The sequence below is a fragment of the Erpetoichthys calabaricus genome, chromosome 3 (assembly GCF_900747795.2).
Source record: "Erpetoichthys calabaricus chromosome 3, fErpCal1.3, whole genome shotgun sequence".
Lineage (NCBI taxonomy): Eukaryota > Metazoa > Chordata > Cladistia > Polypteriformes > Polypteridae > Erpetoichthys > Erpetoichthys calabaricus.
Genome location: NC_041396.2, coordinates 18265134 through 18337222, shown reverse-complemented (window position 1 = coordinate 18337222; position 72089 = coordinate 18265134). Strand labels below are relative to the sequence as shown.

At 43.5% G+C, this 72089-nt stretch overlaps 1 protein-coding gene across 1 annotated transcript; it reads left to right on the top strand.

Moving 5' to 3' along the window:
• The first annotated feature begins 19545 nt into the window (after nucleotides 1-19545).
• On the top strand, nucleotides 19546-65647 carry LOC114647661 (E3 ubiquitin-protein ligase SIAH1-like). The gene is made up of 4 exons (XM_028796267.2): nucleotides 19546-19767; nucleotides 39430-39622; nucleotides 40931-40989; nucleotides 64630-65647. The coding sequence occupies exons 3-4, from the start codon at nucleotides 40962-40964 to the stop codon at nucleotides 65490-65492; spliced, it is 891 nt and encodes a 296-aa protein (XP_028652100.2). The 5' UTR covers nucleotides 19546-19767; nucleotides 39430-39622; nucleotides 40931-40961; the 3' UTR covers nucleotides 65493-65647.
• Nucleotides 65648-72089: the final 6442 nt, after the last annotated feature.

The window sequence follows — 72089 nt, the reverse complement described above, 5'->3', positions numbered from 1 at the left end:
AAAGATAAGGTTCGGGACGGCCTTTAGATTTAGCAGTTAGGTTGATTCACAAATTGTTTTTTCCTAAATTGTATTTCATTCTGTGATGTATCTTTGTTTTTGTTGTTGCTGTTTGCTCTCCCCGATGGGATATTATTTATGCCAAAAGTTCACGTGGTATTCTGGCCTTTGTGATATTACCGACAAAAAAACTGTCCAACTCTCCTGGTGATGCTTGCCACTGCTTAAAAGCTACAATTCTCATACTTATCTTTGTAATGTCTTGGTGTCTTCAGTTCCTTTTCTTTTAAGTTGTAAATTTTCTGATTAGTTTAAACCAAGAGTATCATAAATTGTTGGTCACAGGAAAGAAAGAATGCAGATATAATTCACTAAATTGATTTCAAAAGTCCATTGACATTAATTGCAGTCCATCTGAGTGACATCTGGATATTTAGCTTATTTTAAATATAGTTCAAAAATGTATAGTTTTTATCCTCCCATTACAGTCAGTGAAAAAATATCAATTTAAGGCCTACTCTAGGCAACCTGACCCCAGAACTGCAATGGATGACTTTGACCTTCATAGGCCAAAAACGACCCAGGATGTTAAAAGTCCCAAAATACACAAATGTGTTATTCAGGGACATGAACTATAAAACATTTGGCTATAAAGAATAAAGTCAAACAAAATCTATATAAATTAAGATATTTATGAGGGACGTTCAAAAAGTTTGTGCACTTTTATATTTTCGTTGGAAACAGTGAAGGCGGGAGGAGAAGTAATTGGGCATTAAAAAGTTGGTATGACGCTGGGAAAATTGCATCACAAACGAAGGTGACTGTGTAGAAAAGTGAGGTCATTTGTTTTTGAAATTCTTAATAAACTAGGGGGCTTCGCCCCCTGCTCGCTTCGCTCGCCAACCCCCGTGTTTGGTTTTCCGGATACACACTTTTAAGATTTTTTTTTTCTTTGAATTGTTGCTATTTCATTAATTTCACTTTTATTTCTGAACTTATGTAAAAACAATATTTGGAATCTTTCGAGTCCCAATGTGCTGAATCTTTTTAATGAGGTCAGTGAGACGTGTTTAATGACTTTGTACCATAATTCAGGATAGGTTTCTCTGTTTGGAATTTTAGCTGTGGACGAAAGGTCGAGACAACAGCAGGCAGACACCAATTCAAATAAGCAGAGTTCTTTTATTCTTTACCATTCTTGATGAGTAGAGGGTCCTTGCCTTTACAGAGCCTGTCAGCTTTTTTTCTCACTGACTCTCTGAAGTGCAAAAGCCCCTTCATAGGGGGGTGAGTTGCATTTTTATAACAGAGATCTTCAAAGAAGCAGTTTTAGAAAAAAATAAGCTCAGTTTCATCCAAAGGTCGCAGGACATTTTTACACAATTTGTTGATTACAACGGAAAGCAGAAATTCTAATCTTTTCTTCTATTTTTAATTAAGCTTATCAGAAAACTTGTCATACGTTTTTCATCTTAATTGGACGATAACCAGACACTGCTGAGACAAGCCGGGAAGTAGCCAAAAACTGCATTCCACGCTGGCAGCCCTACTCTATGTTAGCACGCTTATTTATCTGTTATAATAATACCTAGCCACACAGAGAACATGCAGATTTTCATACAGAAGCTAGCAATAGATTTTAAATTCCATTCCACATAGCACAGACAAAACGATCGACATCATCAGCAGTTAATAATTTTTTTTGCAAAGTAACCAATAAATTCATGTGAGGTAAACTCCGTTTTTGAAATTCTCTGACTTAAACTTCAAAGCCTTATAATATTTACATACTTCTGACATATCTCCTGTGTCCATATATTTAATCTCTATTCACCATTTCGTTATTTCTCTGAGTAATAATTTCTCTTTTTTGCGCTAATGCGATGTTTGCTTTCTTTTTTTGACACTGTCATTTCCCCTCCTTTAACCACCACCTTATCGTGGTGGAGGGGTTTGCGTGTCCCAATGATCCTAGGAGCTCTGTTGTCCGGGGCTGTCATTTTTTACTGCTTTCAAATTCTGTATCTTGCTCTGCATGTGTTTCGCACCTACGTTTTTTTTTAGGCTTTTAAATTCCAGTCTTCATTATCTCTAACCTGCTCTGCATGTGTTTGGCCCCCTTTGTTTTTTAACCTCTTTATGACGTTTTACTTTGTTTTCTTCTGTCTTTTATTTCTGACCTCGCTTTATCCTGCTTTTGTTTCAGTGACACCTGGTCTGTGGTGATTATTTTCCCTTTTTCAAGTAATAATTTCCGTTTGTTTGTGCTACTGCGATCTTTACTTTCTTTTTTTTTATACTTTCTAATTTTCCTACTTTCATATTCTTTAACTTTCTCCACATGTGTATCGCGCCAGCGTTTTTTTTTTTTTTTTTTTGAGCCTTTCGAATTTCACTGCTTTCATAATCTCTAATCTGCTCTGCATGTGTATAGCGCCATCGTCCGGATTGGACATGCTTTTTTTTCACTTCCACTTGTTCCGAGCTGATAATTACTTTCCTTTTTTTCTGAATTTGCAGCTAGATTATTCTTTTTCTTTTTTGTCTCTCCAACGCTTTTGAGTCTCTTTTCTCCATGCTGCTTTCATCTTCGCTTAGTTGTCTACTATTCATTTATAACGTATTGTTCTTTGTGATGGATGGCCGGCTACATATTCCGGCCCTCACCCCCAGGCCGCCAGGAGGAGCTCTTCCGACAGCATGGGTGTGCCCCGAATTCCAGCAGGGCCTCATGGACCTTGTAGTTTTTATACACAGCCCTGCTGGATACCTTGGGGACCACCGGGAGTCGCTGTAGGGAGGCTCATTGGCTCTTATGTGCCCTATAACCTGGAAGTACGTCCTGGTCACGTGAACAGGAGAAATGACGTACTTCCAGGTTGAAGAAAAGGACTTTTACCCTGACCCGGAAGTAATAAGCACTTGTGGACTGTTGGGCAGGAACACCTCTGGGTCAGGGGGTATAAAAGGACTCTGGGAAAGCCCAGACACTGAGCTGAGCTGGGAGGTAGGGTGGCTAAGTGTCTGGGAGAGGAGGATTGGTATTTGTGATTGGTTTATGGATTATATGAGTAGTGTGGAGTAGAGGGTGCTTGGTGCACTGTATTATTATTTAATAAATAATAATTGTACTTTTACCTGGTGTTTAGAGTGGTGCCTGAGGGTTCAAGAGGTCGATAAACGCCTCTACTGCTACACCTTATACGTTTTATATGCGCTGAGAGCCCTGGATCTGTGTGTGCTCAAAGCCAAAACACGACTGTGTTGCTGTCCTTGCTCTTGTTGTAAGTAGGCAGAGTCTTGCAAGAATCTCATGTTCTACGTCATCGCAAGACGGTCCTGGCTCAATCTCATGGCACAAAGTCTCATGTTTAAGGTCCCCGCTAGACGCTTTGTGGCCAATCTCTTTAGTCTTGTGGGTCTTGTAAGTGTCTTCCGTGGGCGGAGTGGTGGCTCTGAGGCTAAGGATCTGCGCTGGTATCCCGAAGGTTGCCGGTTCGAATCCCCGTCAGTGCCAAAAGAGATCCTACTCTGCTGGGCCCTTGAGCAAGACCCTTAACCTGTAATTGCTCCAGGGGGCGCTGTATAATGGCTGACCCTGTGCTCTGACCCCAAGGGGTATGCGAAAAAAACTAACAAACACTGTTGTAAGTCGCTCTGGATAAGAGCGTCTGCTAAATGAAGTAAATGTAATGTAAATCTTAACTTGAAGATCACATCTCGTCGCCCTACCATTTCTCTGCAGGATTTTTTTTTTATAATAGAGAGACAGATTGAAAAAAAAAGTGCAGAAACATTTTGAACGTTCCTCATACTAAGAAAAAACTGCAAACAAGCACAATAATGGTAAAAAATGCCTGTGAAGACTAAAAAGGGTTTGCCTAAGAAGCAGCCAAGAGCAACTAGGTTCCAAAATGCAATTCAAAAATCAAAATACAAAAAAACAAGCAAAAATCAGAAACTAGTAAAATACCAGGTACTTTCAAGTCAACCATGAAGGGACTTGCTTCCCAGCCTACCTTTATAGAGAGGGGGCAACCCTTAGCATTGGCGTAAGTGTGGATCTGCATATTGGAGTTCCACAAAATTCAAGGAACAGAGAGGAACACTACTAAGTACATGGATAATAAATAGAAAAATGAAAACAATAAATACTTCCAAATACTTAGCAAAGAACAAAACAGACCAATGAAATGAAAATATATATAAGCCAGGGATCATTGGTTGAAACATCACAAAATAATTCTGAGCCCAAACAGGAAACTCATTTAAACTAGAAATGAACACAGAACTCTTAACCAATGAATGAGGGGCAAGAAGAGGATCTTCAGCATTTTAGCAAAATGCATTTTACACACTGAGTTTACTACAGACTAACTGACATGTGGATTCTGTGCCATTAGTGAGATTTTCTTTTTCCATAGACATTTTGATATTGTTTACTGTTGTCCAGTGTTGGTCCCCATCAATGCTTGTTGTATCACAAATTTGGTTACCTCCATTCTCCATGAAAACATGATATAATATTTTTTCTTCACGATTGCTACAAACCCCCTCCTTGAACCGCCACCTTACCGTGGTGGAGGGGTTTGCGTGTCCCACTGATCCTAGGAGCTCTGTTGTCCAGGGCTTTATGCCCCTGGTAGGGCCACCCAAGGCAAACTGGTCCTAGGTGAGGGATGAGACAAAGTACAGTTCAACAGACCTCCTATGATGAATAAAAAATTTGGACGGCGTTTTCCCTTGCCCGGACGCGGGTCACCGGGGCCCCCCTCTGGAGCCAGGCCTGGAGGTGGGGCTCGATGGCGAGCGCCTGGTGGCCGGGCTTGCACCCATGGGGCTCGGCCGGGCACAGCCCGAAGAGGCAACGTGGGTCCCCCTTCCCATGGGTTCACCACCTATAGGAGGGGCCAAGGAGGTCGGGTGCAGTGTGAGTTGGGTGGTGGCCGAAGGCGGGGACCTTGGCGGTCCGATCCTCGGCTACAGAAGCTGGCTCTTGGGACGTGGAATGTCACCTCTCTGAAGGGGAAGGAGCCTGAGCTAGTGCGCGAACTTGAGAGGTTCCGGCTAGATATAGTCGGACTCACCTCGACGCACAGCTTGGACTCTGGAACCAATCTCCTTGAGAGGGGCTGGACTCTCTACCACTCTGGAGTTGCCCCCGGTCAGAGGCGCCGAACGTGTGTGGGCATACTTATTGCCCCCCGACTTGGAGCCTGTACATTGGGGTTTACCCCGGTTGACAAGAGGGTAGCCTCCCTCCGCCTTCAGGTGGGGGGACGGGTCCTAACTGTTGTTTGTGCGTATGCACCGAACAGCAGTTCGGAGTACTCACCCTTTTTGGAGTCCCTGGAGGGTGTGCTTGAGGGCATACCATCTGGGGACTCCCTCGTACTGCTGGGAGACTTCAATGCTCATGTGGGCAATGACAGTGAGACCTGGAAGGGCGTGATTGGGAGGAATGGCCCCCCCGATCTGAACCCGAGTGGTGTTTTGTCATTGGACTTCTGTGCTCATCATGGATTGTCCATAACAAACACCATGTTCAGGCATAGGGGTGTTCATATGTGCACTTGGCACCAGGACACCCTAGGCCTCAGTTCGATGATCGACTTTGTGGTCGTGTCGTCGGACTTGCGGCCACATGTCTTGGACACGCGGGTGAAGAGAGGGGCGGAGCTGTCAACTGATCACCACCTGGTGGTGAGTTGGCTTCGATGGTGGGGGAGGATGCCAGTCAGGCCTGGTAGGCCCAAACGTGTTGTGAGGGTCTGCTGGGAATGTCTGGCAGAGCCCCCTGTCAGAAGTAGCTTCAACTCCCACCTCCGGCAGAACTTTGACCATGTCCCGAGGGAGGTGGGGGACATCGAGTCCGAATGGGCCATGTTCCGTGCCCCTATTGTTGAGGCGGCTGACCGGAGCTGTGGTCGGTGCCTCTCGTGGCGGCAATCCCTGAACCCGTTGGTGGACACTGGCGGTGAGGGATGCTGTCAGGCTGAAGAAGGAGTCCTACCGGTCCCTTTTGTCCTGTGGGACTCTGGAGGCAGCTAATAGGTACCGGCAGGCCAAGCGGAATGCAGCTTCGGTGGTTGCTGAGGCAAAAACTCGGGCGTGGGAGGAGTTTGGGGAGGCCATGGAGAGCGACTTTCGGACGGCTTCGAGGAGATTCTGGTCCACCGTCCAGCGTCTCAGGAGGGGGAAGCAGTGCAGTGTCAACACTGTATATGGTGGGGATGGTGCGCTGCTGACCTCGACTCAGGACATTGTGGGTCGGTAGGGGGAGTACTTCGAAGACCTCCTCAATCCCAATAACATGCCTTCCAATGAGGAAGCAGAACCTTGGAACTCAGAGGTGGGCTCCCCCATCTCTGGGACTGAGGTCACCGAGGTGGTCAAAAAACTCCTTGGTGGCAGGGCCCCGGGGGTGGATGAGATACGCCCGGAGTTCCTCAAGGCTCTGGATGTTGTAGGGCTGTCTTGGTTGACACGTCTCTACAACATCGCATGGACATCAGGGACAGTGCCTCTGGATTGGCAGACCGGGGTGGTGGTCCCCCTCTTTAAGAAGGGGGACCGGATGGTGTGTTCCAACTACAAAGGGATCACACTCCTCAGCCTCCCTGGAAAAGGCTATTCGGGGATTCTGGAGAGGAGGGTCCGTCGGATAGTCGAACCTCGAATTCAGGAGGAACAGTGTGGTTTTCGTCCTGGTCGCGGAACAGTGGACCAGCTCTACACCCTTAGCAGAGTCCTGGAGGGTGCATGGGAGTTCGCCCAACCAGTCTACATGTGTTTTGTGGACTTGGAAAAGGCATTCGACCGTGTCCCTCGGGGAATCCTGTGGGGGGTGCTCCGGGAGTATGGAGTACCAGCCCCCCTGATAAGGGCTGTTCGGTCCCTGTACAACCGGTGTCAGAGCTTGGTCCGCATTGCTGGCAGTAAGTTGAACCCGTTTCCAGTGAGAGTTGGACTCCGCCAGGGCTGCCCTTTGTCACCGATTCTGTTCATAACTTTTATGGACAGAATTTCAAGGCGCAGCCTGGGTGTTGAGGGGGTCCGGTTTGGTGGACTCAGGATTGGGTCACTGCTTTTCGCAGATGATGTTGTCCTGTTTGCTTCATCAGGCCATGATCTTCAGCTCTCTCTGGATCGGTTCGCAGCTGAGTGTGAAGCGGCTGGGATGGGAATCAGCACCTCCAAATCCGAGACCATGGTCCTCAGCCGGAAAAGGGTGGAGTGCCCTCTCAGGGTTGGGAGCGAGATCCTGACTCAAGTGGAGGAGTTCAAGTATCTTGGGGTCTTGTTCACGAGTGAGGGAAGAATGGAGCGCGAGATCGACAGGCGGATCGGTGCGGCGTCCGCAGTAATGCGGGCTCTGCATCGGTCTGTCGTGGTGAAAAAGGAGCTGAGCCATAAGGCAAAGCTCTCAATTTACCAGTCGATCTATGTTCCTACCCTCACCTATGGTCATGAGCTATGGGTAGTGACCGAAAGAACGAGATCGCGAATACAAGCGGCTGAAATGAGTTTCCTCCGCAGGGTGTCTGGGCTCTCCCTTAAAGATAGGGTGAGAAGCTCAGTTCTCCCTGCAGTGCCCTCTTGAGGCACCCAGTGACCCCAGTAGGGCTGCTGTGCCAGACTACATTTCTCGGCATGCCCTGTTGGCCTCCCACTGGGCGCTGATATGCCATCTAGCATGCTGAGGGAGTAAAAAAACCCCAGCGACATCTTCTCTTTTCAGTGGGCCATCCGTTTTGGTCCTTTCTTCCATGTCTGATCCCTTTCTCCTCCCCAGCCGGGATGCCTATCTGCCTGTTTGGAACCTCCCGCCCAGTTAAGGAACCATCTCTTCTTCTGGCCAGGATACCCCTCCAGTCCATGTGGCTTCTACACTGTCTAGAATATAACATCATGACCCAAAAATTACTGGTGCTACTGGTGTTGTGAATTTCCCATTGGGATTAATAAAGTATCTATCTATCTATCTATCTATCTATCTATCTATCTATCTATCTATCTATCTATCTATCTATCTATCTATCTATCTATCTATCTATCTATCTATCTATCTATCTATCTATCTATCTATCTATCTATCTATCTATGTGGTACCAACAGGGGCATATTGTGTTGTGATTTTATTGTGATTTAAATTTCTTCTACGCTTCATAAATTTCTGATCAATTCCTTTAGTTATTTAACATCTAAACATCAAAAAATTCAAATGTAGCATAATTTTCTTGATTTAAAGTCATTTTCTGATACATTAATAAAGAAGTCAAAAGGAAAAGTTCTATTCAATCTAATACTGGATGATGTGGGTCAAGACATGATGGCTATAAATACCATTTTGTCGATGACATCAAAGGCTACATAGCTTCAGTGGATCACGAGAAGGATCACCACTGAAACAGGCACACTAAAATGGCAGAAGAAAATGGTGTCACGTAACAAGAAACATTGTTTTCAAATTTTGAACGGCAACCGAAATAAAACAATTAACCACAGAGCAGAATTCCTTGACGTAAAAACCACAGAAAGGACACCAACATTGACCCAGAAAATGAAATAAAAATTAAATAAGAATGTCACTTTATACTTATCCACAGATTCAGATAACCCAGAAATATCCTGCGCTGACCTTTATCTTATTGCACTCAAGGCACCTTGTACTTCTGATCATTTCATTCTAGTGATGCTGTAGAAGGATCAGTGGCAACTGGGCAACAGTGAACTCGGTGAACAGACAACCCGGCGAAAAGACAACTCGGCGAAAACACAAGTCGGTGAAAGACAATTCAGCGAAAAAACAACTTGGCAAAATACAACTCAGCGACATCCATTACCAGTTAGGTAATAGTTAGGTTCAAGGAGATTTTTTAATTATATTTAAATGACAACGTGATTTTAAATGTTAAAAATAAATTTATATAATTGACGAACAAACTTTATTCTGCAGATGGAACAAACTTTATCTTACATTATCTTCTGCAACCAAAATTGCTAATCCTTTATATAAATTGTATTGATTGTAATCATATTGTGATGTTCTTTAGAATACAAAAGGTGACCTGCGAGTACGGCTTAAGGGATATCTTTACTCTCAAAGTATTGGGACTCTCATAAAACAGATGATTCTGTGGATTTTCCGGCACCCTACAGTATGTTGTTATTTAAATATCATTAAAAAATCTCTTTGAACCTAACTGGTAAAGGATGTCGCCGAGTTGTCTTTTCGCCGAGTTGTCTGTCGCCCAGTTGCCCCTAAACGGCTGTAGAAACCACTAACCTACTACCTCTAAAATGGAGGAATCTGTTGATATCAAATATGCCACTGCAAGAAAGATGTGAGGCTATTTTAATATCCTTACTATGCTGTCCAATCAGAGTTAAAGATTTTAAGATTAGCATTGGGTGTGACGAGGAGAGTTTTAAATACTTGGGGTCAACAGTACAGAGTTAAGGGGATTGTGGAAGAGAGGTGAAGAATTCGAGTGCAGGCAGGGTGGAGTGAGTGGAGAAGAGTGTCAGGATTGATTTGTGACAGACGGGGATCAGCAAGAGTGAAAGGGAAGGTCTACAGGACAGTAGTGAGACCAGCTGTGTTATATGGGTTGGAGACAGTGGGACTGACCAGAAAGCAGGAGACAGAACTGGAGGTGGCAGAGTTAAAGAAGCTAAGATTTGCACTAGGCATGATGAGGATGGATAGGATTAGAAATGAGGACATTAGAGGGTCAGCTCAGGTTGGACGGTTGGGAGACAAAGTCAGAGAGGCGAGATTGCTTTGGTTTGGACACGTGCAGAGGAGAGATGCTGGGTATATTGGGAGAATGATGCTAAGGATAGAGCTGACAGGCAAGAGGAATGGAGGAAGGCCTAAGAGAAGGTTTATGGATGTGGTGAGAGAGGTGTAACAGTGTAACAGAACAAGATGACGAGGACAGAAAGATATGGAAGATGATGATCCACTGTGGCAACCTCTAACGGGAGCAGCCGAAAGAAGAAGAAGAGGACTATGATGTGTAATAAATTAACAAATGCAAGATATGAATTTAGTGCCCTCAACATCACATAATGGAAAAAAAAACTATTTTAGGGGAAGAATTTTGTAAAGCTAGTCATTCATATTCGACACTAAGGAAATCAGATATTAAACATTTGAAGGCTTGTGTCTTTGGAGAAGAATGGAGAGGATAAGTTCAAGAGAAGGCGTGAGTCATGAGAAGGTACTTAGTAGAGTAGGGAGTGTAAAGAGCATTGACAAGAACAGTAGACATAAGACAGAGAAGTTGTTTGGAATAAGACGAGCTGGTAAGAATTATAATTGATGGCTGATTTGCGAGGAAGACAGAGAATAATGCTATAGGATGTTACTAAAGAGAACTAAACATACCAGTATCTGAAAATAAAGGTACGTGGCAGGAAATATTGGAGCACACATTCCCTAACCAGAACCTACCTAGAGGCAAAGCAATAAATGACTTTCTAAAATGTAATCGCAATTCTTTACTGTAAACCAATGACTCCTGCATACAAAGAAACCAAGCCCACAAATCTCAGTGACATTGATTACCAACTGTTTATCACTTTTGGACACAGCATGCATTCCCCACGTTCATCCCACTGTCATACGCTCATTCATTCTTACAGAACAAGGAGGAGTCCCCCAAAGAGGAAGAACAAGACGTGAACCATGAAGCACTCAAGTTCCCCACCTTACACCAGCTGAAGAATCAGTCAGGTACTGCAGGAATGCTTATTTGAAACTGTTATGAAAAGTGCTTTACGAAACGCATTGATTATATTTAAAGATTTACGTGTTTTTCTTTTTGTTGTGATTTTGTTTTTCAGAATTTATCCCCGTTCTTAAAAATACAATTCTGGTGGTATTCCTGGTGAAGGAGACAGTAGAAAAAGGGAGGTGGGTTATTTACCTCTAAAGCCTTGTAAAGAAAAGCACAAACACATCATAAAAGGTTGGGGCACCAGTGGGTGATCCCTGTACTTATTGTTGACAAAAACAACAAAGCGCTTTAACAAATACAGTGGTGCCCCCTTCCTGATTTCTTATTCTTTTGCATGTTTGTCAACACAAAATGTTTCTGATCATCAACACATTTAACCATTAGTCAAATATAAACACAAGTAAACACAAAATGCAGTTTGTAAATGATGGTTTTTATTATTTAGGGAGAAAAAAAAAATCCAAACCTACATGGCCCTGTGTGAAAAAGTAATTGCCCCCCTGAACCTAATAACTGGTTGGCCACCCTTAGCAGCAATAACTGCAATCAAGCGATTGCGATAACTTGCAATGAGTCTTTTACAGCGCTCTGGAGGAATTTTGGCCCACTCATCTTTGCAAAATTGTTGTAATTCAGCTTTATTTGAGGGTTTTCTAGCATGAACCGCCTTTTTAAGGTCATGCCATAGCATCTCAATTGGATTCAGGTCAGGACTTTGACTAGGCCACTCCAAAGTCTTCATTTTGTTTTTCTTCAGCCATTCAGAGGAGGATTTGCTGGTGTGTTTTGGGTCATTGTCCTGTTGCAGCACCCAAGATCGCTTCAGCTTGAGTTGACGAACAGATGGCCGGACATTCTCCTTCAGGATTTTTTGGTAGACAGTAGAATTCATGGTTCCATCTATCACAGCAAGCCTTCCAGGTCCTTTAGCAGCAAAACAACCCCAGACCATCACACTACCACCACCATATTTTACTGTTGGTATGATGTTCTTTTTCTGAAATGCTGTGTTCCTTTTACGCCAGATGTAACGGGACATTTGCCTTCCAAAAAGTTCAACTTTTGACTCATCAGTCCACAAGGTATTTTCCCAAAAGTCTTGGCAATCATTGAGATGTTTCTTAGCAAAATTGAGACGAGCCCTAATGTTCTTTTTGCTTAACAGTGGTTTGCGTCTTGGAAATCTGCCATGCAGGCCGTTTTTGCCCAGTCTCTTTCTTATGGTGGAGTCGTGAACACTGACCTTAATTGAGGCAAGTGAGGCCTGCAGTTCTTTAGACGTTGTCCTGGGGTCTTTTGTGACCTCTCGGATGAGTCGTCTCTGCGCTCTTGGGGTAATTTTGGTCGGTTGGCCACTCCTGGGAAGGTTCACCACTGTTCCATGTTTTTGCCATTTGTGGATAATGGCGCTCACTGTGGTTCGCTGGAGTCCCAAAGCTTTAGAAATGGCTTTATAACCTTTACCAGACTGATAGATCTCAATTACTTCTGTTCTCATTTGTTCCTGAATTTCTTTGGATCTTGGCATGATGTCTAGCTTTTGAGGTGCTTTTGGTCTACTTCTCTGTGTCAGGCAGCTCCTATTTAAGTGATTTCTTGATTGAAACAGGTGTGGCAGTAATCAGGCCTGGGGGTGGCTACGGAAATTGAACTCAGGTGTGATACACCACAGTTAGGTTATTTTTTAACAAGGGGGCAATTACTTTTTCACACAGGGCCATGTAGGTTTGGATTTTTTTTCTCCCTAAATAATAAAAACCATCATTTAAAAACTGCATTTTGTGTTTACTTGTGTTATATTTGACTAATGGTTAAATGTGTTTGATGATCAGAAACATTTTGTGTGACAAACATGCAAAAGAATAAGAAATCAGGAAGGGGGCAAATAGTTTTTCACACCACTGTAGAAGTGAGAAAGTCTTTTATATGCAAATTCAAAAGTTTGACTGCTCAAAGAATTGACAGTGGAGCCGATCATGAGGCTCGTTTGGGTGACCAGAAACCAGAAGCAGAGGTGGATAGAGTGGCCAAAAATTGCACTCAAGTAAGAGTAGCGTTACTTCAAAATAATATTACTCAAGTAGAAGTAAAAAGTAGTCATCCAAAAAATGACTCAAGTAAGAGTTAAAAAAGTATTTAGTGAAAAGACTACTCAAGTACTGAGTAAATGATTTCTTTTTTAGAAATGTTGTAATAAGACAGTCAAAAAATATAAAATAATGTGCAAATTCTGCTATTTCCAAATAATAAAATAAAAAAATGAGTAAAAATAAATAACATCTTTACAAAATAAAGATACACCAAATCTGTTTTTCACAACAAAGCTTTTGAAGCCAATACCTACAGTAGGTAACATGCATGTTTGAACAGTGCAAACTACTTATAGTGACCAGATATCCTGTACACTGCCCTCCAAATAGCACAGCTGATAGAAAATAACATTAGTACAAGGCAGCTTGTGCACGTACAAGAAGTCTCACTTTACCGTGACTGTCTGTGCAAGTTTGGTTAAAACTTGCTTGTTCTTCACTCAGTGAAGTGATGGTTAAGCTTCAGGAGGAGTTGGCTTTCAAGGTTCTTTCAGTGAAGCTGTGACCGTTTAGCAGTGAACAGGAGCCCCGCATGACTAAAAAGTCTCTCACAGGGTGCAGACGCAGGAAGTGTGTGTGTGTGGTAATGTGGACTGCATGGTTACATCCGATTGGTGAAACAGAGTCATGTGATTATAATTTTTAACCAAACATGCACAGACACAGACAGTCATGGTAAAGTGAGACTTCTTGTACGTGTACAAGCTGCCTTGTTCTAATGTTATTTTCTATAAGCTGTGCTATTTGGAGGGCAATGTACAGGATATCTTGTTGTTCCTACGTCTGATTGGTGAAACGGAGTCATGTGAGTATTGTTGCTACGTCTGATTAGTGATACAGTCATGCAGTAGATCCACTGGCAGCTTCTCTCTGGCAAAAATATAGCGTATCTAATGTGTAAAATGGAAAAAAAGTAATGTGCCGAGTGTTGCCCAATGTAGTGGAGTAAGAGTAGCGTTTCTTCTTCACAAATGTACTCAAGTAAAAGTATGGTGCAATAACACTACTCTTAGAAGTACATTTTTTTTTTTTTTTAAAGTTACTCAAGTAAATATGATGGAGTAAATGTAACACGTTACTACCCACCTCTGACCAGAAGTGACATCAATCATCATTCCCGTTGTGAGCCATCAGATCTACTGACAGAATAAGAAGAGAGGCATTAGGTGGCAGTGCCAACTCTTGATTCAGGGTGGGGTTACCAGTTGACAAGTCCTGATGTTATCGCCCAAGTGCACGTGTGTGACACCATAATGTTCTACTGGTGGATGCGCATTTATTCACTCATTGAGTGACAACGTGATATTAAGTCACATACTTGCTGGTGTAAAACAAATCTGAAATTTTTGTGACTGGCAGCTCAAAGACCGTCATCTCTGCCACAGAGAGAGTAGTATAGTCACATGGAATTGAAAACAATTGTGCTATCGCCTTATATTTGTTTTGTGCCTTGAGATGATGTTCTACAGAAAGTAATTGAATAGAGCAAAGTGTACAGGTTTGAACTGGGAGCTGCACAGATGACTGAAACCAAGAGGTACATCTTCATGCAAATAATTGTGGTAATCTGTCATGTTATCTAATAATCAGTAATGAAGAGTTTGTGACTAAGTCTCCAATAAAGCCAAAATTGTTATCTATTTTATTGTCTCACTCCTGAATGTTACTTTGTCATACAGACTAAACACTTAACTGCAGTGTGCCCACTGGCCACTTACCTTGCTTGTGTCATATCATATGGTCCTCCATGTGACTATACAATGCTCTCTGTGGCAGAGATGATGGTGTTTGAGCTACTAGTCACAAAAATTTCAGATTTGTTTCACATCTTTATTAAATCTGCTTCTTGGCAGTCTTGTCGCATGGAATAACTTTTATTCTGCAAAAAAAACAGACTGACATGATTCTTGACAAAGCTACTTCATTTATGCATTTCTTGAATCTAGAACCATACATACCGGAATGCCAGTATGTTGCCATCCAAGTGAATAGAATAACAGATTTAAGCTGTGCTTAAATGGGACTCTTGACAAAGCTGCTCCATTTTTGCCATTCTTGAATCTAGAACTGTACTTTAGGATTGCCAGTACCTTGCCATCCAAGTGAATAAAATAACAGATTTAAGTGTTGTTATTTCAATTACAAAGATTTCCTTAGCATTTAAAATGACTAATTAAGGATAAGCACAGGGAGTTAGGACACTGAAGGAATGGTTGCTGACAATGGGGCTTTGCAGTCATATCTTCTTCTTCCTTCTTCTTCTTCTTCCGCTGCTCCCGTTAGGGGTTTCCACAATGGATCATCTTTTTCCATATCTTCCTGTCCTCTGTTAGGGTGATGGGGAGGGGGCTTTGCAGTTATATGTGAATAATAAATTGAAAATCAATCATTTCAAGCAGTTCCCATTAAAAACACTTTGTGAGTGTGTCCAAACATGTGTTATCCAAAGCTCTTCTAACTGCCTCATGTAGTATTAGTTTTGTTAAAATGAACCTCATGGCTCAAGAATGTCCCACTGTCTTCCTTGCTGGTTATTTGTATTGTTTTTATTATGTGGTACACTGTATTAATCCCTGCGGGGGCAAATGTATTCATTTGAAACCTTATAATTCGGGCGAAGTGGTGAGCTCCACACAAACTGCCTAATGTATAGTTAGTTCCATTAAAACAAATCTTTTTATTTTTGCATATTATGACCTGTAGCAGTAGAGGTTCCGATCCACCTCTTGAACCCTCAGGTACCACTCCAAACACCAGGTAAAAGTCCAAGACTTCTTTATTTTCTTATAACACAGTGCACCAAGCACCCTCCACTCCACACTACTCATATAAATCAATTCTCAAATACAAACACCAATCCTCCTCTCCCAAACACTTCGCCACCCTACCTCCCAGCTCAGCTCAAAGTTTGGGCTTTCCCAGAGTCCTTTATACTCCCTGACCCGGAGGTGTTCCTGCCCAACAGTCCACAAGTCCTTATTCCTTCCGGGTCAGGGTAAACAGTCCTTATCTTCACCCCGGAAGCACGTCGTTTCTTCCTGTCACGGGATTATGACACGCTTCCGGGTTATAGGGCATGTACGAGTCCATGAGCCTCCCTACAGCGACTCCCGACGGTCCCCAAGGTATCCAGCAGGGCTGTGCATAAAAACTACAAAGTCCATGAGGCCCTGCTGGAATTCGGGGCACATCCATGCTGTCGGGAGAGCTCCTCCTGGCGGCCTGGGAGTGAGGGCCGGGATATGAAGCCAGCCATCCATCACAGACCCTACAACTTGAGAGTGCCCCCTATCTTCCACACAAGTTGTTACCCATATGAAGGCTTATATGATTCTTTTTGTTACCCAAAGTTGTTCTAACTGGGATGAGGTGGTGAACTTCACACTAACTGCCTTATGCATTGTTAGTTTTACTAAAACAAACCCCTTGGTTGAAGGGCACCCCCTATCTTCCATAATGGCTTATGCATTATCCATATGAAGGCTTATACGGTTATATGTGTTGTACAAAAGCTGTTCCAGTTGGGATTAACTAGTGTCCTCCACACTAACTGTCTCATTTATTTATCTCTTTTTATACAGCTGGATATCAAAGTCTGTTGACTTCTAGGTGCAGTTTAGGGACATGCGATGGCTGACGTCAGATGATTTGGTTGTGCAATCTGGAGAAGCATCTGCAAAATGGCATGTGGTGTTCTATCAATGACAGCTTGAACAATGCCAGCACTTCATCTGCCAAAAGGAAATCCCACCACAACATTGATGTAATCGACGTAAACTCCAAATCAGGGGTTCATGTTTAAAAGTCAATGAAGTTTAAAATTTGACAACACTGGCAATATGCTGAAGTTCTCCCTGAAGAGTCCAAAGACTACTTCCATGCTCGGCGTTCCCTTATTTATATGGGAGTGTGATCAAGAGGCTCATGGTCTTGGACTGAGTTACTTATAAGTCTTTCCAGTTGGCTCAATGTTTTCCCTAATAAATTCTGCCATCTGCTGCCCAGTTGTTTCTTACTGGGGGGTTGTGGGTCACTAACATGGGGTGAATATATACAGAGAGAAACTAAAGACAGTGTTCACTAAAACACTCATGTCACAGCTGAGCTCCTTAAAGTTCTACTTGACTGCATATCCATGTGCTGCGGGATTGAAAGTGCAGCCATATTAGCCATCCCATCAGTATAGTGACCAGTGGGGATTCAGAGTGCAAGGGCATCTTCTTTTGACAGCGTGGAAATCCCTCAAATGTCCTCAGCAATACAAAGTCTATAACTACAGTTGTGGCAAAAAGTTTTGAGAATGACCGAAGTTTTTGGTTTTCACCAAGTTTGCTGCTTCAGTGTTTTTAGATCTTTGTATCAGATGTTTCTCTGGTGTACTGAAGTAGAATTACAAGCAGTTCAGAAGCATCACAGGCTTTTATTCACAATGGCATGAAGTTTATCCAAAGAGTCAATATTTGCAGTGTTGGCCCTTCTTTCTTTTTCAAGACATCTGCTATTCTCCCTGGCAGGCTGTCTGGCAATCAACTTCTGGGCCAAACCCTGCCTGATGTCAGACACATTCTTGCAGACTCAATACTTGGAGTTTGTCAAAATTGGTGGGTTTTTGTTTGCCCACCGCCTCTTGAGGATTGACCACAACTTCTCAATGGGGGGTTTCCTGGCCATGGACCCCAAATTTCAATGCCATTTAGTTCACACATTTGTCTTCTGGCCCAGTGCTCCATCATGCTGGATTGTTCATTGTTGGTCACCAAACTGTACTTAGATGGTTGGGAGAGGTTGCTCTCGGATGATGTTTTGGTCCCATTCTTTATTCCTGGCTGTGTTCTTAGGCCAAATTGTGAGTGAGCCCACTGCCTTGACTGAGAAGCAACCACACATGACATAACTGGTCTCAGGATGCTTTACAGTTGGCCTGACACAGAACTGATGGTAGCACCACTCACCTTTTCTTCTTTCTGGATGCCCCAAACAATCCAGAAAGGGGATTCATCAGTCAAAATGACTTTCCCCCAGCAGTCCAATCCCTGTCCCTTTTGCAGATTATCAGTCTGTCCCTGATGTTTCTCCTGCCTTCTTGATTCTCACTCTACACATATTTAGCATAAATATGTGAAGTAACTATAAAGAGTGATGTGATACGAAGTTCAGCTCTCAGTCTTCACTAATAACTCCAACCTTTCTAACAGTTGTGTAAGATTGCACCAGTGCTTGTGGTCAACCAATCAGCACAATTTATCACCTGAGCCCCACCCACAATAGTTTCTCATTGAATCAAAAGCACATACCCTGGAGTGCCTCGCAGTTAGGAGACCCGGGTTCACTTCCCAGGTCCTCCCTGCGTGGAGTTTGCATGTTCTCCCCGTGACTGCGTAGGTTTCCTCCCACAGTCCAAAGACATGCAGGTTAGGTGCATTGGCGATCCAAAATTGTCCCTAGTGTGTGCTTGGTGTGTGTGTGCCCTGCAGTGGGCTGGCGCCCTGCCCGGGGTTTGTTTCCTGCCTTGCGCCCTGTGTTGGCTGGGATCGGCTCCAGCAGACCTCCCGTGACCCTGTTAGTTAAGATATAGCGGGTTGCATAATGGATGGATGGGCACCCTGGAGTAGGATTTAAAAAAAACATGCCACAAACTACAAAGGGCCCGAGTTCCAGTGATGGGAATGCTACAAAAGCTCCAGAGTTTCTAAAAAGTCCCTGGTTCCTGAAAGAAGTTCATTTTGTGAGAAAGTGTGTTAAATCTTTAGATTCTTGGCAATCTGACACATGGAATAACTTTTATTCTGCAAAAAACAACAGACTGACATGATTCTTGACAAAGCTACTTCATTTATGCCATTCTCGAATCTAGAACCATACATACCGGAATGCCAGTATGTTGCCATCCAAGTGAATAGAATAACAGATTTAAGCTGTGCTTAAATGGGACCAAAACACCCTCCAAGAGCAACTTCTCCCAACCATCCAAGAACAGTTTGGTGACCAACAATGAACAATCCAGCATGATGGAGCTCCAGACCATAAGGCAAAAGTGAGAACTAAGTGGCATTGAAATTTGGGGTCCATGGCCAGGAAACTCCCCATTGAGAACTTGTGGTCAATCCTCAAGAGGTGGGTGAACAACCAAAAACCCACCAATTCTGACAAACTCCAAGCATTGATTCTGCAAGAATGGGTTGCCATCAGTCAGGATTTGGCCCAGAAGTTGATTGCCAGACAGCCTGCCAGGGTGAATTGCAGAGGTCTTGAAAAAGAAAGAAGAGCCAACACTGCAAATATGGACTCTGTGCATAAACTTCATGTCATTGTCAATAAAAGTCTTTGAAACTTCTGAACTGCTTGTCATTCTACTTCAGTCTACCATAGAAACATCTGACAAAAAGATCTAAAAACACTGAAGCAGCAAACTTGGTGAAAACCAACACTTGGGTCATTCTCAGAACGTGTGGCCACCACTGTAGTGAGCAGAAAGACTCAAAGAGAAAACAGATCTCTGCAAAGTGGTCTGAATGAATTACGACTGTAAATCCTACAATAACTGTACATGAATGGGAGGCACACCTTGGAAAGCCGGCCCCATCTACACTCCGTGTTTTGAGATGGTTGTCCTCCTCCTGCAGACCATGGAACGCCTCACAATGCAGTCTGTCTCATTACTCAGCTGCCAGTTGGTACCACGTTGCAGCAGAAGACAAAAGTTGTCGAGAATCATTTCCTGCTGCACCCACATGGCTGTCCAGAAGTCCTTATTTTAAATTATTTCTTCGTTGTCTCTCGGCCATAACAGGTAAAAATGGAGGTTGCTTACCACAGCATTTTTTCATCAAAAATAATGGACCCCCTTTGAGAATTGGAGCAGCTCCAGTGGCCCTAGAAAAATTCTCCACAATTTAAATGTATTTTCCAGTCCTGATGTGAAAGAGAAGGTAGGCTGTTGTACAGTAGCTTTTATTTTATTTTTTATTTAATCACATTGTTTAAGATCATATTCTTTTAGGTCATACAAAGAGCTTTTTGATTTTGTTTTTCTGTTTGCCAAGCAACTCCCAAAATGGCTGAATAATGTGGCCTTTTGAGCAAATAATCATTAAAATGTCATTAGTGTTTTGTGACGGTGTTCAGTTTGAAAGGCACCATCTAAAGAAGGGTTGACAGCACATGGACTGTCAGTTTAGTTGGAGCCTTCATATCAGGGTCTAAATGAAGGTGCTGTTCTCCAAATTTGCTTTGGTGCACTGTACTGGACATTGAACTGGGATGTCCTCCCCATTGCTGTCAGGTTGACAATACTCTGTCCTGCTGTGATGGTGATGAGTGCCCTGAGAAGTGAAGTGTCTTTGTTGTGCTCGTTTCATAGTGAAGCTCAGACCACCAGCACTTTTTGGTGTGCTCCACTGCTAGAGTGTCCAAGGTTTTGGGGCTGTTAGTGCTAATCAGGTTTCTAACTCTCACAAATGGAACACAGAAAATGGCCAGTTGGACTGTAATGAGACACGGGTGACACCCTGTAGTGAGCTGACCTCTGCCCAGTCATCGTGCCAGGAGCTTTCTTGCAGCCTTCACATTTGTAAGGTAGTTTATGTCGGTCTGGATAGTTGCATTCATTGTGTAAAGAAATAAGCAATGACACTTCAGCAATGACTTTTTAAGAAAGTGTTGCTGTTGAACAGTTGCTGTTCAAATACACATATTATATATATAAATTGTGGCAAGCGGCTGGGGGTGGCACCCAGCCGGAATGCCCAGAAGGACCGGAGGAGGGATTACGCCTCCTCCAGACCACGAGGGGGCAACCGTCCTGGTGGCTTTGGGGACCACAGGAACTGAGCTTGGAAGCTCAACCGTATAGGGGCCCGTGGTCACCGCCAGGGGACACCCCAATGCCTGGGGAGGCACACCGCCACACCCGGAAGTGCTGGGGGTAAGACGACCAGGGACACCCACAGTGCTTCTGGGTGCGCAGCTGGTACTTCCGCCACACTGGGTAGTGCCGGTGGAAGATTATCGGGAGGCACCTGGAGCACATCTGGGTGATTATAAAAGGGGCCGCCTCCCTCTGTTCAGTGGCTGGAGTTGGGAGAGGAGAAGGACAGAGCTCGGGAGGACAGGAGTGGAGGCGGCTCTGAAGAGAAGAGAAAGGCATTGTGAGGCCTGGACTTTGGGGGAGTTTTCTTTATTGTTGTAAATATGAATAAACGTGTGTTGTGTGTTGTACCTACAGTGTCCGCCTGTCTGTGTCTGGGCTGCTTTCCACTATATATATATATATATATATATAATATATATATATATATATATATATACATAGTATATATTGATATATATATATATATATATACAGTATATATGGATATATATATATATATATATATATATATATATATAATATATATATACAGTATAATCTCCATACATATATATATATTGTGACAGATAGAGGGCGCTCTCACTCCCTTTGAACCCTCAGACACCAGATAAAAGTCCAAAATGACTTTATTAATAATAATTAACGCACCACCACTCCACAATACTCCAATAAATGAACAATACAATTCTCAATAATCAATAATAATCACAATAATCCTCCACTTCCAGCAGCTCAGTCACCATTCCTCCCAACTCGGCTCGACATCTGGGATCTCCCACAGTCCTTTATATAGTCCATGACCCGGAAGTGTTTTGCTCTCTCTGTCCATGTGACTAGGAACACTTCCGGGTCAGATAAAAACTCCTTTTCTTCAACCCGGAAGCACATCATTTCCTCTGTCCACGTGCTTAGGATGCACTTCCAGGTTGTAGAGAAAATAGTCCTTGTTCCTCCCTGCAGCGTCCTCTAGTGGCCCCCATGGTATCCAGTGGGGCTGTGGATAAAAACTCCATTGTCCAGGATTCCCTGCTGGTCTTCGGGGCACCTCCATGCTGCAGGGAGGTCTCCATCTGGCAGCCTGGGGGTATTGGCCAGGATAAATGGCCGGCCATATATCACAATATATATATATATATATCTATAATAATAAAAGGCAAAGTCCTCACTGACTGACTGACTCACTCACTCACTCACTGACTGACTGACTCATCACTAATTCTCCAACTTCCCGTGTAGGTGGAAGGCTGAAATTTGGCAGGCCCATTCCTTACAGCTTACTTACAAAAGTTAGGCAGGTTTCATTTCGAAATTCAAAGCGTAATGGTCATAACTGGAACATATTTTTTGTCCATACACTGTAATGGAGGAGGCGGAGTCACGTATCGCGTCATCACGCCTCCTACGTAATCACGTGAACTAAAAACAAGGAAGAGATTTACAGCACGAGACACACGCGGGAACGAAGGTAAATGATGTTAATTTTTGACTGTCTTTTAATACTGTGTAAGCATACATATTAACACATGTGCAATTAAACGTGTGCATTTACGGGGTGATTTCTCAGGCTTAAAAGCTCACCTTTTATCAAACGCGGGAACGAAGGTAACTGACGTTGTTCACTGTCTTTTAATACTGTGTAAGCATACATATTAACACATGTGCAATTAAACGTGTGCATTTACGGGGTGATTTCTCAGGCTTAAAAGCTCGCCTTTTACTAAAAAGGTAAATGCAAAACTATTTTCAATCAGTTTATTGAAACGCTCCCGTTAAGGATTGCAATAACATATTCGCGAGATAAAAGAACGAAGTAGGGGGAAATGGAGGAAGAGCCGGAAACAGCGAAGAGCAAAAAATTAATTAAACAATTGAGAACGGAGCGAGTGAAGCATACAAGCATGTTCATAAGGGAAACAAAGCACGGTGTAAAACGTAAGTTTAAATTAAGTTTATAGAAACGCTCCCGCTGCGGATTGCAATAACATATTCGCGAGATAAAAGTTTAATGAGAAGACACGAGGTATAAACGAACCACACGCCGTGGCGCAACGTTAGGGGCAACAGTTTCAACCATTATATGATCTGCTTCTCGCAACTGAAAGACGGCACATGGTGGATGTTAGCCGACTTGCTGACCGCAACGTTAGGGGCTTCAACTATGGCGCTCACGCCACATCTCAGTGCCAACACTTTGCAGACTCTACTTACAAGACACGCCCTCCTCACTGGACAGTTAAAAAGACCAATCAAACTAACGATGACATCAAGTATTACCCAATCAAAAGTAGGAAAGGAGGCATCTTCATAAAATGCGTGTGGGATGATTTGCATGACACGCTGCTTTAAAAAAAAAAATGATAAAAAAAATACGGGATAAATCCCGTCCAGTATTGATTCAAAACGGGACTCGCAATTTCATTCTCAAACGCGGCACGATTCCGTATTTTAAAGGACGGGTGGCAACCCTACAGTGCCAGGTAACCACCCATACAATCAGATTGTGATTCAGACTAGGAATGCAATGAATGTAATTTCCCCGATCTACATACAAGGCGAAAGTCTTGCAACATTCAAAGATGAGTACTTATTAAGTACAACATGAACATAAAACAGCTTATGAAGCCTTGAACCGAAAAAAGCAAGATCTCAGAGATCGTAAAAAAAAAAAGGAGGTAATGTCGTTTTACTCGCTGTACATTTTACTCAAACATTACGAGTTATTCCACGAGGAGACCAGCAGATGAACTCAACGCGTGTTTAAAATCCATGCTTCTCCCACGCTCGGTTATATGTCGCGTGTTCTCGGGTAGGTACACCAAAAAATTTATACATTTAAGCATGTAATGGGCAAACAAAAAATGAGGTATACCCGAAGGCACTGCAGTAGTACTCAATGTAACTTTACTTCTTAAATGTTAATGTTTTACTGTTTAATAATTTATACGCTTCTTATATATTGTTCAAATTCTTTTATCAAAAATACCAGTGACAGCGCAATGCACGATAACATGGAGTGAATACACCATACGCATCTGCCCACGGCCGCCCTGGTGTGCGCAGATAGGAGTTGATTCTAAAATAAAATAAACATAAAAAGAGTAATACAATCATCACCCATAAAGCGGATAGCAGACGTGACGTATTATATGTGTACACATTTCAAGTCAATAGGTGAAACGGTTTGCAAGCTACATGTGATTTAAAATCCTGGACAGACCAACGAAAAGCCACGGTAGCAAATTATAGAAGAAGATTTTACTGTTTAATAATTTATATTATATGAAATGTGCTTCTTATATATTACTTCATATTCTCATATGATAATGATGTTAATGTTGTTTATATTGATTTCTATGTTATTGTAAGTGCATCTATGTGTGTGTATGTATGTATGTATGTGTATATATATATATATATTATATATATATAATATATATATATATATATATATATATATATATAAAAAATATATGTGTATATGTATATATAATATATCTGTATATGTGTGTATATGTGTGTGTATATGTGTATATGTATATATATATATGACAGCAACACTCATAACAATGACAACACAATTACATTGACAATCATGTTACGTTATTTTTAAAATGTTTCCTTTACTTTTTCATAACCTCTTTAACACACTACTTCTCCGCTGCGAAGCGCGGGTATTTTGCTAGTATACTAATAAAGGCAAAGCCCTCACTCACTCACTCACTCACTCACTCACTCACTCACTCACTCACTCATCACTAATTGTCCAACTTCCCGTGTAGGTGGAAAGGCTGAAATTTGGCAGGCTCATTCCTTACAGCTTACTTACAAAAGTTAGGCAGGTTTTCATTTCGAAATTCTACGCGTAACGGTCATAACTGGAACCTACTTTCGTATACTGTATACGGCCATAGCGGGCAGCTCGGTCGCCATGTGAGGCGGTTGCGTCTTGCATCATCACACCTCCCACGTGATTGAGTGTCTGCCCATATAAAGTAAGTATTCGCGGGTGAAGGACTGTGCTTAGCATATTCATAAGTGCGGCTGCTCTGGAAATCACCATGCCTCCCACGTAATTGACTGCCTGCCCATATAAGGCCGTTCTTCGCTTCAGTGTGTTCACATTCCTTTTCTTGCTTCGCCAAGGAAGCAGCCTTTTCACAGCTTAAACACTGTTTTATAAACTAACGACATATGTTTAGCCACAGCGTCCCTATGAACTTGTGGATTTGCTTTTGTGTATTTAGCCACAGTGTCCCTATGAACTTGTGGATTTGCTTTTGAGTATTTAGCCACAGCGTGTTTATTAACTTGTGGATTTTTCTGCGAGTATTTGGCGGCAGCTGCACGAAGTTGCTTCCGTCTAGCTGCATCAGAAAATCTACCATGACGTCTGATACGCCTCCTTTTTACTGTGTCCTCACAGCTTGGATTGCTGCTGTCATAATTGGCTCGAGCTGGATTTGTGTTGAACTGACATTCGGTATGTGTCAATCGATATAAGCATACAACTGGCTTCATCAATAACTTCGCATCCATCTTTTGAGAGTTGAAATATTCATAAACATCAAAGTGTCCACTACTCAAATCGTTAACTGTGAATCTAAGATGTTTAAGAGGCATTGACGGTTCTCCAAAGGTGTAAAATATTTGGCCATTTTGGTACACTTGAAAGCGACAACCAAACAATTCAGCAGCAGCCATCAACTCACATGCAGAACCATAGGTGAAGGGCTTAAGCATTTCACTCTTCTAGTGCTCCTGTGTAGTATAATTATCTCCTGTACCATCATCAGTCCACACCTTGAACCTGTCCCAGTCATTCAATACATAAGACACAATGTTCCTCCGGATATCAAGAGTGAGCCTGATAAGTCCGTGCAATATGTAACACAGAGAATGGTAAAGGCAGGCGCCATCTCGGGGCATGGACACCACTTGGTAAGTGATAGTTCTTTGATTGATGGTGATCACCTCTATATATATATATATATATATATATATATATATATATATATATACAGTGGTGTGAAAAACTATTTGCCTCCTTCCTGATTTCTTATTCTTTTGCATGTTTGTCACACAAAATGTTTCTGATCATCAAACACATTTAACATTAGTCAAATATAACACAAGTAAAACACAAAATGCAGTTTTTAAATGATGGTGTTTATTTATTTAGGGAGAAAAAAAAATCCAAACCTACATGGCCCTGTGTGAAAAAAGTAATTGCCCCCTTGTTAAAAAATAACCTAACTGTGGTGTATCACACCTGAGTTCAATTTCCGTAGCCACCCCCAGGCCTGATTTACTGCCACACCTGTTTCAATCCAGAAATCACTTAAATAGGAGCTGCCTGACACAGAGAAGTAGACCAAAAGCACCTCAAAAGCTAGACATCATGCCAAGATCCAAAGAAATTCAGGTACAAATGAGAACAGAAGTAATTGAGATCTATCAGTCTGGTAAAGTTATAAAGCCATTTCTAAAGCTTTGGACTCCAGCGAACCACAGTGAGAGCCATTATCCACAAATGGCAAAAACATGGAACAGTGGTGAACCTTCCCAGGAGTGGCCGGCCGACCAAAATTACCCCAAGAGCGCAGAGACGACTCATCCGAGAGGTCACAAAAGACCCCAGACAACGTCTAAAGAACTGCAGGCCTCACTTGCCTCAATTAGGTCAGTGTTCACGACTCCACCATAAGAAAGAGACTGGGCAAAAATGGCCTGCATGGCAGATTTCCAAGACGCAAACCACTGTTAAGCAAAAAGAACATTAGGGCTCGTCTCAATTTTGCTAAGAAACTTCTCAATGATTGCCAAGACTTTTGGGAAAAATACCTTGTGGACTGATGAGACAAAAGTTGAACTTTTTGGAAGGCAAATGTCCCGTTACATCTGGCGTAAAAGGAACACAGCATTTCAGAAAAAGAACATCATACCAACAGTAAAATATGGTGGTGGTAGTGTGATGGTCTGGGGTTGTTTTGCTGCTTCAGGACCTGGAAGGCTTGCTGTGATAGATGGAACCATGAATTCTACTGTCTACCAAAAATCCTGAAGGAGAATGTCCGGCCATCTGTTCGTCAACTCAAGCTGAAGCGATCTTGGGTGCTGCAACAGGACAATGACCCAAAACACACCAGCAAATCCACCTCTGAATGGCTGAAGAAAAACAAAATGAAGACTTTGGGAGTGGCCTAGTCAAAGTCCTGACCTGAATCCAATTGAGATGCTATGGCATGACCTTAAAAAGGCGATTCATGCTAGAAAACCCTCAAAATAAAGCTGAATTACAACAATTTGCAAAGATGAGTGGCCAAAATTCCTCCAGAGCGCTGTCAAAGACTCATTGCAAGTTATCGCAAACGCTTGATTGCAGTTATTGCTGCTAAGGGTGGCCCAACCAGTTATTAGGTTCAGGGGGCAATTACTTTTTTCACACAGGGCCATGTAGGTTTGGATTTTTTTTCTCCCTAAATAATAAAAACCACCATTTACAAACTGCATTTTGTGTTTACTTGTGTTATATTTGACTAATGGTTAAATGTGTTTGATGATCAGAAACATTTTGTGTGACAAACATGCAAAAGAATAAGAAATCAGGAAGGAGGCAAATAGTTTTTCACACCACTGTATATTTGGTAACTGGAACCTTCTGGCAGTGCGTCTTGACATCACATCTACTGCCTTGTTAGATTCTGCCAGTGAATCTTGACTCTAAATCTATAACACCAGACGCTTACTCCATATTTATAAGAGATTCCCTTAAGGTTCCTTCTAGACCATAAGGCTTATACTAGTGAGACTCTCTGACAGTGCATTGTTGTCTCATATTTATAACCGTGTGAGAATCAAGCAGTGAGCATTGAGACAAAATTGACCACAAGGAGACCATTAGAGGGGCATCTTGACCTGTGGTTTGTAATGGAGTACCTTTAGGGTTTTCTTATTAGAACTCAAGAGAAATATTGCTGAGAACTTTTAAAAGTCCATCTTCACCCCAGACATTTAAATATTGCAACCTTATATAAGAGCCTTTTATGCTCTTTCCACACACTTAGGGTGGGGATTCTTGGGTGTTGTGTCATCACACTAATATGATGTGTAGCCAATGATCCATCCATTCTCCAACCCGCTGAATCTGAACACAGGGTCACGGGGGGTAGCCAATGATATTCCTAATTAAACCTTAGAATTATGGGATTTCAAACAGTATGCAAATGACCCTTAAAAATGTCCTGGTCAATACACAGAGTGGATCTGCCATGTGAATAGGATAAACTGGCCAAATCCAGGGGTGCAAAGCTTGTAGACACTTACCCATGAAGACTTGTGATGGAATTGCTGCAAATGGGATTTCTACGACTGAATTAAGGGTCTGAGTACTTATATGAATGAGAGAGTTCAGTTTTTGATTATTAAAAAATGCGTAAACCTTTCTGAAAAGTGAAGGGGTCTGAATATTTTCTGAATCCACTGTAGGTAGGTAGGTAGGTAGGTAGGTAGGTAGGTAGGTAGGTAGGTAGATAGATAGATAGATAGATAGATAGATAGATAGATAGATAGATAGATAGATAGATAGATAGATAGATGGCGGCACGGTGGCGCAGTGGGTAGCGCTGCTGCCTCGCAGTTGGGAGATCTGGGGACCTGGGTTCGCTTCCCAGGTCCTCCCTGCGTGGAGTTTGCATGTTCTCCCCGTGTCTGCGTGGGTTTCCTCCGGGCGCTCCGGTTTCCTCCCACAGTCCAAAGACATGCAGGTTAGGTGGATTGGCGATATTAAATTGGCGTGGGTGTGTTTGTGTGTGTCCTGCGGTGGGTTGGCACCCTGCCCGGGATTGGTTCCTGCCTTGTTGACTGGGATTGGCTCCAGCAGACCCCTGTGTTCAGATTCAGCGGGTTGGAAAATGGATGGATAGATAGAATGAAACTCTAATTTGTCCCAAAAAGGAAATGTTTTTTTTTTACAGAAGCTCAATAAACAAGTACATAAATAAATCCATACATACATACTGTTGCTGGTAGTTGGGGTATCACCCTTGTAATCCCATTTAATTATACAAAGGCAAAAAGAGGTTCTTCAATGCCCAACTAAAAAGACACTGACTTGAGGTCAGTCTTGTAGGCTTTCCCTCTCTCTGCTTTCACTTTATGGTATGCGACTCTGGCTCCAGGTCTATTTAAATGACACCACCTTTCTGTGCCATCTGTTTATATTGCAGATCAGCCATAAGGGCCAGGAGTTGGTCTGGAAGTCACGGTCGGGTGGGAGCGCCCCCTCTCTTGGTGTCTTCTCTGGGCTGTGAAGAAAGGACAGGATAGCATTAGCGACCGCGCCCTCGCTCATCCCAGAGTGGTATTACATACCCCAGTCAAACTTGTTTGAGGACTCCTGGGTACACATACGTGACAATACATAAATAAGACAGTAAGCAAATAGACACAAGAATAATTAAAAGAAAACTTCTGACCTAGCTAAAGATAAAAAGAGCAGCTGTAATCATTGTGAGGCTCTCTAACGGTGTTTTGCCGTAGGCGTGAAGGAGCTCCTTTTCTGAATAACATCTCATTGCCTGCAAGTCAGAATCAGAATCACTTTTATTCTCCAGTACTTAATGTATAAGAATTTAACTTGGTGGATTTTGAGCTGCTTATAATGGAAGACAGCATCACATACAAATTACATAAGTAGCATACGTTAAAAAGAAAAACAAAGTTGCAAAATAGCATGATTATAAAAGAGATGTGCAAATGATGTGCAAGTGAAAGTGTGAGTGTGTGGTGTGTATGCACGTGGTACACACTCATACTTGTATATACAGTACATGACAGAATGCATGAATATACAAAGATGGCAGGCTAAGTTACTGGTTTGAGGGGGCTATGGCTCTGGAAAGAAACTATTGAGGCGTCTGTTAGTTTTAGTTCAGATTTGTTTAAACTCTCTCCTGCAGTACCACGTCCAGGCAGTGGCGTAGCTCGAGTTCATGCGGGGCTTTAATTTGCCACCCTCCAACATATCTGAATATGTTAACCTATTTAAATAGAAAATTAAAATGACGTAAAGAGAAAATTTAAGATCAGTTTTGCACAGATTTATTCATATATAGAGAAACAGCAATCATTTTTCACATATAATTGTGTATAAGCATCAACTAGACAAGAATATCGTATAGACACGCTGATAAGCCGTGTTCTGATTATTAGTTTAATATAATTATGCTGTGAAAAGCAGAACCAGTGTAGTGTATAAGTGATAGGTGGGGATGTTTTCTGCGCAGAGCAAGAACGCATTCGGATTGATAAGGAAACAAAATTATAAATTGTAAATTAGTTGTTTATCTTCTTAGAAATTATTATTGGTGTAATGTGTATGTTTATTTTTGTCATTGCCTCATAAGTTTCAACTGCTGTGTCAGCAGGACAGTCTGAAAATTATTTTTGAAGCATTTGTGGATAAAAATCAGAGAATTTTACTTTTAGCATTCAAGTCAAGTCATGTCGGGGGGGCATGCACTGGTACAGCGTGTTGCCTCTCCCACCACACGATGAAACAACTCGGGATCCCGGTTGGCAACCCCCCAGGCAGACACGCAGTCCAGTCCCACCCTCCGGAAATGACCCTCTATCTGCCGCAGCCAGGTGTCACGTGGGCGACCCCTTGGCCTGATCCAACAATGAGGATCCTATAAGCCGGATCACCCTCAGGGAAATGAAGTGTGATTGTGATAGTGCCATAACTTGATGCTAACTCACAATACAGGTCATGTGCCTCATTCGGGACTCCATGAGCAACACAAAGTCAAACCAACGGTACCCAAGGATTTTCTGGAGAGACAAACATGAAGGAGTCCAGTCTTCATTCATCTCAGGTCACTGGATAGCGTCCATGTCTCGCAACCATATAGCAAGACAGGGAACACCAGGACTCTAAAGACTTGGACCTTCGTCCTTTTGCAGAGATATCGGTAGCACCACACACCCCCTTCCAGCGACCTTATGACCCCCCCCATGCTCTCTCAATCCGTCTACTGACTTCATAGGAAGAGTCACCAGAGACATGAATGTCACTGCCAAGGTAAGTAAACCACTCTCTGCAGAAAGACACACTGCTGATGGTCGTGCCCAAGAGGTCATTAAAGGCCTGGCTGTTTGGTTTTTATCAGGACCCTCGCAATGAGATGCACTGTGGTGTTTGAATGGCACTGTAAAGGGTTAAAAAGTGGCCAAACCAATTGTGCCCTTTAAGCATCACAGTAAATCCCATTCATTAGATATAGGAGTGTGCCAACTTTGCCAGGTTCCCACATTGGGCCGGGCAAAACTCAACTGAAACTTAACAAAGGGCATCTGTCTTTTCTGAAAAATGTCACAACGCAGGGTGGCCAAACACTTTTTAACCCTTTACAGTGCCATTCAAACACCACAGTGCATCTCATTCATTATAAATATATATATAGGAGAGTGCCAACTTCGCCAGTCATTTTGGCCCAGGTACCCACATTGGGCCGGGCAAAACTCAACTAAAACTTAACAAAGGGCATCTGTCTTTTCTGAAAAATATGAAAACGCAGGGTGGCCCAACACTTTTTAACCCTTTACAGTGCCATTCAAGCACCACAGTGTATCTCATTCATTAGATATATAGGAGAGTGCCAACTTCGCCAGTCATTTTGGCCCAGGTACCCACATTGGGCCGGGCAAAACTTAACAAAGGTGTCTGTCTTTTTTTTTTTTTTTTTTTACAAAAGTGTGACAATTGGGGTGACACAATGCTTTTTTAACCCTTTACAGTGTCCTTTAAACATCCCACAAAATCTAATTCATTAGATTTGGGAGTGTGCCAGCTTTGCCTATCCTTTTGACCTAGGTACCCATGTTGGGCCATGGAAAAGCTCAACTGCAGCTTGACAACATTTGCACAAAGTATCAGAATTTGCTGTCCGGAGCTGAACATGGAGCTGTGAATAAGTAGCCGTCTTCAGCCTCGTCAGTTGAACTTCATCTGAACTAATCGCTCTTTTGTATATGAAAGCCACTTGTGTGGTGCTTTCCCACAATTCAGCCAATCACCAACGAGTAAGCAGGAGAGCCTGAGTACAATTTTACAAATGTGTCCTCCACACAACAACACTCAGAGCACTTCATATGTCGACTAACGTTAGCAGCCTTTAACAACGTGTAAAGGTTTCATATGTCAGTTAGGTACTGTAACATCAGATAATGTCTTTTTAACACTCGGTATCAAACCTATTACACATACTGCTGCTCCATTGTTACTCTAGTAAACCTCTTGCTTTAGTGTCGTAACTCTTGATGTGACGTCATCTAGCTTACAAGAACTTGGAACAAATTCAGATTTCTAAAACACGACTGCAAGTGCAGCACGGCCTACTTCTTCATGCTTTCGTTTCTATTTTTTCTGTGCTCCTGACTGGTATTGAGTTGAAGCCATCTCTCTGCTCGTTAATGGACAATGATCACAATAGGTGTCTGTCAACGACGTCGTTTTAATGATGCATGAAACAGTAATAACCTCGATAGAGCCAAGCTGTGGATCTCCAGAGCTCCAGTCAGTTGAGGAGGTTGTCGCTTTACACTAATACGTCAGTGACGTTACACGATGTGCCCGGTTACACAATGGTTAAGATTAGGGTTATGGGAGGAGTTATTTGACTCAAGTCAAGTAAACCAAACAACAAAAATGTGCAATCCGATTGATTGTCCAGTGGAGCTCTTGTATCGCGAAGGTCTGCAAACCCCCAACACCCCCTAACATTGGTCCTCAGATCACGGGCCCCACACGCCGTGCATGATCTACATCGGAGAAAAGAAGTATCGAACGCATCAATGTTATTCTCACTAAATAGATTTCTAATGGGGCTAATGACATGAAATTTTCACCAGATGTCGGTAACAACCAAAGTAATCCAAACATACAAAGAAATCAAAACAAATAAGTCCATAAATTAAGTTATGTGTAATAAAGTGGAATGACACAGGGAATAAGTATTGAACACACAAAGAAAAGGAAGTGCAAAAAGGCCTGGCAAGACAAGAAAGCAGCTGACATCTGTCAGAATTTAGAAGGTAATCCTGATAGCCCCTGTGGTAGACGACCAGGGACCTTGCCCCACCGGGACGCCTGAAACAAGGAAGGACCTGGAGAGGGGCAATATACTCCCCTGCACGCAAGATGGCAGCCTCCCTGGATTCCATCAGGGTGGAAGCACATCTCTGTGAGGATCTGTGGCTGCCACCAGGGGGCGCCTGAATGGTTTCTGAGCTATGGACTGCAGCACTTCCGCCATACCAGGAAGTGCGATAGATAGATAGATAGATAGATAGATAGATAGATAGATAGATAGATAGATAGATAGATAGATAGATAGATAGATAGATAGATAGATAGATAGATAGATAGACTTTATTAATCCCAAGGGATGCAGCACATCCGGGTGTGCCATAAAAGGGGCCGCCTCACTCCATTCGGGGAACCGGAGTCAGGTGGAAGAGGACGGAGCTTGCAATGGAGCAGAAGAAAAGGAAGTCTAAAGGACTGTGAGCTGGATTGAGCTGAGTGTTGTGTTGTGTTGTGTGCCCAGGAATAAAATGTGCATGCTTTTCGACATCTGGAGTCCGTGTCTGTCTGTGACGAGGCTGATCTTCCACACCCCCTAGCAGTGCAAATGAAAATCAGCGGGTTTAGTCGTAATTGATGGCCTATCATTACCAAGGGGTCACACAAGAAGCATCTCATGATGGGTAAAAGCAAAGACCTCATTGTTGCCAAACATACCGATGGCATTGGTGCAGATGTACAGTAAAACCTTGGATGGCGAGGAACTTAGTCTGCGAGTGTTTTGCAAGGCGAGCAAAAATTTCTAATAAAGTTTAACTTGATAAACGAGCGAGGTCTTGCAATACGAGTAGTACATCTACGCTGTCTGCCGAGCATCACGTGATCACAACTGAGCCGATGGTGGTTCTTCTCTCTCTCCCTCTCTCTCTCTCGCTGAGGCATTGTGGGTTATCGTCTCCCATGCTCGGTCCCAGTCAGCGTGCCTCACTCGTATAGTCAACATTCGTACGAGCGGATACTGTTTACTACAGGATTGTGACCACGTGTGTGAGCGTACAGCATTGTTTTATTTTGTGTCCAAGTGTAGTGACTGTTCTTTACTAACTGTTCTGCATCAAAAGAAGTTTGTAGAAAAGCACCACCTGAATAAGGCTGTAGCAGTGCGAGCGATGAATCTGTTTAACGATAATGCAATGTCACGTTTCTGCGAAATCCTCAAAATGAGGCAAAAGCAACTCTCATTGGATAAGTTCCTTGTTAAAGTCACAAAAAAAGAAAAAGATTCCAGTGAGCCAACAGATTCCGTTAGTTAGAGTGAAAGTCGTCCTACACAATAACCCTCCTCCTCCTCTCTCTCATCTCCCTCACACCAGCCATAAGTCTTTACAAAAGGTTAATTTGTTTTATGTATTTTTACTTTATATTTTGTATTAATCATTTTTTATACGAATATTTTCGGGTTGTAGAATGAATCATCTGAGTTTCCATTATTTCTTATGGGGAAATTCACTTTGATACACGAGTGCTTTGGATTACAAGCACGTTTCCGGAATGAATTAATAATAATTCTTTGCATTTATATAGCGCTTTTCTCACTACTCAAAGTGCTCAGCAATTGCAGGTTAAGGACCTTGCTGAAGGGCCCAACAGAGCAGAGTCCCTATTGGCATTTACGGGATTCGAACCGGCAACCTTCCGATTGCCAGTGCAGATCCCTAGCCTCAGAGCCACCACTCCGCCCAAATTACGCTCGCACCACTGTATTTCTAAACTTCTGAATGTTCCAGTGAGCTCTGTTGGGGCCATAGTCTGCAAGTTGAAAGAACATCATTTCAATATGGTGTCCCGCAGGGCTCAGTACTGGGACCTTTACTGTTTTCACTTTACAGGCTTCCACTGGGATCTCTCATTAGGAAACAGAATGTTAATTTTCACTCGTATGCAGATGACACCCAGTTATACCTTTCATTTAAATCAGATGAAGTTTCTCCGATGTTGTCTTTAATTAGTTGTGTTAACGAATTAAAGGAGTGGATGAATGAGAACTACTTGTCTTTAAATACAGATAAAAGAGAGATGTTAATTGTTGGAGTGAATGACGCTGATCACAACAATATTTTGTCATCATTTAACTCAGTTGGAATCTCCATTAATTTTACTGAATCAGCCCACAATCTAGGAGTTCTCTTTGACTCTAGCATGTCATTTAAAGTGCATATTACAAAGTTGTCCAAATCATGTTTCTTCCATCTTAAAAATGTTAGGAAATTAAGGCGCTTTCTAAATAAACAGGATTCTGAGAAAATAATTCACGCATTTATCTCTAGTAGGATTGACTACTGCAATGCGGTGTTCACTGGATGTTCAAATTGTTCTTTATACAGCCTCCAGTTAATCCAAAATGCTGCTGCAAGAATAATTACAAGAACAAGAAAATACGAACACATAACCCCAGTTCTAGAGTCGTTACACAGGCTCCCGGTTAAGTTTAGGGCGGATTTCAAAATTCTCAATTTAATATATAAAGCCTTAAATGGCCAAGGGTCCGGCTTACTTGTCTGAACTTATCATGACGTACAAACCTGAGCGCACATTAAGATCTCAAGATGCCGGTCTGCTTATGATTCCAAGGATTAATAAAATAACAGTGGGAGTTCGAGCTTTTAGTTACAGGACCCCCTAAACTGTGGACTAGTCTGCCTGCTACTATAAGGGATGCCCCTTCAGTCTCAGCTTTTAAATCCCGGCTGAAGACTCACTACTTCAGTTTAGGACACCCTGACTAGAGCTGCTGTTTAACTATACAGACTGCATCTCTGTTGTTAGTCATTGCACAAAAACATAAGTAATATGATGGTTAGAATTGGATACTAACCCTCACCTATTCTGTTTCTCTTCTCGGTACTCAAATGTGGCACTTGGTGCCACGGCCCACCTGTCAAGTTGTTTTGCCTGCCTAAGGTAAAGTCATCTCTGATGGAAGATCACAGGAATCGTGGGAAAGAAGGGGGTCCATTCATCGGATTGGTTGGCCCAGCACTGTTTCAGCCGTGGAATGGCCAAATGGGGGAGGCAGCTTGATGGATGAGGTCTCCAGGACTCTAAATATATCCAAATCTTCTTATGTGATATCATTTACTGTTAAATTCTGCTCCGTACTTCTAAAATTTTTATTTTTATACTGTATTGAGGATTTGTACAGTTCTGTGTATTGTATTGTATTGTACTGACCCCCTTCTTTTTGACACCCACTGCACGCCCAACCTACCTGGAAAGGGGTCTCTCTTTGAACTGCCTTTCCCAAGGTTTCTCCCATTTTTCCCTACTAGGTTTTTTTGGGGAGTTTATCCATTGTCTTTGTGGAGAGTCAAAGCTGGGGGGCTGTCAAGAGGCAGGGCCTGTTAAAGCCCATTGCGGCACTTCTTGTGTGATTTTGGGCTATACAAAAATAAACTGTATTATATTGTATTGTATCATTTCACCATAAACCGGCCACAACCAGCTGTGCCTTGCAAGATTTCTCTCTTATTATATAAAGAAATCTTAGGTCGAGACGTGACCTTCTCGGAAAGACACTTTGACGTCCCGCAGGAACAACCAATTTAAAACACGATCACGGACATCTAACCTCTCACTGGTTGGAATGCTTTTGGCAGACACACTCTCAGCTCTTAAAAATTGTATATGTTCTAAATGACACGTCAACGACTAAGCAAAGAGGAAAGAGCAGCGCGTCGAAAAGAGACACAAATGCGTTGGAGAGAAAAGAAGGCAAAAAAAATGCAAAAAAGAACAAAAATAATCTATGTACAAATTCTGAAAATAAGGAAAGTAATAATCAGCCCGGACCAAGTGGAACTGAAAAGCTCGTAGGTCCCATCCTGTAAGACAGCGTTTCTCAACCTTTAAGTATTTGCGACCCGAGTTTTCATAACAGTTTTAATCGCCCCCCCTCTAACTTTTTTTGAAAGGAGCCCACCAATACCAATTTGTTCTTTTTTAATTAATGATATATTGTAGATGCATATTTTATTATACCTACTTAACTTTTATCGAAATTTATCTAACTCTATATTTATTTTTCTAGTATCAGAATGTAGTTTAAGTTAATTTGTTTTGGTTTCAATAGATGTATTTTTCATATTTTCAATTCTTGTTTTCTTCTTTTCACATGTTCGCGCCCCACTTTTTGTTACTTCGCGCCCCCCTAGGGGGGCCCGCCCCACAGATTGAGAACCACTGGCGTAAGAAATAAGAGACTTCATGAAAACATTCAAAAACATTGGCGTGATACACATGCAGAGCAGGTTAGAGATTACCTTCTTCTTCTTCTTTTGGCTGTTTTCGTTCGGGGTTGCCACAGCAGATCATCTTCTTCCATATCTTTCTGTCCTCTGCATCTGGTTAGAGATTATGAAAGTAGTAAAATTCGAAAGTATCAAAAAAAAGAAAGCAAAGATCGCATTAGCACAAACAAACTGAAATTATTACTCGGTGAAATAACGGAACAGCAAAAAGAGATTGAATATATGGACATACTGTAGGTGATATGTTTGAAGTATGTAGAGATAAAGTTTAAGTCGGAGACTTGTAGATCGTCTAATTCGTGTTGCCATCAGGGAGAAGTAGTGTCTCTTCCCAATGAAGAGGCGTATGCACGAGAGTTAAAAGATTCGTTGTTTGGTGAAAGTGAAATCCACAAACACTACCGGCAAAATATGTATAATAATCTATTTGTGTTCGCATTATTCAATACTCAATACGTAGATTTACACAATAATTGACCATACGCTATGAGAATCTGTGGTTCCGCAACAATTAAAGCTACGACAAGTTTAATTTCGAAAGAAGCCACAATTCAGCCAGGTGTATATTTATGATCATGGAGGAGCGATCGAACATAGAATCGAAAGAGTAGGTAACAATTCCCATGAAAATAACAATCTCTTTAAATTGTATATCTGGGTAACCAAACCCAGGGGTGGGCGAGCGATGCGAGCAGGGGGCAGAGCCCCCTAGTCTGACAAAAGAATAATCAGAAGAGTTGTCCAAGAGCCAAGGACCGCTGGCTGAGATCTTCAGAAAGACCTGGAATTAGCAGGTCCAGTTGTTTCAAAGAAAACAAGAAAGAATGCACTCAACCACCATGGCCTCTATGCACGCTCACCACGCAAGAAAAAGCGCGTTGAAGCTCGTGTAAAACATTTGGACAAGCCAATGAAATACTGGGAGAATAGAATCTGGTCAGATGAGACCAAAACTGAACTCTTTGGATGTCACTGCTCACACCATGATGGGAGGAGAAATGGCACTGCACGTCACTCCCAAAACATCCCAAAATACTGGCAGACATCATAGAATTGAAGAAAGGATGAACCAGTGGGTAGCGCTGCTGCCTCGCAGTTAGGAGACCTGGGTTCACTTCCCGGGTCCTCCCTGCGTGGAGTTTGCATGTTCTCCCCGTGTCTGCATGGGTTTCCTCCCATAGTCCAAAGACATGCAGGTTAGGTACATTGGAGATCCTAAATTGTCCCTAGTGTGTGCTTGGTGTGTATGTGCCCTGCAGTGGGCTGGCGCCCTGCCCGGGGGTTTGTTTCCTGCCTTGTGCCCTGTGTTGGCTGGGATTGGCTCCAGCAGACCTCTGTGACCCTGTAGTTAGGATATAGTGGTTTGGATGATGGATGGATGGATGGATGGATGGATGGATGGATGGATGGATGGATGGAGAAATGTACCAGGATATTCTTGATAAGAATCTGCTGCCATCTTCCAGGATGCTGAAGAAGATGAAACGAGGGGGGACATTTCAGCAAGACACACAGCCAAGGAAACTCTCAATTGGTTTCAGAGAAAGAAAATGAAGCTGCTAGAATGGCCGAGTCAATCACCCAACTTGAATCCAATGCAAAATCTATGGAAAGAACTGAAGATCAGAGTTCATAGAAGAGGCCCCTTCAAGATTTGAAGACACTATATGTTGAAGAACGGGCCAAAATCACACCTGCATGCGACTTGTTTCTCCGTGCAGGACGCTGTCATTACCAACAAAGGCTTTTCTACTAAGTATTCAATACATTTCAGTACACGTGTTCAATTCTTATTCCCTGTGTCATTCCACTTTATCACACATAACTTCATTTATGGACTTATTTGTTTTGATGTCTTTGTATTTGTGGATTGCTTGGGTTGTTACCGACATATCGTGTAAATTTCATGTCAGTAGCCCCATTAGAAATCTATTTACTGAGAAAAACTTTGACGTGTCCAGTCCTGTATGTATAGGTAGGGGCGGCTACACTCCTAAAGGTAGTGTTGTGCCCAACTCAATGCAAAGGTCACCAGGATAGGCCGTAGCACCCTGTGAGTCTGAAATGTTAAAAAAATGGAGCAAAGAATATTAGCTAAGGGGGTACTTTACCAAGAACATAAAAGACCACCATACATTGCTGTGTCTTGGCTCAGGCCCAGCCTTTTGTACTCCCCTCTGGATAAAACTGAAGGAATAGTTATCCATGCCAACATCATCCAGATGCTGTAGCTTCTGCTTGTTTTTAATTTTCTTATGCTTATATACAAGGCTATCCACTTTATTATTTCTTTCTCTAATCATTGTGTTATTTTTTATTCCAATTTAAGGCACATTTCTCAAAAGCTCATGGCCGTAGCTGAGGGGGATTTGAAAGGGTGGATGTAAAGCACCAACCAGCCATCTGCCAGATCGCTGTGTCCCCACCGAGGCTGCTCCTACACTCAGGTTCAGGGGTCCTACTGACATTCTTACCTTTCTCCATGGCTCAGCTCAGACTCTTCAAATTCTTACTTTCAGAAGGTACGTATTCAAAATAATTACTGGAAGTGGTAACCTTTAGTAGATGAGCCATCATGATCAGCATCACTGTTTTCATAATGTGTTTTTTTGGGGTCTTTCTTTCTGTACGGTCAAGAGAAGTGATGAGTGAAACAAGTAAGTTTCAATTTGCAAACAAATACATGAAACTGAAAATGAAACTCAAACTAGCAAAACTCTAAAAAGATTTTTTTTTTTTTTGAGGTTTGGAGGTTCAGTTAAGGAAGGGGATATACGGGGTTCAGCCTCAGAATATCAATTAGGGGGCAATATCCTTTGCTTGCCATCCCAAACGATTTGGTAACATAATTTTACAGATTTTCATGTTTTGCAATTTTATGTACAAATTCACACTTGCAGAAATTGTGACCAATATGGGGCATTGTAGCACCCCATACCCCAAACACAGCCACAAATGGCACAAGTCCCAAAATAAATAAAGTGATTTATTCTATAACAACACCTTACTTAAAAGGTTTCTTATATGTTGTTCAACTATAAATACTGTTCTTCTCTCTCTTTTATTTCCCCCACTCCTCCCAGATGAGTGTTTTCCAGCTCCCCTACACTCCCGACTCCGACTCCCCTTATTAAAATCCCGAGAGCACATTTGGTGCCAGGGCATCATCACCCACCAGAAGTGCTTCTGGGTCATGCAGAAGTTCCAAAAAGTAGGGAGTGTAACACCCTACAGCATCCTCTGGCCCCGCTGGACTACAGTTCCCATCATTCCCTGCAGGTGTCTGAATGCATACTGAAGTCCAAGGATGTTGCCAGCTAGCAGATCAGGGAAATATAGAGCCTCCCCTGATCTCTATCTATCTATCTATCTATCTATCTATCTATCTATCTATCTATCTATCTATCTATCTATCTATCTATCTATCTATCTATCTATCTATCTATCTATCTATCTATCTATCTATCTATCTATCTATCTATCTATCTATCTATCTATCGACATTCACATACATCTATCTATCTATCTATCTATTATATAGTGACATTCACAAACATCTATCTATCTATCTATCTATCTATCTATCTATCTATCTATCTATCTATCTATCTATCTATCTATCTATCTATCTATCTATCTATCTATCTATCTATCTATCATATAGTGCCTTTTATATCTATCTATCTTTTAATGTTTAAATACTAAACTATTGAAAATCATCAGTCATCTATTCACAGACTTAGACAACTTATTATAAATACATTTTCATACTAAATGTCGACTGACAGCGACATGCCTCCTCCATCTTCTTCTTCTTCTTCTCCCAACAGGATGAAATAGCTTCAGAAAAAAGAGACTGGCATGGATGTGTCAATAAGAACTGCTAGAGGTATGTGAAGGTGTGACCAAACACACAGATTTTAAAGAGAAAAATATTTCAAATCATCCATCCATCCATCCATTCTCTTCCGCTTATCCGAGGTCGGGTCGCGGGGGCAGCAGCTTGAGCAGAGATGCCCAGACTTCCCTCTCCCCAGCCACTTCTTCTAGCTGTTCCGGGAGAATCCCAAGGCGTTCCCAGGCCAGTCGAGAGACATAGTCCCTCCAGCGTGTCCTGGGTCTTCCCCGGGGCCTCCTCCCGGTTGGACGTGGAACACTTCACCAGGGAGGCGTCCAGGAGGCATCCTGATCAGATGCCCGAGCCACCTCATCTGACTCCTCTCGATGCGGAGGAGCAGCGGCTCTACTCTGAGCCCCTCCCGGATGACTGAGCTTCTCACCCTATCTTTAAGGGAAAGCCCAGACACCCTGCGGAGGAAACTCATTTCATCCGCTTGTATTTGCGATCTCGTTCTTTCGGTCACTACCCATAGCTCATGACCATAGGTGAGGGTAGGAACATAGATCAACTGGTAAATTGAGAGCTTTGCCTTACAGCTCAGCTCCTTTTTCACCACGACAGACCGATAGAGAGACCGCATCACTTTCATTGTGTCATCATTTCAAATCATTCAAAAAAGAAAAGGTTTGTGCAGTGTGGCCGGATGCCTGTTACAGTAAAACAGTTTTACGAAACACAGCTAGTAAGTGGTGTCAGTCACAGACAGCTGTCATGGTATTTGTCAGATTACTTTTTTAAAGTGTTGTTGTGTTAAGACATTAAGACCCTGGATGATTTTGTTGTGTTGAGGGTCTGAGGTGTGCGCAGAAAGGCTGGCTGTGATTTTCTTGCTTTATGTTTTATTTTCTTGGCGTACCGCCACTCTGCTCAAACGAAACAACCGATTAATGGGGTGATGGTGCTAAGGTTCGCAGGGGTCTTCTCAAGGAATGGCCTCCCAAGATCATACGTAGATCCCTAAAGAGGCCCATCGGACAAAGGCCCAGGATTGTACTGGTGAGGTTGGAGCTGAACTCAGTGGGGTGGTGAGGAGATTAGTGTGCTGTTTCAAAGCAGGCAGACAGGAGATTTAATGGGGGTAGCACTGCTGCCTCACAGTAAGGAGATCACAGGTTCCTGTTGTGGGTTCTCCCTGTGTGGAAGTGCTTTATAAATGAAAGGAATTATTATTATCATTAAGTGACCAGAAGATAAGTGCAGTCATTGTGTGAAACCAGAAATCTTTCTTAAATCTTTCATCAAGATGAAGCCACTGTCCCCTAAATCCATCCCATCTTTTCAGGTTTTATCCCGAGCAAGGCTATGGAGCAGCTGGAGCCTATCCCAGCATGCATAGTGTGCAAGGCAGGAATAATCCAAGGACAGGACACCAACCGATCGCAGGGTGTGCACACACACACACACATACACACAGACATACACACAGACACACACACTCGGACCAATTTAGCAATTCCTGTCATTGAAGTGTGGGGGCATAACTTAAAGATAAGGAGCTGTAGACACAACATTAGTTACCTCTTTCAGTTCCTGTCAAAGTCTTTCAGAAGGTCATCGAGTTTTTGAACGATTTCAATAATTTCCCTACACTTCGTCTACGAGAAAGTCAGGGAGGTCTAAAATGTCGAGATTCATCAAAATCGCGACATCGATTCTTTGGATGATTACAATTCTCTCTCTATACTTTGTAACTTTGCATACGAGAAAGTTAAAACCGAGCTCCATTTTGTTTCATCCTGGCGTAGCTCTATCACAAAATGTCTGTTTTCTCATTTCTTATTAACATTATTCAGATGATCATTAGTGGTGGTTTTTTCAAAGTACAAAGCTTTTCCGTGACATTAAATGCAGTGTCCTCAGATTTATTGTCATGTATACACAGTACAATAAAATTCAGATTTCCTGTTTGCACACTTAACTCACCAAGCAACTACTGTCCTTGTCTGGCACCTGAATCTCACTTTGTACATTACTAGCCGTGCCCCGCGGCTCCGCCCGCGTTGTAGTGAAACAGGACAGCGAGGAGGGCCCCCACTCCTGACATCACGCTTCTCACCGTCCCCTCGGCCCGCAGCCTCTTTCTCAGATTAGCACGAATATATCGCTCCTGTGCAAGTGAACTATGATTCTAAGTGCAATGAGAGAAGTCGCAAAATCAACCAGAATGTTCAAGCAAATTATAGAAAAAATCCGATCTAAATCCGTTAAGTAGTTCTCTCGTTTGATAGCTAAGCGGAGGTAAGGTATTGCCAGAAGCTGGCGTGTGAGTCAGGAGGAAATCCCACCCTCCTCCCCTCGGCCCGCTGTGTGTCTCTCGGATTTGCGCAAATAAATCAATACTGCAAGCAAACTATGATACTTAGCATAATGAGAGAAGTCACAAAATCAACCGGAATGTTCAAGCAAATTCTAGAAATAAAACCCGATTTAAATCAATTAAGCAGTTCTCTCGTTCGATAGCTAACCGGAGATAAGAAACGTCCCGAGGCTGGCGCGTGAGTGAGGAGGGCCCTGCTCCCCTCCCGTAAGCCCGCAGCTTCTCTCTCAGATTCGCGCAAATAAATCAGTACTGCAAGCGAACTTTGATACTTAGCATAATGAGAGAAGTCACAAAATCAACCGGAACGTTCAAGCAAATTCTAGAAGAAAAAAACGACCTAAATTCGTGAAGTAGTTCTCTCGCTCACTAGCTAAGCAGAAGTAAGGTACACGCCCCGAGGCTGGCACATGAGTGAGGAGGGTGCTGCCCCCCTCCCCTCGGCCCACAGCTTCTCTGTCAGGATTTGCCCAAGTAAATCGGTACCGCAAGTGAACTTTGATACTTAGCATAATGAGAGAAGTCACAAAATCAACCGGAATGTTCAAGCAAATTCTAGAAATAAAATTCGATCTAAATCAATTAAGTAGTTCTCTCGTTTGCTAGCTAAGCGGAGGTAAGAAACGTCCCGAGGCTGGCACGTGAGTGAGGAGGGCCCTGCTCACCTCCCGTCAGCCTGCAGCTTCTCTCTCAGATTTGCGCAAATAAATCAGTACTGCAAGCGAACTTTGATACTTAGCATAATGAGAAAAGTCACAAAATCAACCAGAACGTTCAAGCAAATTCTAGAAGAAAAAACGATCTAAATCCATTAAGTAGTTCTCTCGCTTGCTAGCTAAGCGGAAGTAAGGTACATGCGCCGAGGCTGGCACATGAGTGAGGAGGGCACCACTCCCCTCCCCTCAGCCCACAGCTTCTCTCTCAGAATTTGCCCAAATAAATCAGTACCTCAAGCAAACTATGATACTTAGCGTAATGAAAGAAGTCGCAAAATCAACCGGAATGATCAAGCAAATTCTAGAAAAAAACCCGACCTAAATCCATTGAGTAGTTTTCTCATGAGACGTGGACAGACATACAGACAGACGTTGTATTTTATATATAGAGAGATGTAAAACATAACATTGCAAAATATAACAGATGTGCAGTGCCTGAAGTGGGCTGGTAAGCCCCGGTCATTTGTAACGGTACTTGCCCTCTTAACCTTTTGAGCAGCAGCATGCAGTTGTAGTCAATCCCCACCAAGGAGATTAAACACGGCCCCCGTTATTCAATGGCCACCACGGGGAGCACCGACAGTTTTTTTGTTTCAACTTCAAGCACCTTTGGTAAACAAAACAGACACGTTTCTTATTGCAAACCTGACGCTAAAATGTCTCATCCAAAGTGATTGACACAAGAAGTCTTCCTATTAAACGTTATGTGTGCCGTCGCCCCCAACCGCCTCAGTGCCATTCTTCAGCCTGAGAGGAACTGTGGTGTGCTCCTCTACACTTCGGCACAGTTGCAGATGAAATTAAAATAAAGCGGGAAATAATTTTTAATATGAACTAAACACCATTCTTGATGGATCAATGATGTGAATCTCAATGGTTGCAGAATTTCATTGTTTGCTTGTTCTTTTTATGAAAGGAAACAAATTCATTTTCACTGGATGATCACTAATTACACTACTGGTCAAAAGTTTTAGAACACCTCAGTTTTTCTCATTTTTCTTCAGATTTAATCAGATGAATTGCAATGAACGACCCAAAATGGTGAAAAGGTAAGCAGTGAACTGCCAGAGTTTTAAATTTAAAGATTACGTTAGCAAACTGAAGGAAAAGGGAAATTTTAGAATATTACACATGGGCCTTCTTCAGGGCACACAACTAATAGGTTACAACCTACAGATGTTGTATGGCAATTAAAGCAAATGAAGTCTTGCAGAGTTGAAGCAAACAATTTGTGCAGGTGTCCCGGCTTCAGCTGATTACTTACAAACCCCTCTGTCTGTCTTGAAGTAGAGTTGGAACAGACTACTGTGTTACTATGCCCTCTGAATTACTACTTGGCCAATATTCCAATGATAATGGCGACAGAAATGGCAATTGACAAATGAAATGAGACAGAGCATTGTTACCCTTTAGAAGTGTAAGCCTGTCATTTAGAGAAATTGCAAAAATAAAATATCAAAGTGTCAGTAAGTACAGTGGTGTCCCAAAGAAGCTCTGATAGGATGAGATCTGGGCAGAGCCAAAGTCACAAGCCAATCAGAAGACACGTTTCTTAGGGTCACCAGGTCACATGATCACAGGCACCTCACAGCACAACAGCTTCAAGCACAGGGTCCGCAAAAGCAAAGTGTCAGTTTGTACTGTGAAGAGGAGACTTAGTGCTGCAGGTCTGACAGGGCGAGTGGCAGGAAGAAAGCCATTCCTTAAAGGACAAAAATCAGGCCTTGAAATACCAGCTATGGACTGAAAACATTTTTTAAATGTAATAGAGAGAAAAGTCTGTGCAAATTTAAATATTTTGAATTATTTTAATCGTTACTCATTCATGTGTTAATAACATGATGTTCGTATTTTTCGTATTGCTTTTAAGGATAAAAACTTAAGAAATCTGAAATGCAAGAGGAGACCATTCAGTCCATCAAGCTCATTTGTTTAGCTAATAGCTAAGCTGTCCCAACATCTCACCCAAATGTTATTAAGGTTTCTGCTTCAACTACACGACTTGGTAGTTTATTCCCGATCCAAATAATTCTTTGAGTAAAGAAGTGCTTCTTTGTTTCAGTTGCAAATGCTCTTCTCATTAATTTCCATTGGTGTCCTCATCTATGTCACTCACTACCATTTTCATTAGTTGAAAGAATTCTGCTTGATGTACACCACCACTCAAAAGTTAAAAATGCCTAATTTTTTCCAGTTTGTCTTTCTAATTTAATGAAATGAAATGAATGGCCAAAAATGGTGAAAGGGAATGTAGTAAACTGCCAGAGATTTAAATTTAAACCTTAGGTTAGCAAAAACTGAAAAAAGAAAGAAATTTACGAATATTACAAATGGGCCTTCTTCAGGGAACAAATAACAGGCTACAATCCGCAGCAATTAAACTAAATGAAGCCTTGCAGGTTGAAGCAAACAATTTGCACGGGTGTCCCAAATTCTGTTGATTACTTAAAAAACCCTCTGTCTGTCTTAAAGTTGGGTTGAGTTGGGACAGACTACCGTGTTACTGTGTTACTACACCAACCCAGCCATTGGGGATGCACAAACCAGTGTGTTTCTTTGTGCCGGTCCCAAGCCCGGATAAATGGGGAGGGTTACGTCAGGAAGGGCATCCGGTGTAAAATTTTGCCAAATCAATATGCGGACAACAATACAAATTTCCATACCGGATCGGTCGAGCCCCAGGTTAACAATGACCACCACCAGTACTGTTAGCCAACAGGGTGCTGGCAGAAATTGGGCTAGTGTTTGCCGAAGAAGAAGAAGGAGAGGAAGAGGGGGGGTTCATGTCCGGAGGCAGGAGGAGAGGAGGAAAGTAAAGAGAGTGGAACTGAGGGTAGGAACTTTGAATGTTGGCAGTATGACAGGTAAGGGGAGAGAGTTAGCAGATATGATAGAGAGAAGGAAGGTTGATATATTGTGCGTGCAAGAGACTAAATGGAAGGGGAGTAAGGCCAGGTGGATCGGAGGTGGATTCAAATTGTTCTGTCATGGTGTGGATGGGAGGAGAAATGGAGTAGGAGTTACTCTGAAGGAACAGCATGTCAAGAGTGTTCTGGAGGTGAAAAGAGTGTCAGACAGAGTAATGATTATGAAGCTGGAATTGGAGGTGTGATGATGAATGTTGTTAGTGCATATGCACCGCAAATTGGGTGTGCAATGGGTGAGAAAGAAGATTTTTGGAGTGAGTTGGATGAAGTGATGAACAGTGTACCAAAGGGACAGAAAGTGATGCCTGGAGCAGATTTCAATGGACATGTTGGTGAAGGGAACAGAGGAGATGAGGAGGTGATGGGTAGGTATGGTGTCAAGGAGAGGAATGAAGAAGGTCAGATGATAGTGGATTTTGCCAAAAGGATGGACATGGCTGTGGTGAATACGTATTTTAAGAAGAGGGAGGAACATAGGGTGACATACAAGAGTGGAGGAAGATGCACACAGGTAGATTACATCCTATGCAGAAGAGTCAATCTGAAGGAGATTGAAGACTGCAAAGTGGTGGCAGGGGAAAGTGTAGTTAAGCAGCATAGGATGGTGGTCTGTAGGATGACGCTGGAGATCAAGAAGAGGATGAGAGTGAGGGCAGAGCCAAGGATCAAATGGTGGAAGTTGTAAAAGGAAGACTGTGAGGTTGAGTTTAGGGAGGCGGTGAGACAGGCACTGGGTGGCAGTGAAGAGTTACCAGACAGCTGGGAAACTACAGCAGATGTAGTAAGGGTGACAGCAAGAAGGGTGCTTGGCGTGACATCTGGAAAGAGGAAGGAGGAAAAGGAAACCTGGTGGTGGAATGAGGAAATACAGAAGAGTTTACAGAGGAAGAGGATGACAAAGAAGAAGTGGGATAGTCAGAGAGATGCAGAAAGTAGACAAGAGTACAAGGAGATAAGGCGCAAGGTGAAGAGAGAGATGACAAAGGCATATGATGATTTGTATGAGAGGTTCAACACTAAAGATGGAGAAAAGGACCAGTGGGCTACAGAGGGACTGAGCTGGGAAAGATGTGCAGCAGGTTAGGGTGATAAAGGATAAAGATGGAAACGTACTCACAAGTGAGGAGAGTGTGTTGAGCAGATGGAAAGAGTACTTTGAGAGGCTGATGAATGAAGAGAATGAGAGAAGAGCTTGGATGATGTGGAGGTAGTGAATCAGGAAGAGCAATGGATTAGCAAGGAGGAAGTAAGGACAGCTATGGAGAGGATGAAATATGGAAAGGCCGTTGGTCCAGATGACATACCTGTGGAAGCATGGAGGTGTTTAGGAGAGATGGCAGTGGAGTTTTTAACCAGATTGTTTAATGGAATCTTGGAAAGTGAGAGGATGCCTGAGGAGTGGAGAAGAAGTGTACTGGTGCCGATATTTAAGAATAAGGGGGATGTGCAGGACTGCAGTAACTACAGGGGGATAAAATTGATGAGCCACAGCATGAAGTTATGGGAAAGAGTAGTGGAAGCTCAGTTAAGAGAGGAGGTGATGATTAGTGAGCAGCAGGATGGTTTCATGCCTAGAAAGAGCACCACAGATGTGATGTTTGCTCCGAGGATGTTAATGGAGAAGTTTAGAGAAGGCCAGAAGGAGTTGCATTGTGTCTTTGTGGACCTGGAGAAAGCATATGACAGGGTGCCTTGAGAAGAGCTGTGGTATTGTATGAGGAAGTCGGGAGTGGCAGAGAAGTACGTAAGAGTTGTACAGGATATGTACGAGGGAAGTGTGACCGTGGTGAGGTCTGCGGTGGGAGCAACGGAGGTGGGATTACATCAGGGATCAGCTCTGAGCCCTTTCTTATTTGTAATGGTGATGAACAGGTTGACAGACGAGATTAGACAGGAGTCCCCGTTGACTATGATGTTTGCTGATGACATTGTGATCTGTAGTGAGAGTAGGGAGCAGGTTAAGGAGACCCTGGAGAGGTGGAGATCTGCTCTAGAGAGGAGAGGAATGAAGGTCAGTAGGACCACCAAGACAGAATACATGTGTGTAAATGAGAGGGAGGTCAGTGGAATGGTGAGGATGCAGGGAGTAGAGTTGGTGAAGGTAGACGAGTTTAAATACTTGGGATCAACAATACAGAGTAAATGGGATTCTGGAAGAGAAGTGAAAAAGAGAGTGCAGGCAGGGTGGAATGGGTGGAGAAGAGTGTCAGGAGTGATTTGTGACAGACAGGTATAGCAAGAGTGAAAGGGAAGGTCTACAGGACGGTAGTGAGACCAGCTATGTTATATGGGTTGGAGACGGTGGCACTGACCAGAGAGCAGGAGACAGAGCTGGAGGTGGCAGAGTTAAAGATGCCAAGATTTGCATTGGGTGTGACAAGGATGGACAGGATTAGAAATGAGGACATTAGAGGGTCAGCTCATGTTGGACGGTTGGGAAACAAAGTCAGACAGGGGAGATTGCGTTGGTTTGGACATGTGCAGAGAAGAGATGCTGGGTATATTGGGAGAAGGATCCTAAGGATAGAGCTGCCAGGGAAGAGGACAGCCTAAGAGGAGGTTTATGGATGTGGTGAGAGAGGACATGCAGGTGATGGGTGTAACAGAACAAGATGCAGACGACAGAAAGATATGGAAGAAGATGATCCGCTGTGGCAACCCTAACGGGAGCAGCCGAAAGAAGAAGAAGAACACTGTGTTACCACACCCTCTGAAGTGCTACTTGGACAATATTCCAGTGATAACGGCGAACAAAAAACAGCAATTAACAAATGAAATGAGACAGAGCTTTACTGCCTTTAGAAGTGTAGGCCTTTCATTTAGAGAAATAGCAAAAAAAAATTCAAAGTGTCAGTAAGTACAGTGGTGTCCCAAAGAAGCTCTGATAGGAAGAGATCTGGCAGGCCCAAAGTCCCTAGCCAATCAGAAGACAACTTTCTGAGGGTCACCAGGTCATGTGATCACGGGTGCCTCACAGCACAGCATATTCAAGCACAGCTGAACAGTGCGGGTCGACAAAAAGCAATGTGTCAGTTTATACTGTGAAGAGAAGACTGTGCTGCAGGTCTGACAGGGCGAGGGGCAGGAAGAAAGCCATTCCTTAAAGGACAAAATAATTACAGTCCCCAAAACATTCCTGCAGGCCGTGTCAGAACTATGCTAACAGAAAACAACAAGAAGGTACACCACCAGACATGAAACAGCCAGCACAGTCTCCAGACTTAAACCCCATTGAGTTAGTTTGGGAGGAACTGGAAATGGAAAGAAGGGTGACAGGCAAAGCAAACCTGCAAGAGTAACACATTTGTGGGAACTTTCTGTCTGATATTTGTGTTGGGCTGTTATAGCAAAAGGTGGCTACTTTGTTGTATCAAAAATGTGAAGAACATTTTGAATACTTAATGATTCCTTGGCTTAGTTTCTTTCTTTTATTTGCCATTGTTTATTTGGTCTACGCCTTGATTTCAAAAAACATTAAGACACTAAACTGCATGCATTTCTGTAAAAACTGAAAAAACTAAGATGGTGCAAATCTTTGGACCGGTAGTGTATAGGGTGTCCATCACTGGTCCTGGTGTGCCGCGGTGGCTGCAGGTTTTCATTCTAACCGTCTTCTTCATTGGTGACCAGTTTTAGCTGCTGATTCACGTGCTTTGCCTTCATTTAAATTGACATGACTCAGACCCCTTAGTTCTGGGGTGTCCATCACCAGTCCTGGAGGGCCGCAGTGGCTGCAGGTTTTCATTCTAACCGTCTTCTTCATTGGTGACCAGTTTTTGCTGCTGATTCACGTGCTTTGCCTTCATTTTAACTGACATGACTCAGACCCCTTAGTTCTGGGGTGTCCATCACCGGTCCTGGTGGGCTGCAGTGGCTGCAGGTTTTCATTCTAACCGTCTTCTTCATTAGTGACCAGTTTTAGCTGCTGATTCACTTGCTTTGCCTTCATTTTAATTGACATGACTCAGACCCCTTAGTTCTGGGGTGTCCATCACCGGTCCTGGTGGGCTGCAGTGGCTACAGGTTTTCATTCTAACCATCTTCTTCATCAGTGACCAGTTTTTGCTGCTGATTCACTTGCTTTGCCTTCATTTTAATTGACATGACTCAGACCCCTTAGTTCTGGGGTGTCCATCACCGGTCCTGGTGGGCTGCAGTGGCTACAGGTTTTCATTCTAACCATCTTCTTCATCAGTGACCAGTTTTTGCTGCTGATTCACTTGCTTTGCCTTCATTTAAATTGACATGACTCAGACCCCTTAGTTCTGGGGTGTCCATCACCGGTCCTAGTGGGCCGCAGTGGCTGCAGGTTTTCATTCTAACCATCTTCTTCATTAGTGAGCCGTTTTTGCTGCTGATTCACGTGAGCCGTTTTTGCTGCTGATTCACGTGCTTTGCCTTCGTTTTAATTGACATGACAGAGACCCCATAGTCCTGGAGTGTCAAACTCAGGTCTTGGAGGGCCACAGTGGCTGCAGGTTTTCATTCTAACCATCTTCTTAATTAGTGACCATTTTTGGCTGGTAATTGACTTCTTTTTCCTTCATTTTAATTAACTTGACTCAGGCCCCTTAGTTGTTTCTTTTATCTAAATTAGCAGCCAAACAATAATGAGACACAAAACAAGCCACCACATGACCAGCTCACCTGTGCTCATCACACAATATCTAAAACTAAAGAAAAGTGAAGGTCTCGGTAAAGCTGGTCTGCTCAGGTCACCAAAACATCTTGACGATGGTCTTAGAAAAAAAACAGAAATATCAACAGTTTTGGAAATGTCTGCTGTGGCAGAATGAGAGCCGCAATGAGCCATGGAATTAAATAACGGGTTTAATTAACAGCAAGAATCCGCTTCTCATTAAAAAAGTGGTCAGCGCAGAGCCGTCTTAACAGCATTGTAGACCACCAGGCAAAACAGTGCACTGGGGTCCCTACCTACAAAACCACTCAGCAAGTCACAGCATACATAAGATTAGTATGGGGCCCCCGGGTGACTGCCCAGCATGCCCATGTGTTAAGACAGCCCTGGGTTGGTCAACTGTTGGCTCGTTCCACGTGTCATTTCTGTTTGCCCGTCATTTACTGGAGAAAAGAATCAATTCAGAGGACTGAATCCTTAAAAACAGGGCTATTAAAATGAAGGGAAAAGAAGTTAATTAGCAGTGAAAACTGGCCACTGATCAGGAAAAGGGTGAGAATGAAAACCTGCAGCCCACCAGGCCCGGAAGTTCGACACCCCTGGTATAGGCTAAATGTCACCCAGGCACCAGTGGACCCCCTGATCTCCTGAGTCTGTGCGTTCAGATATTTTCCATCCATCCATCCATCCATCGATTATCCAACCCGCTATATTCTAACTACAGGGTCACGGGGGTCTGCTGGAGCCAATCCCAGCCAACACAGGGTGCAAGGCAGGAAACAAACCCCGGGCAGGGCGCCAGCCCACCGCAGAATATTTTCAATTGCTTTTCTTTAATTTTTAATCTTTAGTTGTACTTCTGCCTCAGTAATTTTGCTAATATCATGTGAAGTACACTGTTAGCCAATAAATAAGCATTTACTGAGCTGGACTCCTGACCAATGAGAAATAGTGGGGAGGTGGGTCTACAATTCATGTGCTTGGTTCCACTTTCGTTAAAAAGAGCGTTTTCCCAGAATTTGTTTCTTTAAGCATATTTTTGTGTGATTTGGATATCGTAAATGTGCACCCGAATGACCTGACGTGTGGATTACGCAACTTGAGATTTTTTTTTGCGATTGTTCCCTGTTGTTCAGCATTGCGTCACTGTAGCCGCATATTTTATCAACAAATTTATGTGATCTCCATTCTGCCTGACAACATGAGAATGGGCAGATTTATGGCAGATGAAATTTAATGTCAATAAATGTAAAGTATTACACATAGGAAGTCAAAATATTAGGTTTGTGTACATAATGGGTGGTTGGTAAACCTTATGAGAAGGATTTAGGAGTCATAGTGGACTCTAGGCTATCGACTTCCCGACAGTGTTCAGAAGCCATTAAGAAGTCTAACAGAATGTCAGGTTATATAGCGCCCTGATGTGTGGAGTACAAGTCACAGGAGGTTCTGCTCAGTCTTTATAACACACTGGTGAGGCCTCATCTGGAGTATTGGGTGTAGTTTTGGTCTCCAGGGTACGAAAAGGACATAACAGCACTAGAGAAGGTCCAGAGAAGAGCGACTGGGCTGATTAGAGGACTACAGGGGGTGAGTTATGAGAAATGTTAAAAGAGCTGAGCCTTTACAGTTTAAGAGGAGACCTGACTGAAGTGTTTAAAATTAGGAAAGCAATCAATCCAGTGGATCGAGACAGTGACTTTACAATGAGTTCATCAAGAGCATGGGGACACAGTTGGAAACTTGTGAAGGGTAAATTTCGCACAAACATTAGGAAGTTTTTCTTTACACAAAGAACGATAAACACTTGGAATAAGCAACCAAGTAGTGTGATAGACAGTAAGACTTTAGGGACTTTCAAAACTCAACTTGATGTTTTTTTGGAAGAAATAAGTGGACAGGACTGGCGAGCTTTGTTGGGATGAATGGCCTGTTCTCTTTTAGATCTAGATGTTCTAATGTTGTAATGCAGGGGTTCTCAAGGTCGGTCCTGGGGGCCCACTGTGGCTTCAGGTTTTTGCTTCAACCAGATTCATAATTAGAGACAACTAATAACTCTGATCTCAATTAACTAGCTGGTATTTTTTCTCTTATCTTATACTACATTAAGAAAGCACAGCAGCATGATTTTTATATGTATAAGACATTTAGAAATATTTCTGCTTTTGCTATAAATTTAAATGCTTAATTCTCTTTTGTTGTTTTCATTATATTTTGCCCTTTCTCTGTGCAGTTTGCTCCTTTCATTGTATCTTGATAATGATAATTAAAAACGAGCAGAGCAGACACCCAGGCAGACAACACTGAATCGTGAAAGGCTGCAACTAGAGGTGCTGGTCATAAAATTAGAATATCATGACAAAGTTGATTTATTTCAGTAATTCCATTCCAAAAGTGAAACTTGTATATTAGATTCATTCATTACACACAGACTGATGTATTTCAAAGGTTTATTTCTTTTAATGTTGATGATTATAACTGATAACTAATGAAAGTCCCAAATTCAGTATCTCGGAAAATTCGAATATTGTGAAAAGGTTCAATATTGAAGACACCTGGTGCCACACTCTAATCAGCTAATTAACTCAAAAGCCTTTAAATGGTCTCTCAGTCGAGTTCTGTAGGCTACACAATCATGGGGGAAGACTGCTGACTTGACAGTTGTCCAAAAGACGACCATTGACACCTTGCACAAGGAGGGCAAGACACAAAAGGTCATTGCTAAAGAGGCTGGCTGTTCACAGAGCTCTGTGTCCAAGCACATTAATAGAAAAGCGAAGGGAAGGACAAGATGTGGTAGAAAACAGTGGACAAGCAAGAGGGATAACCGCACCCTGGAGAGGATTGTGAAACAAAACCCATTGAAAAATGTGGGGGAGATTCACAAAGAGTGGACTGCAGCTGGAGTCAGTGCTTCAAGAACCACCACACACAGACGTATGCAAGACATGGGTTTCAGCTGTCGCATTCCTTGTGTCAAGCCACTCTTGAACAAGAGACAGCGTCAGAAGCATCTCGCCTTTGGACTGCTGCTGAGTGATCCAAAGTTATGTTCTCTGATGAAAGTAAATTTTGCATTTCCTTTGGAAATCAAGGTCCAGTGTAAAGTTTCCACAGTCAGTGATGGTTTGGGGTGCCATGTCATCTGCTGGTGTTGGTCCATTGTGTTTTCTGAGGTCCAAGGTCAACGCAGCTGTCTACCAGGAAGTTTTAGAGCACTTCATGCTTCCTGCTGCTGACGAACTTTATGGAGATGCAGATTTCATTTTCCAACAGGACCTGGCACCTGCACACAGTGCCAAAGCTACCAGTACCTGGTTTAAGGACCATGGCATCCCTGTTCTTGATTGGCCAGAAAACTCGCCTGACCTTAACCCCATAGAAAATCTATGGGGTATTGTGAAGAGGAAGATGCAATATGCCAGACCCAACAATTAAGAAGAGCTGAAGGCCACTATCAGAGCAACATGGGCTCTCATAACACCTGAGCAGTGCCACAGACTGATCGACTCCATGCCACGCCGCATTGCTGCAGTAATCCAGGCCAAAGGAGCCCCAACTAAATATTGAGTGCTGTACATGCTCATACTTTTCATGTTCATACCTTTCAGTTGGCCAACATTTCTAAAAATCCTTTTTTTTGCATTGGTCTTAATTGATATTCTAATTTTCCGAGATACTGAATTTGGGACTTTCATTAGTTGTCAGTTATAATCATCAACATTAAAAGAAATAAACATTTGAAATACATCAGTCTGTGTGTAATGAATGAATCTAATATACAAGTTTCACTTTTTGAATGGAATTACTGAAATAAATCAACTTTGTCATGATATTCTATTTTTATGACCAGCACCTGTACTTTAGCGTTAGACCCACTAATTAGAAAACAATGGATTAATTAAACAATTAGAACACCCGGAAAAAAACCAATGAACATCAAGATGAAAATATTGTTAAAAAGAAAAAAAATACATCATTCCCATATAACTGCTTAGTACAATTTAATTTTTTTTTTCATTTTAGCAAACTTAGTTTTGTGTTGGCTGGGATTGGCTCCAGCAGACCCCCCGTGACCCTGTGTTTGGATTCAGCGGGTTGGGGGCGGCAGGGTGGCACAGTGGGTAGCGCTGCTGCCTCAAAGTTAGGAGACCTGGGTTCGCTTCCCGGGTCCTCCCTGCGTGGAGTTTGCATGTTCTCCCCGTGTCTGCGTGGGTTTCCTCCGGGCGCTCCGGTTTCCTCCCACATTCCAAAGACATGCTGGTTAGGTGGATTGGTGATTCTAAATTGGCCCTAGTGTGTGCTTGGTGTGTTTGTGTGTGTCTGTGTGTCTCATGTGGTGGGTTGGCACCCTGCCCAGAATTGGTTCCTGCCTTGTGCCCTGTGTTGGCTGGGATTGGCTCCAGCAGACCCCCGTGACCCTGTGTTTGGATTCAGCGGGTTGGAAAATGGATGGATGGAAACTTAGTTTTCTAATTTCTATATTGTTCCCAAAACACAGAATCTGGGAAATAACCATTCACTTAATTAGCCCAGGATTTCAATTAAAAACAGAAGCTGGTTGGAACAAAAACCCGCAGCCACAGTGGGCCCCCAGGACCGACCTTGAGAACCCCTGTTCTAATGCTAGAACAAAATCAAATTCTTAAACCTTGAAAATGTTAAATTAGCTCCCATAATGTCGTGCAAAAATTTCAGTCCATACAACAAAGTCCATGTATTCCCTTCTGTGGGTGAGCGCCTTTTATTGACAGCAAAAAAACTGCAACATAAATTTAGTTCTGAAATGTGAAATTTGTGTCTACATGTCACCGAGTTTTTTTTTTGAGATTGGAGAAGATTATGGAGTCTGAGGAGAATGTGCCACCACCACCACCGCAGTGTCAGGAATTGAAGCCACATTCCTGAAGTCGAGAGATTGGCGTTGCTGTGCCAGCCTGGGAATTCAGTTTTAGCATCTTGAGAGTGTCGTTATTGCCACAATTGAAGCCACGATGACTTAATTAATGAGAAGATTATCCAATTTGTTTTGGACTGTCAAACAAATTTTATCAGACATTAATCCATCCATCCATTTTCCAACCCGCTGAATCTGAACACAGGGTCACGGGGGTCTGCTGGAGCCAATCCCAGCCAACACAGGGCACAAGGCAGGAACCAATCCTGGGCAGGGTGCCAACCCACCGCAGGACACACACACACCAAGCACACACTAGGGCCAATTTAGAATCGCCAATCGACCTAACCTGCATGTCTTTGGACTGTGGGAGGAAACCGGAGTACCTTATCAGACATTAACCAAACCAAAATTTTAGGTTGCAGGACATTGAACAGATGTAAAGTGTAAACCTGCGGAGTCCTAATCCCTCTACTTGAAGCATATATATGAAGCAAAGATCACCGGGATATGGAGCTGGTGGCCATGATAAATAAAGGACAAGTGACCACACTGGCTCATCTTACTGGACAATTCTGCTTTTCTCCTGAAAATGAGGGTCTACATTGATTTACGATGTCACATAGACAAAGCTTATGAAGTGGGGGGCAGTGCCCCCATGGTGATGAAGCAGGCCACAGCGTGTGATGCCGTCTCCGGTGTGTTATATGTCTGGTGGTGGTCTCTAAAAGAGAGTTTCAGTCGGGCTGGGAAGAGCAAATAGGGCTGAAGCCCTGCAGCTCTGGCGTGCAGAATGATGGGTGTGTAGGCCTTCCGTCTCTGTGCCGTGCGGGAACTGAAATCGGGGAAAAAGTGTAGCGTGGATCCTCGGTATTGCGGGGCTGGTGCCTGACGGGCAGCCTGCAGAATGTGTTGTCTGTCGGCGAAGTGGACGAGGTGAACAATCAATGTGCGAGGAACTGCCGAGGATGAGGAGGTGGATGAAGAGATTCGGTGGGCACGCATGATTTTGATGTCTCCTGACGGCAGGGTGGGGAGCCACACTGGGAGCTGGCACCGCAGGAAGCTCCTTGGGTCGTCGCCTTCGGCTCCCTCTGGTAGGCCGGTGATGCGGATATTGCAACGACGGGAGCGGTCCTCGAGATCTGCCATCTTGTCCCAGAAGGCCTCCAGCTGAGCCTTCACCGAGTCAATTTTGTTTTCGTGACCTGCTGCTTTGATGTGTAGGGATAGCAGGTCGGATTTGACCGCAATCAATCCATCGCGCATTCCGGAGGCGAGGGCTTCTAGAGAGCTTGTTATGGTGGATGTCTGCTCTGCGATAAATCTCTGTAACTTCTTGAATTCGTCTGAATTTGAGGCTTCTTCTGCAGTGCAAGTGTCATGTGTGGAAACGTTGGGCAAGTCGACACAGGCAGAGGGATTCCATTCAATTGTGCGGGACATGGCGTTGAAAGATAGTGAAATACACTGAGAAGAGTGTAGGAGGAGAAACAGAAGATGAACATCACAGAAGTGAAGAGTTAGAGAGTCTTCATCTCTCAGCCATACCAAGGAGACCTCTACTAGCTTTTATAGTCTGAAGTCTGTGCAAGCTCCGCCCCCTGAGCCAAACCATCTGGTCCACTTACTCAGTAGTGTCTTATCTGCAGGACGGGCTAATTCTTGCAGGTGTACAAAAACACGCTTACATTTATTGGTCTTTTCACTGTCATGTGATCGAGAGAATAAGGGTTTGAGTGCCCATTTGTCCACTCGGTGACAGTTTTCCTATATTCGCTTCTCCCCTGTGCACTTGGAAGGTTCCGGGACCTACCAATCACACACACACACACACCCTGCTTTAAACATCAAGATTACAGTGAAGGTCTGGCATTCATGCACGAAACTGTCAGCAGTGGCTGTGGTCCGAACCCCAGACATGAGTGGGAAACCTGCTCTGGTGCTGGAGACTGGCACTGATCTGAGCTGGTGCTGGAGAATGGCACCGATCTGAGCTGGTGCTGGAGAGTGGCACCTATCTGAGCAGCAATGGGGCCTTTATAGAAAATGAAACCTGCTGCACCGTACTGAGGTGAGACTTAATCAACCCACCTAATTCACTTACTGGGTAATACAGAGCCTGTTTGGTATCTTTGGGTATAAAGATGGGGTGGCAGTGCCTAACAGGGCACATACACACACTAGGCCAGTTTAGAGTGCCATCTGAGTAGCTAAGCCACTAAGAATTTGAGAGAGGGGCATGGAATCAGTTTGAATTATAACACAGAACAGGGCAGCACAGCAAACCAGTGGTACCGCTTCTGCTTCGGAGTAAGAAGACCAGCATTCACGTCCTGGGTCCTCCCTGTGTGGAGTTTACATGTTCATCCCCATGTCTGTGTGGGTTACCTCCGGATGCTCCAGTTTCCTCCCACTGTCCAAAGACATGCAGGTTAGGTGCACTGGCGATTCTAAATGGGCTCCAGTGTGTGCTTGGTGTGTGTGGGTGTGTTTGTGTGTGTTTTTGGCCTGCAATGGGTTGGCACACAGTCCAGGGTTTGTTCCTTGCCTTGTGCCTCATGCTACTGGGATAGCAGACCTCCATGACCCTGCTCAGGACTAAGTGGGTTTGACTGACATGATTTGATGTTTGATTAAACAGCTCACAAGTTACACAATAATCATGTGATTACACACAATTAAACATTATTATTAGTGCCTTTCATATTTGTTGGCATGCTTATCTGTTATATAATGTTTTTCATATAATCTAATTTTATAGTTTTCTGTCTTTGAGAATATTGTATGGAATTACATCAATATATAGTGCCATTCATATTTGAGAATGCTCTATCTATCTATCTATCTATCTATCTATCTATCTATCTATCTATCTATCTATCTATCTATCTATCTATCTATCTATCTATCTATCTATTATATAGTGCCTTTCATATCTATCTATCTATCTATCTATCTATCTATCTATCTATCTATCTATCTATCTATCTATCTATCTATCTATCTATCTTACAGTGCCTTTCATTTCTATCTATCTATCTATCTATCTATCTATCTATCTATCTATCTATCTATCTATCTATCTATCTATCTATCTATCTATCTATCTATCTATCTATCTTACAGTGCCTTTCATTTCTATCTATCTATCTATCTATCTATCTATCTATCTATCTATCTATCTATCTATCTATCTATCTATCTATCTATCTATCTATTATATAGTGCCTTTCATATCTATCTATCTATCTATCTATCTATCTATCTATCTATCTATCTATCTATCTATCTATCTATCTATCATACAGTGCCTTTCATTTCTGTAGATAGATACAGTAGATAGATACAGGTGCTGGTCATAAAATTAGAATATCATGACAAAGTTGATTTATTTCAGTAATTCCATTCAAAAAGTGAAACTTGTATATTAGATTCATTCATTACACACAGACTGATGTATTTCAAATGTTTATTTCTTTTAATGTTGATGATTATAACTGACAACTAATGAAAGTCCCAAATTCAGTATCTCGGAAAATTAGAATACCAATTAAGACCAATGCAAAAAAAGGATTTTTAGAAATGTTGGCCAACTGAAAGGTATGAACATGAAAAGTATGAGCATGTACAGCACTCAATATTTAGTTGGGGCTCCTTTGGCCTGGATTACTGCAGCAATGCGGCGTGGCATGGAGTCGATCAGTCTGTGGCACTGCTCAGGTGTTATGAGAGCCCATGTTGCTCTGATAGTGGCCTTCAGCTCTTCTGAATTGTTGGGTCTGGCGTATTGCATCTTCCTCTTCACAATACCCCATAGATGTTCTATGGGGTTAAGGTCAGGCGAGTTTGCTGGCCAATCAAGAACAGGGATACCATGGTCCTTAAACCAGGTACTGGTAGCTTTGGCACTGTGTGCAGATGCCAGGTCCTGTTGGAAAATGAAATCTGCATCTCCATAAAGTTCGTCAGCAGCAGGGAGCATGAAGTGCTCTAAAACTTCTTGGTAGACGGCTGCATTGACCTTGGAGATCAGAAAACACAATGGACCAACACCAGCAGATGACATGGCACCACAACCCATCACTGACTGTGGAAACTTTACACTGGACCTCACGCAACGTGGATTCTGTGCCTCTCCTCTCTTCCTCCAGACTCTGGGACCTTGATTTCCAAAGAAAATGCAAAATTTACTTTCATCAGAGAACATAACTTTGGACCACTCAACAGCAGTCCAAAGGTGAGACACTTCTAACGCTGTCTCTTGTTGAAGAGTGGCTTGACACAAGGAATGCGACAGCTGAAACCCATGTCTTGCATACGTCTGTGTGTGGTGGTTCTTGAAGCACTGACTCCAGCTGCAGTCCACTCTTTGTGAATCTCCCCCACGTTTTTGAATGGGTTTTGTTTCACAATCCTCTCCAGGGTGCGGTTATCCCTATTGCTTGTCCACTTTTTTCTACCACATCTTGTCCTTCCCTTCGCCTCTCTATTAATGTGCTTGGACACAGAGCTCTGTGAACAGCCAGCCTCTTTAGCAATGACCTTTTGTGTCTCGCCCTCCTTGTGCAAGGTGTCAATGGTCGTCTTTTGGACAACTGTCAAGTCAGCAGTCTTCCCCATGATTGTGTAGCCTACAGAACTCGACTGAGAGACCATTTAAAGGCTTTTGAGTTAATTAGCTGATTAGAGTGTGGCACCAGGTGTCTTCAATATTGAACCTTTTCACAATATTCAAATTTTCCGAGATACTGAATTTGGGACTTTCATTACTTGTCAGTTATAATCATCAACATTAAAAGAAATAAACATTTGAAATACATCAGTCTGTGTGGAATGAATGAATCTAATATACAAGTTTCACTTTTGGAATGGAATTAGATGTGAAAGGCACTATATGATAGATAGATAGATAGATAGATAGATAGATAGATAGATAGATAGATAGATAGATAGATAGATAGATAGATAGATAGATAGATAGATAGATAGATACTTTATTTATCCATCCATCCATTTTCCAACCTGCTGAATCTGAACACAGGGTCACGGGGGTCTGCTGGAGCCAATCTCAGCCAACACAGGGCACAAGGCAGGAACCAATCTCAGGCAGGGTGCCAACCCACCGCAGTAGTGATATATCATAGATGCATATTTTATTATACCTACTTAACTTTTATCGATGTTTATCTAACTCTATATTTATTTTTCTAGTATCAGAATGTAGTTTAAGTTAAATTGATTTTGATTTCAGTAGATGTATTTTTCATATTTTTGATTCTTGTTTTCTTTTTTTCACATCTTCGCGCCCCCCTAGGGGGACCCACCCCACAGTTTGAGAACCACTGCTACAGGTGATGAAAACTCAAAATTCAGTATCTCAGAAAATTAAAATATTACATAAGATTAATAAAAAAAAAAAAGATTTTTAATACAGAAATGTTGGCCTACTGAAAAGTCTGTCCATGTACACCCTCAATACTCAGTCGGGGCTTCTTGTGCCTGAATTACTGGCATGGGGGCGATGAGCCTTTGGCACTGCTGAGGTGTTATGGAAGCCCAGGAGCCTTCAGCTCTGGTGTCTCTCATCTTCCTCCTGATAGTTTCTCTGTGGGTTTTACATCAGGCTGGGCTAAGTACAGTGACACCCACCATGGTCATTAAACCAGCTATTGGTACTTTTGGCAGTGTGGGCAGGTGCCAAGTCCTGCTGGAAAATGAAAACAACATCTCTATAAAGCTTGTCAGCAGAGGGAACCATGAAATGCTCTCAAGTTTCCTGGTAGATGGCTGGCTGCCCTGATTTTGGACTCGATTACTAAAACACAGCGGACCAACACCAGCAGATGACATGGCTCCCCAAATCATCACTGACTGTGGAAACTTCACACCGGACCCTCAAGTAACTTGGATTCTGTGCCTCTCCACTCCTCCTCCAGACTCTTTGATGTCCAAATGAAATGTAAAATGGACTTTCATCTGAAAAGACCACTGAGCTGTTTTCCCCTTAGCCCAGGTAAGACGCTTCTGACGACATCTCTGGTTCAGGAGTGGCCTGACACAAGGAATGCTGCGACAGTTGTAGCCCACGTCCCGGATGCACACGTCTGTGTGTGGTGGCTCTTGAAGCACGGACTCCAGCCGCAGTCCACTTTTTGGGAATCTCCCCCAAATTCTTCACAATCCTCCCAAGGCTGCGGTTAGCCCTGTTGCTTGTGCACCTTTTTTCTGCCCCATTTTTTCCTTCCACTCAACTTTCCATTAATATGCCAGGATACGGCACTCTGTGACCAGCCAGCTTCTTTTAACAGTGACCTTTAGTGGCTTCGCCTCCTTGTGGAGGGAGGGTGTCAATGACTGTCAGCAGTCTGATTGTGTGGCCGACTGAATCAGACTGAGAGACCATTTCAAGGCTTGGGACCCCATTGCAGGTGTTTTGGGTTCATTAGCGGAGTGGAGTGGGACACCAGGAGTCGACAATACTGAAAGTTTTCACAATATTCTAATTTTCTGAGATACTGAATTTTGGGTGTTCTTTAGCTATAAGCCATAATCAGCAAAATGAAAAGAAATGAACGCTTGAATGATAATCACTGTGTGTGTAATGAATCTATATAATATAGGTGTTTCACTTTTTGAATTCAGGGCGGCACGGTGGCGCAGTGGGTAGCGCTGCTGCCTCGCAGTTAGGAGACCTGAGGTTCGCTTCCCGGGTCCTCCCTGCGTGGAGTTTGCATGTTCTCCCCGTGTCTGCGTCGGTTTCCTCCCACAGTCCAAAGACATGCAGGTTGGGTGCATTGGTGATCCTAAATTGTCCCTAGTGTGTGTGCTTGGTGCTTGTGTGTGCCCTGCGATGGGCTGGCGCCCTGCCCGGGGTTTGTTTCCTGTCTTGCACCCTGTGTTGGCTGGGATTGGCTTCAGCAGGCCCCCGTGACCCTGTAGTTAAGGATATAGCGGGTTGGATAATGGATGGATGACAATATTCATAAAATAATAACAACAAGGGGCGGCATGGTGGCGCAGTGGGTAGCGCTGCTGCCTTGGGGTTAGGAGATCTGAGGTTCGCTCCCTGGGTCCTCCCTGCGTGGGGTTTTCATGTTCTCCCCGTGTCTACGTGGGTTTCCTCCCACAGTCCAAAGACATGCAGGTTGGGTGCATTGGCGATCCTAAATTGTCCGTAGTGTGTGCTTGGTGTGTGTGTGTGTGTGTGTGTGTGTGTGTGCCCTGCGGTGGGCTGGTGCCCTGCCCGGGGTTTGTTTCCTGCCTTGCACCCTGTGTTGGCTGGGATTGGCTCCAGCAGACTCCCGTGACCCTGTAGTTAAGGATATAGCGGGTTGTGTAATGGATGGATGACAATATTCATAAAATAATAACAATAAGGGGCGGCATGGTGGCGCAGTGGGTAGCGCTGCTGCTTTGCAGTTAGGAGACCTGAGGTTCGCTCCCCGGGTCCTCCCTGCATGAAGTTTACATGTTCTCCCTGTGTCTGCGTGGGTTTCCTCCCACAGTCCAAACACATGCCAGTTGGGTGCATCGACATTCCTAAATTGTCCGTAGTGTGTGGTGTGTGTGTGTGTGTGTGTGCCCTGCGGTTGGCTGGCGCCCTGCCTGGGATTTGTTCCTGCCTTGTGCCCTATGTTGGCTGGGATTGGCTCCCCGTGACCCTGTGTTAGGATACAGTGGGTTGGATGATGACTGACTTTTTGAATTGAATTACTGAAATAAATTCACTTTTTAATGATATTATAATTTAATTTGATGCACCTGTTTATGCACTGTTGCCCCCTGGTGGTAGTCCAGTTCTTCACAGCATTGTCAATTCATTTTGCCAGGCCCGTCCTTCTTATTTGTTCTGTCTATGCTTATGCACTGTTGCCCCCTGGTGGTCGTTCAGTTTTCCTCCACTGTTGTTCCATTGCTTTTGCCTGACCCGTCATTTTTTCTGTTCTTGTCTTGTAGGGCTCTGCCCCTGCTATGTAATGCTCAATGCAGACTGCAGTGCCAGCCTCCAGACTGGCACATCATGATCCTCATTTTCAACCCCCATTCAAGTGGTGACACTTCCATGCTTTTGTTTTTTCTATGGGGCGCTCATTTTGAATTTTGCTTTTTCTCTTCCTTTCCCGTTCCAGGAATGAGTCGCCACATGGCCGCAGCCCTCCCAATGGGCACATTAAAGTACATTCCGTCCCCCAAAGCGCCCGTTGCAACCAACAGCGACTTGGCCAACTTGTTTGAGTGCCCTGTCTGCTTTGACTTCGTCCTTCCACCAATTCTTCAGTGCAGGAGCGGCCACCTGGTCTGCAGCAACTGCCGGCCCAAACTCACATGCTGCCCGACGTGTCGGGGACCCCTGGGCTCCATTCGGAACTTAGCCATGGAGAAAGTGGCACATTTTGTAATGTTTCCTTGCAGATATGCCTTACTGGGCTGCAAAGTCGCTTTGGCACACAGTGAGAAAGTGGACCACGAGGAGCTGTGCGAGTTCAGACCCTACTCTTGCCCATGCCCTGGCGCCTCGTGCAAATGGCAAGGCTCGCTGGATGACATCATTCCGCACCTAATGCACAAGCACAAATCCATCACGACGCTCCAAGCAGAGGACATCGTGCTGCTGGCCAGGGACATCAACCTGCCAGGGGCTGTCAACTGGGTTTTGATGCAGGCCTGCTTCGGCTTTCATTTCTTGCTGGTCCTAAAGAAACTGGAGAAGTTTGACGGGCACCAGCAGTTCTTTGCCATCGTTCAACTAATTGGCACACGCAAGCAGGCCAAGAACTTCATTTACCGCCTGCAGCTCATCGGCCACTGCCGGCGTCTGACGTGGGAGGCGACCCCGCTGTCCATCCACGAGGACATCTCGGTGGCGGTCATGAACAGCGACTGCCTGGTCTTTGACATGAACATCGCACAGCTCTTTGAAGACAGTGGCAATCTGGACATCAATGTTACCATCTCCACGTGCCACCCCATGCCAAGTGACCAAGAGGGATGACCTGCCTGCTGGGCTGGACTTAAAAATTCTGCAACAATATGCCAATGTGTGTCAAAAGTGGCGACCCTCTCCTGTTTCACCCACCGAACTGCAGCTGTTTTGTTTCGTTTTTCATTTTTCTCCGTTTTTTGCTACCTTGTCTACTTTACATTTAATAAACGTGATGCCATATTTTTTCATATTTGGGGTCTTATTTTGCAAAAGGGCTTTTTTTCATTCTTATGTTATGTACTGCCAGAGCTGGACAGAGTGGGCAAGAAATGAGAATCAGAAGTCAAGATCAGGCTATGGTGATGCGCCAACATGAAGCCAAAGTGCCAACGGATGGGAAATGCCAAGCCATGGGGGAGGAGCAAAGTAAAAGAGCCAGGAGATGAAGTCAAAAGTCGAAAAACAAGCAAGAATAAGTCAACCAAACCGAGAGGGTGGCAAAATAAAATGGTAACCCAAAAGGAAAGCGTGAAGCTTAAAGTGATAATGATCAGAAAACACTCACAAGAGAATCCGTTAATGAGTACCACAGTGTCAGAGTTGGCATTTAGTGGACTCCTTCAGTACTGGGTCTCTTCGGAGAGTCCTGGGGTGCCACTGGTTTGACTTTGTGTTGCTCATGGAGTCCCGAATGAGGCACATTACCTGAATTGTGAGGGAGCGTCAGTTACGGCACTATGGCCATGTGACGCGTTTCCCCGAGGGTCATCTGGCTGGCAGAGTGGCTGGACCAGGCCAAGGGGATGCCCACATAACACCTGGCTGCGACAGATAGAAGGTGGGACTGAACTGCATGTCTGCCTAGGGGGTTACCAACCAAGCTGTTTCGTCATGTGGTGGGTGCAGCAATGCGCTGTACCAGTGTATGCTCCCCAACCTGACCTGACCTGACCTGTTGTCAGGGTCAGGTCCCATGTTTCTAGGGGTGTGGTCTCCGTGGTCGTGACCTTGAATTAATATGAAGAAGGGATCAAAGGTCAGCCTAGTGCTCTGAGCCTTCTCCGATCTGCGGATAAAAACCTGATTTAGATCTTTGACTTTCGCATGGGATTACTTTTTTGGAGAATCCTTGGGTATCGCTGGTTTGACTTTAAGTTGCTCACGGAGTCCCGAATGAGGCACGTGACCTGCATTGTGAGGGAGCGTCAGTTACGGCACACACGGCCATGTGGCGCGATTCCCCGAAGGTCATCTGGCTGGCAGGATCCTCATTGCTGAGGAACCGAGTGGCTGGACCAGGCCAAGGGGGCGCCCACGTAACACCTGGCTGCGGCAGATAGAGGGTCATTTCTGGAGGGTGGGACTGGACCGCGTGTCTGCCCTGGGGGGGTTGCCAACCGGGATCCCAAGTTGTTTCATCGTGTAGTGGGTGCGGCAACACTCTGTACCAGTGCATGCTCCCCAACTTGACTTGTTCAACTCAATTGATTGAGCTGCCTTGTGGGACATCCACCCTATAAGTTGGTGGATATCATGGCCGGCCTGTCCACTGGTATTGTGAGTGCTGTGCAGAGTGCAGAGTTGATTCTGGGGTCTGTCAGGGGTCTGTTTTTGCTCCTACTCTGTTCAATGCTGGCATGGTTATGGAGTCCAGTGGCTGTGGGGCATCTGTTGGTGAAGAAAGATTCACGGATCTTGACTTTGCTGTCAATGCTGTGATCTTCACGGAGTCAATGGAGGTTCTGATCAGGACTCTGGAGAGACTGAGTGAGGGGTCTGAGTGTCTGGGCTTGAGAGGGTCCTGATAAAAAACCAACATCCAGACCTTTAATGACCTCTTGGGCATGGCCATCAGCAGTGTGGCTGTCTGTGGAGAGAGTGTTGACTGAGTCGAGAGGTTTACTTACCTTAGTGGTGACATTCATATCTGGTGACTCTTCCTATGAAGTCAGTAGATGGATTGGGAGAACATGAGGGGTCATGAGGTCGCTGGAAAGGGGTGTGTGGCGCTCCTGATGTCTTTGCAAAAGGACGAAGGTCCAAGTCGTTAGAGTCCTGGTGCTCCCTGTTTGTGAGACATGGACGCTATCCAGTGACCCGAGATGAAGACTGGACTCCTTCAGTTCTGTGTCTCTTTGGAGAATCCTTGGGTACCGCTGGTTTGACTTTATGTTGCTCACGGAGTCCCGAATGAGGCACATGACTTTGTTGTTGAGGACCCAAGAGGCTGGACCAGGCCAAGGGGACGCTCACATAACACCTGGCTGCGATAGATAGAGGGTCATTTCCGGAGGGTGGGACTGGACTGCGTCTGCATGGGGGGGGGGGGGTTGCAAATCAGAATCCCAAGCTGTTTCCTTGTGTGGTGGGTGTGGCAACGCACTGTACCAGTACATGATCCCTGACCTGACCTGACCTGACCGGACCATCATCGTAAGGCACCTGTCTGGCTGGCAGTTTAAATAGGGAGCTACTTACAAAAGCGCAGGTGATAATTTGATAAAAGTACGAAGGCTTTCTTTTATTTAAAAAAACATTAAATACAAATAAATAAATAAATAAAGCCTGCTAATACAGCCCAATTCCTTTAGGTTTTCTTAACTCTTCATGAATCTAGTGCCTGTTTTTCAGAGAGTCTTGTAAACCGACGCTACAATAAGTTAATCCATCATCCCTGTCAAGATATCAATTTGTAAATTTACTGTTTTGTATCCAAGCCCTCCGTATTTTCTCAGGTCCTCCATAGCCGGCAGGTTGACTTATACAGCTTCGGCCTTGACAATATAACATCTTTTTTGTTCGTGTGTAGCTGTAGTTTTGCAAATTCTCCAGAAGGTGTTATAGTTTACAGTAAATGTATGATTCTACATGGTAATATGATAAATGAGCATCTACCCACCCCCAACATGGAGCCCCGCCCCAATATGGTAATATGGTAAATGAGCATCCGGCCACCCCCAACATTGAGCCCCACCCCAATATGGTAATATGGTAAATGAGCATCCACCAACCCTAACATTGAGCCCCGCCCCAATATGGTAATATGGTAAATGAGCATCCGCCCACCCCCAACGTTGAGCCCCGCCCCAATATGGTAATATGGTTAATGAGCATCCAGCCACCCCCCAACATTGAGCCCCACCCTAATATGGTAATATGGTAAATGAGCATCCGCCCACCTCCAACATTGAGCCCCACCTCAATATGGTAACATGGTAAATGAGCATCCGCCCACCCCCAACATTGAGCCCCGCCCCAATATGGTAATATGGTAAATGACCATCCACCAACCCTTACATTGAGCCCCACCCCAATATGGAAATATGGTAAATGAGCATCCACCAACCCTAACATTGAGTCCCGCCCCAATATGGTAATATGGTAAATGAGCATCCACCCACCCCCAACATTGAGCCCCGCCCCAATATGGTAATATGGTAAATGAGCATCCGTCCACCTCCAATATTGAGCCCCGCCCCAATAGGGTAATATGGTAAATGAGCATCCGCCCACATCCAACATTGAGCCCCGCCCCAATATGGTAATAAGATAAATGAGCATCCACCCACCCAACATTGAGCCCTGCCCCAATATGGTAATATGGTAAATGAGCATCCACCCACCCTCAACATTTAGCCCCACCCCAATATGGTAATATGATAATTGAGCATCCACTCACCCCCAACATTGAGCCCCACCCTAATATGGTAATATGGTAAATGAGCATCTGCCCACTTCCAACATTGAGCCCTGCCCCAATATGGTAATATGGTAAATGACCATCCACCAACCCTAACATTGAGCCCCACCCCAATATGGTAATATGGTAAATGAGCATCCGCCCACCTCCAACATTGAGCCCTGCCCCAATATGGTAATAAGATAAATGAGTATCCACCCACCCAACAAAGAGCCCCACCCCATATGGTAATATAGTAAATGAGCATCCACCCACCCCCCCCAACATGGAGCCCCACCCCAATATGGTAATATGGTAAATGAGCATCCACCCACCCCAACATTTAGCCCCACCCCAATATGGTAATATGGTAAATGAGCATCCACCCACCCCAACATTGAGCCCCGCCCCAATATGGTAATATGGTAAGTGAGCATCCACCCACCCCTAACATTTAGCCCCTCCCCAATATGGTAATATGGTAAATGAGCATCCACCCACCCCCAACATCGAGCCCCGCCCCTAACATCTAGCTCCTCCCCATTCTGCTGGCTGTAGTCTGGACAGTCCTGCTGTCTCTCAGGTCACAAGGATGCGCCTCCCTTTAAATAGGGTAACATATACTCAAATGCGCCTGTCTGTTCTCGTGTCTTGTGCATGATAATCGACTCGTGGCCATCTACAAAGAGTAAAATCGATGAGAGTCGCCCAGGCATCCCCCGCTTGTAAGGTAGATGTTCCAAGTAGGGTTAATACTATGGTGCTGACTCAGATCAGTGGCACCATCACCTCGCTGGTGAGATTATCCTTTAACTCAATAGAAAAGATTAAACTCAAAAAGCTAAACGTGGGCATCTGCATCAGCGAGGCGGTCTGTAACATGCTGATAGAGTGCAATTCATAGCATGTTTAATGCCAAATCATTTTACTTGTATAACAATCTGACATGACTTACATATGTATATCTTACAGGCAGGGATGATGTACCACTTGGGGTCACACAACTGAACTGGCATCTTGTAGTTTAAAAAACACAACTTTATTAGCGGAGTTTTATTTAAAGTTCAGAAAACTGAAGCCAAATTAAAATATGAAGTCACTGAGGATGTCTGCGCGTGTAAAGTGCTACGTCAAACACACACGTAAGTGACTAATGTCTGCTATATTTCTAGCTTTAGCCTTGTCCACCTTCCAAATGAACAGAGGACCTTCTAAAGCAAGTGGGCAAACGGCGGAGATTGGATGTCAAAAAGCATTTTGTATAAGCCCACCGATTGGCGAGACGTGCACAACTCTGATTGTGAAGGCTGATTTGATCTGAAGGGCTAGCGGCACAGACAGCAAGATAGACGACATCTTTAACCGGCCTTTGCTCTGTGCTAGACGCACTTTGGGGAAATAATCCATCATTTATAAAGATTCATCTCCGCTTTGAACATCAACAGTCAACAGCAGCCTGACCTTAGCTGGGGAGACGAATGTGACCACTTCTGAGTTCAGAAATGGCATTTAAAAACTTAGATGACTGGCAGAGATGGAGAGTCCAGCTCTTTAGAAGTAACCACTGTTCAACTTCCAATCAATAGACAGATCGATGTGAAAGGCACTATATAAGAGATAGATAGATAGATAGATAGATAGATAGATAGATAGATAGATAGATAGATAGATAGATAGATAGATAGATAGAAAAGGCACAATATAAGAGATAGATAGATAGATAGATAGATAGATAGATAGATAGATAGATAGATAGATAGATATGAAAGGCACTATATAATAGATACATAGATAAAAGGCACTATATGATAGATAGATAGATAGATAGATAGATAGATAGATAGATAGATAGATAGATAGATAGATAGATAGATAGATAGATAGATAGATATGAAAGGCACTATATAATAGATAGATAGATAAAAGGCACTATATGATAGATAGATAGATAGATAGATAGATAGATAGATAGATAGATAGATAGATAGATAGATAGATAGATAGATAGATAGATAGATGTGAAAGACACTATATGATAGATAGATAGATAGATAGATAGATAGATAGATAGATAGATAGATAGATAGATAGATAGATAGATAGATAGATAGATAGATATGAAAGGCACTATATAATAGATAGATAGATAGATAGATAGATAGATAGATAGATAGATAGATAGATAGATAGATAGATAGATAGATAGATAGATGTGAAAGACACTATATGATAGATAGATAGATAGATAGATAGATAGATAGATAGATAGATAGATAGATAGATAGATAGATAGATAGATAGATAGATAGATAGATAGATAGATGTGAAAGGCACTATATAATAGATAGATAGATAGATAGATAGATAGATAGATAGATAGATAGATAGATAGATAGATAGATAGATAGATAGATAGTGTGGCAAGCGGCTGGGGGTGGTGCCCAGCCGGGACACCCAGGAGGACCGGAGGAGGGCTTACGCCTCCTTCAGACCACGAGAGGGTGACCGCCCTGGTGGCTTTGGGGACCACGGGAACTGAGCTTGGAAGCTCAACCCTATAGGGGCCCGTGGTCACCACCAGGGGGTGCCCCAATGCCTATGGAGCCCTGGCCCTCAGCACTTGTGCCACACCCAGAAGTGCTGGGGGGAAGAAGACCAGGGACACCCAGAGTGCTTCTGGGTGCGTAGTCGGTACTTCTGCCACACCAGGAAGGGGTGATGGAAGCTCATCAGGAGGCACCTGGAGCACGTCCTGGTGTGTATCAAAGGGGCCGCCTCCCTCCATTCGATGGCTGGCATCGGGTGGAAGAGGACGGAGCTCGGAAGAGAGAAGTGGAGGCAGACCTGAGAAGAAAGAAGAGGCATTGTGAGGCCTGGACTTTGGGGTGATTGGTGCTGCGGCACTGGGTTGTGTGTGTGTTTCATTTGTAAATGGTGTAAATAAACGTGTGTTGGGTGATAAAATCATGTCTACCTGTCCGTGTCCG

What these genes read in the sequence shown, in the direction of transcription:
- LOC114647661 (XM_028796267.2), top strand. Translation starts at nt 40,962, where the DNA reads ATGGATGTGTCAATAAGAACTGCTAGAG. An exon ending in GTCAATAAGAACTGCTAGAG is followed by an intron (nt 40,990 to 64,629) that starts GTATGTGAAGGT and finishes TTCCCGTTCCAG; the next exon opens with GAATGAGTCGCCACATGGCC.